The following is a 72,089-nucleotide window of genomic DNA, read 5'->3' on the forward strand; positions in this document are numbered from 1 at the left end:
GTGGCACCTCCTCCTCCGCCACAAAACACCGAAAATTCTTACATACCTGTACCCGTTGATGATTTCTTTGGTCAAATGGATCCCGGGTTTTTTGAAGTGCCTAAAGGGTTTGTAGGATTCACGAATCAAAGTCAAAAGTAGGGCCAATGAATTTGTGATCCACATAAGTCCAAGCCCGGGTTCTAATGCAACCTTAATCATGCCTCTCGCACTTGAATCACCTGATTACTTGAAAAGTGTACTAAACAAGGTCAACACTAGGTTGGTGGGTTCGTGGTAATGGTTCGCAAGGAACCATCCAAGTCAAAATATGTGTAAAGTATAAGCAAATCATAACATGTACAAGTGCAAGTAAATCATAACTTACGGTAAACAATCACATCACACACAAGAATGTATAGAAGGTTACTCATGGCGTAACCTTGCCACGTATTAGTACTCGTACAAGTGTCTAATCACAATAACTAGAGAAAAACATAACAAGCGTGTCCAAACAATAAGACATCAAATAATGTATCATAAGTGTATGTGTACCATAACAACAACAAAAGCCACCACAACCACAATGTTCTCAAGTATGAAACACTTGGTAATACGTCGTACAAAAGCGCGTTTTCAAGTGTATGACACTTGGTAGTACATCAACCAAACAATAAGTACAACAACATGTTCTTAAGTGCAAGGCACTTGGGAGTACGACAAGTCAATCATCCAAACCACAATGCACATACATTTCATACGACTTACATTTAATGAATCGAAGATGCTTGTATACAGGGTCACCCGCAGCCTTCCCACCACATCTAACAAATCATTAACGGTATCATCATCTTCCATGTGTGTGCTACTATCCTAATCATATCACACCATTCAGACCAAACATATAATCCAACTATAATAGGTTAAACCGTCAACAACTCAACCAAACATGCAATAAGACAAATCGTAACTCGAGTCAATCAATCAATAAGTACTAAAACATGTTCTCAAGTGTAAAACAGTTGGAAGTACATCAACCAATCATTAAGTACAAGGCATGTTCTCAAGTGTAAAACACTTGGAAGTACGTCAACCAATCACAAGTCCATTCATTTCCACGGAACAACATGTACATACATTTCGGAGGATTTTGCTTTCATCAAGTCCCAGATGCTTATATATATGGTCACCCGTATCCTTCCCACCGCATCCAAAACCCTTTTGAAGGCATAACCGACTTCCATGTATGTACGACTATCCTAAATAATCACCATGTCACAATCATATGCGTAAACCATCCAACAATCAATCAAAACCATCCATCAATCAAATAAGCAATAGACAAACATTAAGTCATCAATCAAATCAACCAAATAATCAACCAAGTATGTATGTGTACACTTTTCAGCCCGAATCTCAATTGAGTCGGGAGCTACGGAACTCACCTTGGTTTCCAAGCTACGATAACGAGTTAATGAAGAGTTATAAACGCTCAACAACCGCTACGAGTCCGCAACCTAGCAATAAATATCATATTATCATCAAAGTCAACTCTAGAATCCTAAACAAGTTGATTTAGTAAGATTAGGGTTGAGTCACAACTCTTAGACGTCTAACAACTAGCCCGCGTAAGAACAAGACACATTCGACTCGACATTTTTAGAAATGGAGGATCTTTCATCTCAAATGAAGATTACTACTAGAAAAAAGACTCTCATACGAATCCAACGATAGGTCATATGACTCGATTGGGCTTACGGATTGAAAATTATAAGCGTTTGAAGTTGACATAGGAAAACGTTTGGGGCTGAATGGGTTTCACTGCGCCGCAGTGAGGTCTAACACCTCCCATTGCGACGCAGTTAGCCAAAGAGTCTCTTTTCCGTGACTTCCCTCTACGCCGCAGTCATCCAAGAACGCACCCAGCGAGCAACAACAACAGATTTCGAGCCAAAACACCCCCAGAACCCCATTTTTGACCCCAAGATCGACCCAAAGATCCTTCCAACTCATTTTTGAGAATGAATACGAATACATAAACATAATTATACACAAACCACTTCACAAATTCGACCCATTACTTCAAATCAAGACTAGAAATCGTTTTAACCCATTTGAAACCCTAGAACACCCTAATCGCAATTTGACTCGATTTATGACCTGAATCCACTTGAAGTCAACTAGAAACATGTTTAACAACATAAAATGATAATTATGGGATGAATTTTACTTACCAAATCCACCACCAAAAACTCGAATCCGAATTTGACTAGAAAGTGGGTGATTTCCTACACTTCTAAACCCGACTTTTTGATATGATGATAAGGAGATCATGAGGATTATTATTCTTGTTTTTAATCTTGCTTAATCTTCATTAAATGTGATTGAAATCTAGAGAGAGAGAGAGATTGTGTATGTGTGTTCTTGCAAGAGAAAAAGAGGGAGAGAAGGAAGATGAAAAATGAATGGATGAGAGGGAGATAAGGTTGAGGTAAGGGTTGGGTAAATGGGTATGGGTTTGGGTCTTGGGTCATGGATCATTTCCATGGGTTGACCCATCACACTAACTAGTTACATTAAACATTCGTTAACCACCGAGTCACATAATAAGTTGGTCAATCGACCCGTTTAACACGATACCTAGGCAATTAGTCACAAAATGAGCTCAATATCATCATTAGATAAAAACTTTAGTCAAATTACACATAAGGTCAAACGAGTCAAAATTGCGGATGTTACATTATTCCCCCGTTAATGGAATTTCGTCCCGAAATTCAACAAAACACCAATTTCTAAACAATTGTGGGTACTTCAACCTCATATGGTCCTCTCGCTCCCAGGGGAACTCAACTCCACGACTAGCGTTCCATCTAATATTGACAATCGTATAACGTTCATTCTTGAGTTTCTTGACTTGACAGTCTAAGATTTCCGCCGGCTCTTCGACGAAGTTAAGCTCATCGATTCCGTCGTATCATGGTCATTTCTTGTTTTCGGTGACTTCGTGATGAAGTCCCTTACTATTTGTTTTCCTAAAATTCCCTTCCTCTCGATTTAGATGAGTAAGCGATTAAACAACCTTTAGAAATTATTGGCACTTCGTAAACGGTCAACAATTCATCAATTGGGGGGAGAAATGGATACCGGTCCTTCACCACGAGGTTATTCAAATCCCGAAAGTTATCACACCTTTCGAAGCGACGCTTACTTTCCTCACAATGCAAGTTAGAGGCTTTCTACGGTGGTTAGTTAGAACGAACAAGTTGCTTCCTTGGGGTTCTTCAGGCCACACGATCACCTCAGCGGGCTGATGTTGTAGATGGTTTTGGCGCAGAAGCGCGCCCTTTGTGAGCAGTATGGATGGCCATTGCCTTAGTTTATGTTGTTTATTTGTTAGTTATTGGTGTGTTTGAATAATAATAATTTATGTGTTTTGTTTATGTATTTTAGTAGTATTTAAAAATTATTAGATAAAAGTTTTAGTTATTATTTTAATAAAATAAATAGAAAGTAAATTAAATAGACTAAGGTAGGAAGGGCGGGGAGATGTGGCGAAGTACTCCTAGCTTTAGGGAGCGGACGAGAGGAGGAGAAAAATCGGGGAGGGGAGGGATGGCGAGGTGCTCCCCCCACCCTAATACCCATAAATCTCAACCACCCATCTTCTTTTCTCTCTCCTCAAATCTCAACCACTCATTTTTTTCTCTGCTACATAAATCATTTTATTTCTCTAATTCATTCAAAATCTTTCATTAAAGATTTCATTCGATATACTTTCGACGAATTTTTAAATCTGATGGCGGAGCACGTACGACTAAGGCATTTGGCTATCACACTCTATGACTTCTTATCTCCTATGACGTATCTCTCTCACCATCTCACCATCGCAACATGCGGGGGCTTACTCTTGTAATATAAGAAATACGAAGTAGTTTTTCCATTAGCTTATTAACTTTTGAATGTTATTTGGGAGCACCCTCTAATCTTTCATCCCAGCTCTCATTTTCTCATCTCTCACTTTTCTTTTCTATATATTTTTTTTACATCATCAATCTTTTCTATTATATTTTTCTCCATCTTTCATCTCTTATTACTTTTTTTAATCTAAACGATAACAAGAGAGACTTGAAAAATGAAACGTGGGACGACCAAAATTTTTCATCTCATTTAAAAGAGGATGATGTAATGGTACCACCATGCTTCCATCTTGCACCATTCCTTCCATTGTTTTATAGATACTGCAAATTTTCCAAATGACAAGATTGACAAAAACTTTACAAAAATGAAAATGTCGAATTTTCCAAACTTGTTATTGATCAACATAACTACATAAGCTAGTTTCCAAACAATAAATATAGACAAGAAATGTAATATGTCATTTATATCTACACTAAAAATTCGACTATATATAAGCCAAATGTCTCTTAATTAATTAAGTTAAATTGTTTTTCATCTTAGTTAGATGCTAGCTGATTTTACATGTTGCATATACGGTATGAGTCGGTTGGGGGCGCCGTTGTAAAAGGTTTTAGCACGGGGTGTTAAATGACCATGACGGCATGACGACAATTTGATTTGTCTTGTACGTTTTGTCTGGTAGGATTTAATTTTAAGTCTCATGCATGTTTTAACCTTATACGTATAAATTTACAGTTCAGAATTGACATCTTAAACCATACTTCACTTTCGTCATAAATAGAAGATTTTCGATCTACAGAAGCAATCGATATTAACAAGTTACGTGGATATAATCTTTTTCTTTTTTTGAAAGGCAGACAACTTAAACCATATATATACTCCACTTTTGGTCAAATTCTGCAACACAAACTTTGTCACTTTGTTTTTGTATTAAAAACACAATATTTTAGAAACTTCTATATTCAAATTTACCATTCTAATTACGTTAGATTTTTGTTATTAATTTAAATGGGTGCTTGAATTTTCTAATTTAGCAAATTGTTCATTTTATTGCACCACACACATACGTGACAACAATATATATACGAGTATATAGATATATTACCAAACCTACTTAATTTATTCTGAGTTAATTAGCATTGTACCTGCGCGTTGCGGCGGTTTGATGGTGACAACGACTGGCAATAGTAACGGCGGCCATCGTGGTGGTGGTGGTGGTGGGTGTAACTATAAATGTAATTTACATAAAGGGGTATTGGAGATAATCTAGAAAATAAGAGATTGATTGTGTAAATTGATTTATTAAGAGTAAAATGATAATTTTGCATTTAACATTTTTATGAGAGAGAAAATGATAATTATTATAAGATAATATAGATTACATGCTTGGTGTATGCAGTTTTTATATTAAAAAAATAAAATAAAAATAATAATTAAAAACAAAATATAAAAAAAAAAACAGTTTTCATACCAAACTTCTCGACATTACCTTGATAACGTTTTGGTCCATGTCCTCGAATATAGTGTCTGTTAATAAAAAGATCCCTAAGTTAGATATGTGGATGGTATTTATGTTTTTGAAGTCAGGACAACCTTGCATATATGGACCTAAAGTCCTAAACGATACATGCTATAAATTATTAAATAATGCTAATATTCGAGGATCGATATATATGTGCCTAGCTAGCTACCAGATCAGACGACACAGATTTTGTCCGGGTGACCGGGTCGGAATTAAAACATGATTTCATGACTCACAACTGCTTCCATAATTAATGCATTAAATTAGTTAGTGGTGACATTCATTTTGTGATGGCAAGTGGGAGTCGCGAATTACATAAATATATCACAAGCAGTACGTTTATAGTCTTTAAAAACAAGAGTAGGTTTATAGGAACCATTTGATCAGTTACATAAACTTTGTATCAGTTACATAAACTTTGTATCAGTTACTAAAAGCTACTTATTTAGTTGGTAACAAAAACCTTTGTATCAGTTACATAAACTTTCATCATTAAAAAATATATATTTACTAAAAAAAACAAAAAACGATTCAAAACGAACCGAAAAACCGAACCAGATCAAAACCAAATCTAACGGTTTCTGATTTTCAAAAACCGAAAACTTCAGTTTGGGTTTCGATTTTGAGCCAAAACCGACCCAAACCGATCCAATTTCACCCTTAATATTTACTAAATGAGTACAATAATGCCTTAAAACGTCCATTTTTATATGAACATTTGTCTTACTTTAATATATGTAATCTCTTAGACAGGGTAATTAACCTAGCCAGTCTCTATGATAAGAATATAATAGAATTCGGACATTGGCATCTAACTTTTCACTTCTTTTTTTTTTTCATATCTCATTTTTAAATAATCTCCACCTCATTATTACCTTTCTCATACCATATTCCATCATTTTATTTACAACTCGCCTCTCACATTATACCACATACCACACTACATCTATGTATAAAAAAGGTGGTGATATGTACAGTCTAGGGTTGTCAGGGGTTCGGGTTTGGGTTGACGGGTTCAGGTTCGCGGGTTGACGGATTCAAAATCTCTGACCCTAACTCAACCCACTAAAATATTTAGGTCAGAAATTTCAACCCTAACCCATGACCTGTCAACTAAAATATTCGAGTTGAGTTTCAGATTAAGTCGAGATTGACAACCCTTTGTACACCATCTATTATTTTTGCCATAGACCATCAAACATATTTCATAATATTTACAATACAATGCCTTAAATCACATTTGATGAAGTACGACTAAAATAAGATAGTGGACGAATTATCGCCCATATAAAAAACCCAACAAATAATACCAACAAAAAGACAACAGAAATACCCACATTCTATGGGGGGAGTGGTCGCGGGGAAGGAGGAGCGGGCACGCAGGGCCGCGCGGGCACACCGCCGCCGGCGGTTCACCGCAGGAGAGAGAAGAATAAATGGGGGGAAGAACCCCGAAGGGGGGAAGAGAAGAGAGAGAAAGATGGAGAAGGTGATTGGCTGGTCAAACCCGTGGCCCCCACTAACCGAAATTTTTTCTTTTTTCTCTTTTTTTTTTTCCTTTTCATTTTTCTTCTATAAAGATTGCAGGTGTATTGTATCTGTATATAGATGATAGATGTAGGAAACGACCCCCATAAACTTCATCTAGATATTTATTAAAACTTTTCATTTTATCCCTTAAACTTTTACTTATTTACTGTACAATATAATTGATACAAATTTGAAGATTTTTAGTTATAACCCCTGAATATTTTATTTGTTGGCTATATTAGTATATTTGTTTAAAAGTAGTATTATTTTTGGTTTTTTCTATTTTCTATTTAAGAAATGTGTTTTATTTTCGGTTTTTACTTTTAATAAATGAAAATGAAATGAAATGGTGTTAAAAATAAATGATGAGGTGGAGATTGGGGGAAGATGAGGGAAAGTAACGTCAGTAATTGGGGAAAGATTGGGGGAAATTGAGATGAAAAATTTTTATTGGTTGGTGTTAGTAACGGTATTACCATGTGGCAAAAAAAACTTTGCTGCATTGATCTTCAATCGGATGCCAACCTCTATACATTTAATTTTTTTTTTGTAAGGTTCCTTTTCTATCTAGCTTTAAGACTCTTTTATCACATGCTTATATAACTTAGCGTTTTTAACATTATTAAATACGACACCAATGATCAAATATACATTGGAATATCGGATACATTTCAGTATTGTTCACATGTAAGTTGGTAGTGATTTACTTCCGAAAAGGGTCATATTCTTGTGATTTATTTGTTTAGGAAGAAAATTGATAGAATATGCCTATAAAGTTTGAATCCAAAATAATTTTCTTTTGATCCAATAGATAGGATATTTACATACTTATTTTAAGTATAACTTTTAAATTAACTAAGTCGAGTTAGTGGAGGGTCTGAGAGTGTGTGGCCGTGTGGGCTGCAGGGTTAATCCGAACAAGGTGTAATGGTCATCACGGTAATTTTGTTGTGTTGAAGCATGTTCCCGTGTATGTTTTTTGTTTTTGTTTCACATTATTTGATATCATTGTCGTGTATAAAATATAGTTTAGTTAATATAATTTTCAACCATAGTTATAAATAGGATGAATTCTCGTACATATAATATAAACTAGTATTTTAATCCCGGACGTTGCCCCGAAAGAGATAACGATGCGTATAACATATATCGTGTATAAAGGTGGTGATACATACATAACGATAAACGTACGTTGATGTAATCTAATGGAATTGTGGTGGTAGTGTTGGTAGAATGAAAAATTGAAGTTAGTACAAAATGAATTGAAAATTTGAAGGCGTAAAAAAATGGAAAAAATAAGTGGTAAAGTTAGTGGTCAAATTTAGAAAGGGGTTATTGTTATTACATGTGGATGTAATTAACTATGACGGAATGTCTATGTTATGTAAAGATCTCGTAAAATGTCTATTTAATATAAAGAACTTTCAAATCCTGATTATTGGATGTATCCACATATATGTGGCGACCATATAAGTTGTCATGTGTAAGTTTTTGATTGGTGAGATACATCCGGTAATCAAGATTTGAAAGTTCATTACATGACATAGACATTTTACAAGACTTTTACATAACATAGACATTTGGTTATAGTTAATTACATCCGTAGGTAATAATCCCTTTTAAAAATCCAAAAGTTTGTACCATAAAGTTGTAATTAAGGGCCTAATTCTAAATAGAAAGAAAGTTAGTGACAAAAGTAAAAAATTGAAAACCTTTCGTGGTAAAAATAGAAATATAAAAAAGTTGTGGGAAAAATAAAAATTAAAAAAAGTCTTTGTAGTTAAGACTACCTTAATTGTTATATATTTTGTACCATAAAGTTGTAATTAAAGGCTTAATTCTATATAGAATGAAAGTTAGTGACAAAGGTAAAAAATTGAAAACCTTTTGTGGTAATAATAGAAATATAAAAAAAAGTTACGACAAAAATAAAATTTTAAAAAAGATTCAGTTAAAATACCTTAATTGTTATATATATATATATATATATATATATAATACTTTCCATGTAATAATGGCAATAATAATATTTATGTAATACTCTTTGTTATTTAATCAACATTTTGCAAAAAAAAAAATAAAAATATCTCTCTACCTATGTAATGGCACCAAATTACCAAATGCTCTAAGACCATCTTTAACCCACCACACTAAAACTCAGTTTATTGATGTCACATCAGCAATACACTGATTCACCACACTGAACCAGTTTTAACATTAACCTCCACACTGATTCCTCAGTTTTAACATTAACCTCCACATCAGCAAAACATATTTTAATAAACCAAAAAACAGATTTCACTAACTATAATAAAAGATTATACTAAAACACAAAAACACCAAAGTTAAAAATTAAAACACAAAAAAAATAAATAAAAGACATAGATAAAATTAAAGAATAAAGTGGTAAAAAAACATTAAAACTTATATTACTATTTTAAAATAATTCATGGGGTAAAATGAAAACTTATATCAAATACCAAAGCTTTACATCTTGCCATCTGAATCATCGTCTTCTACATCCCAATTCCTAAACCTGCAACTCACAAAGCTTTGAGATTTTTCTTTCTTCCATTCGATAGGAGTAGTAAACAAAACAAAAGAAATAATACTAAAAAGGGATAAGCACCTGGTAATGTAATGAACTATGCACGAATGTTCATGTTGTGTAATGAACTACTTTGATGTTTATTGCATGTAATGAACTTTCATATTCAGGTTATTAGATGTACCTGAGTATAAATATACTTGGATGTATCCGACCAATCAAAAACTTACAAGTGACAGCCTATATGGTTGCCACCTATACTCAAGTAAATCTAATAACCAGGATTTGAAAGTTCATTACATGCAATAAATATCTAAGTAATTCATTACACAACATAAACATTCGTGCATAGTTCATTATATTCTTAGGTACTTATCCCTATTAAAAACATTAAAACTTATATTACTATTTTATAATAGTTCAGCGCGATAGCCACCAATTTGGGCGAATACGCCGACGAATACGCCGGATGCATTAACCCTCCACGCCGGAAAGTCGGCATATTGAATGGAATACACTGGGAATACATTGAACGTTAAAGATGGTCTAAGACTAAGAGGAGTGAGGGTTAAGGGGATGCCTCTTCTCCACTCCTTGCATGACATGTGTCCAACACTAATCATAAGGGGCATTCCCTCCATTATGTTGAAGTAGAACATTCTCATATGTAGGCATTCCCCCCATTATATATATATTTCATAGGGTAAAAAATATAAATAAAGAAAAGAAAGGTTGAAACACTTGGTTGGCACGCAAGATAAGAAATGACGCAGGCAAAGGGACAAAAATGGACGGGCTGAGCCTCGCGTTCAATATCCAACGGGGCGCAAATATTAAGGAAGTGGAACGCCCATTGGGACCGAAATTGGGTGTTCCGAGGCATTCCCGGGCATTCCACACGTAAAAAGAAGGTGAAAACGAGCTACTCCGTTCAGTATAAACGTGAAACCATATACTTGGTGGTACACATTGCGACTTTCATTTTGAACCACATACGTGACAACAATATTATATTACCAACCGTAGCTATCTGTATATGTATATTACTCGGTAATTTGGTACAAACCAAGCCTCCCTATGGGAATGGCAATATAGAATAGAAAGAATAGAATTATTATTAAAAGAAAGCAAACACAATTAAAGTCAAACAAACCACTAGTGAAAGGAAAGAGGGTGGTAGGTGTGAGATATTGACCCAACCACCCACAAAAAACTACCTTCATCCCCCCATATATAAAACCCATTCTCTTATTTTCTTTTTTCCCTCAGATTGAATTGAATTAGATTAAACAACATCCATCTTACCTTCATTTCAATCAATCTTACATTTTATTTTATTTTTTTCATTTTCATTCCAACATTTGTGATATACATTCATTATTTTTTTCAAAAAAGATGCAGTGTGTTGCTCCATCGTCTAATATTATTAGTTTCAAATCAATAATCGGACCGTCTCACCGAGTCACCCAACCAAATCAGCTCAATGTCCAATGTGTAGCCAGCCGATTTGATTCGGCTGCTGCTGCCGCTAGCTCAACGAATCCTTCCTTAACCACCGCTGTGCCCACGGCCAACAACTTCGCATCTGGCGGCGTAAAGAGCCGCGGCGATTGGCAAAGCTCGTGTGCTATCTTAGCTAGCAAAGTTGATCAATCGCAACAGCAAAACGCCGAAAACTCAAAACCATCCAACGGTTCAGATAAGATCACCGTTGTCAATGGTCATGCTTCTGTAGATCTAGTTCCGGTTTCAAAACTGCCAAAACCGCTCACAATTGCTGATCTCTCACCGGCTCCGATGCACGGCTCCACGTTGCGCGTGGCTTACCAAGGCGTTCCCGGCGCGTATAGCGAAGCCGCCGCCGGTAAAGCTTATCCAAACTGTGACGCTATTCCTTGTGATCAATTCGAAGTAGCATTTCAAGCTGTTGAGCTCTGGATAGCAGATCGAGCCGTTTTGCCGGTCGAAAATTCGTTAGGCGGAAGTATTCACCGGAATTACGATCTTCTCCTCCGTCACCGGCTTCATATCGTCGGTGAAGTACAGCTTCCTGTACATCACTGCTTGTTAGCATTACCGGGTGTACGAAAAGAGTTTCTTAACAGAGTTATCAGCCATCCGCAAGCGTTGTCTCAATGCGAGCAAACGCTTACTAAATTAGGCTTAAATGTGACACGTGAAGCTGTAGATGATACAGCTGGCGCAGCCGAATTTATCGCTGCGAATAATTTACGTGACACAGCAGCGATTGCATCTGCACGCGCGGCTGAACTGTACGGTTTGAATATATTGGCGGATGGAATCCAAGATGATTCAAGTAACGTCACGCGCTTTGTTATGTTAGCGCGTGAGCCAATAATTCCGCGAGTGGATATTCCTTTCAAAACTAGCATTGTTTTCGCTCACGATGAAGGGACGTCGGTTTTGTTCAAAGTTTTATCAGCGTTTGCGTTTAGGAATATAAGCTTAACTAAAATCGAAAGCCGGCCACATCGAAATCGTCCGATTCGGTTAGTTGGAGATGAGAATTCAGGAACGGCTAAGCATTTTGAGTATCTATTTTATGTTGATTTTGAAGCATCAATGGCTGATGTCAGGGCACAAAATGCATTGGCTGAGGTTCAAGAATTCACATCTTTTCTAAGGGTGTTGGGTAGTTATCCCATGGATATGACTCCTTGGTCACCTTCTTCTCAATGATTGTCCTTTTTTCATATTTAATTTTTTTATAAATTAGCTTTCATTTTTTATTAAGTTTCAAGGTGTTAATGTTTGAGTAAATATGGTGGTCAAGTATGATGTCCATTGGAGGATATTTTATAATAAATGTAAACAGAATTTTATGGTTTTAATTACTGGCTTTTCGTATCAACTCACATGTTTTTATTATCCGGGTCCACAATATTGATTTATTTATAAGTTATACAATAGATATGACGTATTTGATTTGTAATAAATAAATGTATGGTTTTGAGCCAAAATTCGTGTTTTATGTTTCGGAGTGGAAGTATTAAACTACTCATAAGTCAGGTAATGCTTACATGTTATTGAGTTCACCTACCACAACTGAGACATCTTTATGATGCAATTAGCTAGGTTTTGATTCCGAGTGTTTTATACAAACAACTTGTAAAAGAATTATAAATTTTGTACACCACATTAAAAAAAAAATTACAATTAGAGAATGGTCCCAATTTTAACAATCAGTAATCATCAAGTCATTATAATAAAGCTGAAATAGTACAGATGACATTGAAACTTCAATAATATCTGTTTGATGGAGGAGGATTCCTTTAAGTTTTCTTAACTTGACTAGTCAAGTTGGGAGTATCTTGACCATTATATGAAAATCAAGGACCAAAATTCAATAATAATTATTGAATCTTAACCCTTGATTTTTAATCAATGGTCAAGATCTTCCCAACTTAACTAGTCAAGTTGGAGGAACTTGAGAGAATCTCATTCCCTCTTGGATTTAGTGAAATGAAGCATATGATCGAAAACATGTGAATGTGACTCAGTTGATTGTGTTAGAAGGAAATAGCTATTAGAACAAGCGATATTTATACACTAATATAAGTTTTAATCACAGCCAATGACAGAATAATATATATTATATATACTATATTTTAGATCCGTGTTCAATATTGGACACGAGACTTGCGATATTATTAATATTTAAGTTATAAAAGCTTATAATTTTGAAGATATACGTATCCAAGTGTTATACTTTGCAAGTTGTATTACAATAATCACAAGTTCGACACTGTCATTATTCATTAATAACTGAGACATATTGATATAATTGTTTGTCATAGTTATTCCATAAGGCACATGATATAATAATTCCTCTATTATATAATTTTTTTAAAATCAATTATACTCATAATGTGATATTATTAGGAAAGATAATTAAGAATTAAAATATATACAAACTTGTGATCATGTATCTGACATTCAAGTTGTCTTTGATCATGATACGGGACCATAACACAATAAGTTTATTTTCAATCACTTGTGCTATGATAATTAGGTAACAATTAGAATTGTTTTCATATTCTTTAATAACAATTAGGACTTTTGGTTAGAGTGACAATTATAACTTTAAACATTAATACGCAAAACTAATATATATAAAAAAAATAAAGTTTTTATACCTTTTTTTATTGAGAGACAGAATGAATATTGAATGAAGTTTATATTGATTTGGATTTAGTATTCAAGTAACCCTCTGTTGTAAATCATGTTTTATTATGTGATCTTCCCATGTTTTATGATTCCTATTGTGTATAGAAAAGAATGTTGTTTATCGCCACTTGTTATTGTGTTTGGGATATTTATATAGAATTCATATTGTGTTTATATTAAATATTAATATTTATAATTTGTAAAAATCTAATCTAATATATTATTAAATTGGACGACAATATCAATATTGTATTGGGATACCAATGTACGACATTCATATGTATCAATTTATAGTAATTTATAATATTTTCTTATAAATTAGTATTTATCTTTATTCATGTAATCGACATTGATATTTATATGTGTAAATCTATATTTATTTATATAATAAAAAGTCAATAAATGTCAAAATTAAAAATTTGAGAAAATCAAAAGATGTGATTATATGGATTGTTAAAAGAATATACTTCTAGAACATACATGTAAAAACAGATTTAAAAGAATATACTTCTAAAATATTGAACAAATATATTGTATTTAATCTTTTGAAATAACTTTCTGTAGAGAATATTTCATATGTTAAATTTTTTTTTAATTAACTAAATAATTAAAAATTAAAAAAATATTTTTAAGTTGATGGCTAAAAATAAATACTCCCTCCGTCCCATATTAAGTGTCCTAGTTTGACTTTTTGAGTCTTTTTCTTTCAATTTTGACCGTAAAAACTTTGGTTGTGTTATATAACACTTGATATAGCATATATGATTGATTGAGTTTTAGATGTACTTTTCAATGATATAACTTTCATCAACTAATATATAACACATACAAAGATATTTACGGTCAAAGTCGGGAGAAAAAAACTTGACTGGTCAAAATTGGATAATTAAAATGGGACGGAGGGAGTATAATTTATGTATTCAGAGTTTAAAAATGTAAATTATTGATGGAAAACAAAAAAGTTTATTTTAATGAGACTTTTTCTATGAATATTAATATAAATACTAATACAAGAATATATTTGGATAATGATTATTAAGATTTTTAATTTATGAATAATTTAAATGATGACATTAGTGGAAGTAAATTTGATAAAATTAAGCGATTTGATTGGTTAAAAAATTATTAGTTCAATTGTATTATATTATATATAAGATATTTATCTATTGAATAGTCAAATAAATAGGGATTAGTTTTCACGAATGTAAGAAACTTTGAACGAATGTCTAGTAGGAAATAACTAAAGTTGTGTGTATTGTATGTAAACAACTTTGAAATAATGTTTATTGTATGTAAGAATTTCGTTTCAACCAATTAAAATCTGACAAGTGACATCTATATATGGTTGCCACGTATGTTTTTTTACATACAATAAACATTTTTTCAAGTTGCTTACATACAATACACATAACTTTAGTTTTTTCCTATTATAGACATTCGGTCAAAGATAGTTACATTCCAAGAAACTAAACATTTAATAAATATTATTTTAAAAGTATTTTAAAGATATCACTCATTCATATAAACATAAATTATCTTTAAAATATTTCAAATGTTCTTAGTTAAGCAAGCATTTGTGATAAATTTTGTTTTAATTGTGAAGTTTTTTTGCCAAACTAATATAATAGGTATTACCAAACTAGTATACTTTTAAATATTTATCAAATTAGTATAATTTTTAAAATCATTAATTATTGAGCTGGCTCCTTATGTTCCTATTCATTCAATTGCATGAAATTATTTGTGTTCACTAACTCATTTAATAAATATTATTATAAAAATATATTAAAGATATCACTCATTTATAAAAACATAAATTATATATCTTTAAAATATTTCAAATGTTCTTAGTTGCAGGCATTTGTGATAAAAATTTGTTTTAATTGTGGTTTTTTTTTTCAGACTAATGTAATGGGTAAAGTTTTTTTTACCAAATTAATATATTTTTAAAAATATTTACTAAATTAATATAATTTCTAAAATCATTAATTATTGAGCTGCCTCCCTATGTTCCTATTCTTTCAATTGCAATAGATTATCTGTGTTCACTAGCTCGGAATTCAAATATTCACAAACACGTGCATTTTTTAAAGATTAACTCGTTAAAGCTTGTGAGAAAATGGAAAGACTAATTGTAAAAATGGAAAGGCTAATTCAAAAGGAAAAGAAAAAGTTAAAACTCAAATTAGTACATGGTCTTTCAAAAATAGCAAGGTTAGTTAATTTAATATTTTAGTTTTTGGCATAAATCAAAGACCTTTTATGAAATTTGCAGTCCAAGAAAAAGTTATGGATGAAAAAAAGAAGCAAGTGTGATAAAAAAGAAATGGAATGGAAAAAGAAACTGAAAGATAAAAGGAAGATGGGAATTAAAATCCAAAACAAACAACAGAAAATGCAAAATGAATAAAGTCATCAAAGGACAATATTCAAGCTACTGATAGTCTTGCAGAAAGGGCATTGCCACTTTCAATCTACAACGATTTGGTTCCCAATTTCCCATATTAGTTTTTATTTTTATGAACGAATTGTTGCAATTGAAAGAATTATGAAAGGAAATCATTTGTTGCCGTTGAAAGAAAAGGAACATAGCATATTAAAAACATGGGCCTTTTTCACTATTTTTTTTATCTAAAGCAATCCCAAACACTCGCCACTTAAACTTGAAACAGGTCACGTTTGTCAGTCTAAAACTCGTTATTAGTAGTATAAATCCCAAAAAATATGGGAAATAGGGCTGGATTAATTAACGTGTATAAAAAAACTTGTACCTTCCATATTAAAAGTCCGTCCTCTGATTTTCATGGTAAATGTACAAACAATTTATGCACCTTAAATACAGCCCTAAGGGCTGTATTTAGCAAACCCAAAAAAATATATAAGTTATAAATCAAATACTCCATGCATACAGATCCAAAATATTAGTAGTAATTCCAATAAATTACATGGATGTGTCTACTTACAAGTTAAAGTAAAAAATATTTAATAAATGTCAATTTTGACCATGCAAGTCTACTTATAAACCAACACGATGGTTAAAACCTAACCCGAATAAGAGCGAACTGATAAGAAATAATAATACTCCATAAGATAAGCAGTGGCCAGTGGAGCTTTTGTATATCTAATATGATGATAGGTTATGGTGGTGGTGCTAGTTATTTACAGTGTACTTTTGGATTTTCATGACACATCTTCTTCAAAAAATGGACCACTATCGGTACCCACTGTTTTTACTTTGCATTATCTGATTATTACGTTTGTAAAACGCAAATAATCTAAAAAATGTTTGTGTTAAAGTGATTATCGGCTATGAAACACAGTTTTGGAGAAGCATGTTTTTTCAAAACGCATAATCTATTTTGAAAACGCAGATTTTGTTTTGTAATCGCAATAACAAACACCCGTAAATATATCAAATGTAAATTCGTTACACCAAACATAAACTACATATGTGACTATGCGGTACATTTAAGATAATAAAATGAAAAAAAAAAAAAAAACAGAACAAAAATCACTGAAAATGTATTAAATCCGATGTCTAATAAAAGATGCAAAGGCGTCCATGTTAATGATGTCACTTTCTCAAGTTTTTTACTTATACATCAACATATGTTAGACATATTTTCGTTTAAGAAAAAGTTGATGAGGTGATCTTTATTATATAAATTGACTATGCTACATTTAATTACGAAAGGAATCTCAATTAATCCAAAATAATTAACTATAATATACAATTTTTTGTTAGAGGTCTCCCCCTACCTTATATACCAATGATTTTAAATGATTTTACACGAATTAACAAGTATATCACAATGTATTCGAAGTTAAAAATAGGGATTAGTTTCTTGGAATATAACTATCTTTGACCGAATGTCTATAGTAGGAAAAAACTAAAGTTATGTGTATTGTATGTAAGCAACTTGAAAAAATGTTTATTGTATGTAAAAAACATACATGGCAACCATATACAGGGGCCACTTGTCAGATTTTAATTGGTTGGAACGAAATTCTTACATACAATAAACATTATTTCAAAGTTGTTTACATACAATACACACAACTTTAGTTATTTCCTACTATAGACATTCGTTCAAAGTTTTTTACATTCGTGGAAACTAATCCCTTAAAAATAAAATTGGAATTCCACCCTGGGAGTCAATTAAAATGGAAAAAAAATTATGTGTTATTCGAAGATTATCGTAATACAAGTTGGTGAGAAGTGATTTAATTGGTAATGATGTGGGATTAACTTAAGTAATGAGTAATTATTACTAATCAATGGAAAAGAAAATCAAGTAGAAAAGGGAGTTATGAAATTTGCCTTTCCAAATAAAAATAAAAAAAAAAGAAAGTAAAAAAGGGAGTTAGGTAAGAGTTGAAAATTAGCAAAAAGGGCTGTTGTCGACCGGGTCCATGTATGGGTATAGACTTATATAGTAGTAAAGTGGTAGGTGGCGATGTGAGGTAATGACAAAAAGGTATTTTAATATTGTAAATAGTTGGAGATATTTTTAATGGAAAATGATAAATCATTTTAACCAATCCTTTTAAAAATCTTCTTAATATATCTACTTGTTAACATATGGACTTCAATAATTCTCTTTTTTAATCTCACCCCTGATTTTTCACATGTCACAATCCTATTAATTAAGAGGATTTTTAAGTTAATAATTTAGGAGGATTATTACCCATTTTTAATTTTATCAAAAGTATTGAGTTCGATTCTCAAGTATGACAAACTTTGAGATTTTTTTCTTTGATGAATTGTAACGATTCATGCTTAATATCTTGTTGTTTAAGATAAGTATAAAACTTCAAACATAATACGGTGATTATCCTAATATCGTATCCGATCGAATGTTCGGAAAAAAAATTTGATAAGTTATTTTCTTGTACAAATATTCAATAATATATGTTGATATAAAACAATTCAATGTTTAATGTATACGTGAAAAAAATAAGTTTTATCTACAAATATTTAAGTGAAATTTTCTTTTTGATAAATTATTTACAAATATTTAAGCAATTCAATGTTTAAGATATAGAATGAATGTCCATATTCTTTAATGATTTGATAAAATATTTTCTTGAAATATCTACCAATAAACTAAAACAGGATTATATTCTCTATAAAATGACACGTGGCATCGTTTTAAAGTGATAAGTGTCCTTTTAGTCAAATTCATAAAAAAAAATTTCTATTAAATAATAATTAACAAATAAGTATTTGTATCCGTACTAGGTGAAACTCGTGCGTTGCACCGGTCTATTTATATTAACAAATAAGTATTTATATTCATTTTTCCCCTGATAAATAGCTAGATTGTAATATCTACAATTGAAGTCATCAATAAGATTACACTTGATATTATTGTCCAAAGCCCCCAAATAGAGCATGGTTTTGGAACTCAATAAAACAATCTTAATCAATGCGATATCATTATGAAACAACCCCATTAGAAAAAAGTATTTAAGAAAACATCCTCATATGTTTGATTTGAATGTGGTTAATTTCTCATAAAATGTGTACTTACATTGGGAACTCAACTTAGTATCTAGTAGAAGTAAGTATTATATATGTTAAGGAGTGGTATTCGGCAAACCCATTAACCGAGTCGCCGGCCGGGCAATACCAACACCGCCAGTGTTACGCCAAAGGAGAGAATGCGTAGATTTCGGCAAACTTCACCGAAGAGAGTGGGGATGGAATAGGAGTTGTAGGGGACATTAATGACTAAAAACATGGTTGTTCCTTTTTTATTTTATTTTTTATATATATATGTATGACAATGAAAGTTATATATATCAATTTACATTATACCATTTCTTCTAATATCTTTAAGTAATCACAAAATGATTTTTTGTTTTATTACTATTTTTAATTTAATTTTATTTATTTGAAATACTTATAATATCTACTCGAAATACTTATAATACTTATAATGAAATTAATTATGTTTTCTTCTAGTGTCATATATATATATATTTAGTCTTATAAGAAAGTTGAAGAAGTAATCTCTATCTTTTTACTTCTTTTTTTTTTTAAAAAAAAAGTTTTTTTTATTGTTTATATTTTAGTCCCTAAGATTTGATACTATACAAAATTTAAAACTAAATTTATATTTATATTAATTACATTTCTTTCACCCAGTATTTTAGTTATATTTTATTGTTGATTGTATTTATATCTATTTAAATGTTTTAAATTATATAGTTTTTGATTTTATGTATTAAAAAGAAATGGCATTAAAAATATGATGCGAAAATAACATTTATAAGTTTGGTGAAGTATTTTGGTGAAATTGGATAAAGTTTGAAACAAAATGGAGTAGAGGGTTTTTATTGCACAGTGATATGGAAAAATTGATAAAAGTTTGGTTATAGAATGACTACTCCCTCCCCCTTATAGATTTGATTCAATTAATCTTGCTAGATAAGGTATTTATTATAGAACTTGAAATTTTTTGAAGTATAACCCATGCATTTCATGGACTAATAAAATTTATAATTATTAACTAATTAATCATTTATAAATAAATGAAAAACGACACATATACTACTGTGTATACTAAAAAATGTCATTAAATGAATCATAAAAGTTATAAATTAAATAAAAATACATATAGTTATAAAAAAAAAGGAATTAATTCACATGATACAATACAAACATTGCTGATAATAACTTAAAATCTTGAACTGTAAAGCCTTACGTACCAATGTATACTTCAAAATACCGAAGAAACTTTAGGTTGCTCAAATATAACTTTAACAAAATGTATGAGAAAAAACAACTTTATATGTTAGTTAAAAATGATGATCAACTTTTGCAAAAAAATAAAAATAAAATAAAATATATGAGTGCTAATCTACTATTTAAGACCCAACTGTTTAAAACACTTATAATAATGTACGCCAATATAAGTTATACCATGTATACATATGTTTAGGTGATGAATTCTTATAAAATTTGTTAGTAACACAAAAGTTTCAGACTTAATTACACATTTTAATATCTTAATTTGGAGCCAAAAGATAAAGCATGAAAAATATTATTAAAATGTAGACGAAAAATACTTATTAAAATGGAAAATTTATTAGTATAGATACTAATGTGTGAATATTGATAATATAAAATCTATTGGTTTCAATGTATGAAATTTATTACTAAAGATGCTAATATGTGAATAGTATTTCTATTGTGACTTTCCAAATAATAAACAAAATTCCTTGTGGTTCAACTGGCAAAGAAGCTCACATGGTAACCTGGAGGTCACAGGTTCTGTCCTTACCTCCAACATTTTTATAAAAAATTTAATATATATAGCATGATTGTAAATCTTGGTTGCGTGGAGGCTGACTAAGCAAAATAGACGTCAACATGGATGCTGACGTGTTACTTGGATCGCTCTGGTAACGCCACATCAAAAAACGTTGACATGGCAGGCTCAGAGAGTGTCACGTGAGCATTTTCTGATAGCTTTTTATATATAGAGAGAGATATTATAATAATTGTTTCTGTATTAGTATCCCTAAACTTTCCTTCCTCTAAAGTTTCCTTATTTTTATTAGTAAAAAAAAGTAAGACACGTATATTACTAACTTTTTGTGATGCCTATATATACTATCTAGAGGCACAACTTTTACATTAGAAAAATAATAATTTTCTAGGTTTCAAGCTTCAACTTTTTGATCGATTTTTAAAATCGATGATTCGTAAGATTTCAAAGAGGTGAAGTTATTGCACATATGTTTGATATTAATTTAATCCAACCGTCCCATTAGAATTGTCCTACTTTAAATATTTAAAATCTTTATCTACAAACTTTGACCTTAAATATATTTTATTGTATTATATAAAACTTGATAAAAGTTATACCATTTAAAAACACGTTTAAAACACAACCAATTGATATAACTTTCATCAAATATTATCCAACACAAACAAAAATATTTATAGTCAAAGTTACAAATGTTAGACTTTAAAATTTTAAAACATGATACTTTTAGTGAGACGAATGGAGTATATTGATAGCCCAAAATTAATAATCATGATGGGATTTTTTTTAAAAATACTACATATGTAATGATGTAAAATATTTACTATTATTATTGTCATTATTATCAGTAATTATTTTCTTGGTTATTATTATTAGTATACTATATTGATTTTATATATTAAGTAAATTTGATGGAATTTAAATAGGTTGTTCTATCTCCAGTTTGATGATAAGTAACTACCAAAACGTAATAGTTTGATAATCATGTTGTCAATAAGCAAACAATTTCAAAATCCTTATATCAGTTTATATACAAGGATGTTGATTTTCATATCTTGAGCGATTTTTTGCCTTATGAAGTTTTAGGTTATATGTTTAATTAAGCTAAAAACATATGATTGAATTTATTACATTTAGGTTAATTGATTTAGCTTTTTTTTTTTTTTATGTTTTTTCTAATTATATGTTATAATTATTATTACCACTACATAATAGCCACTATTGAAGACATTGTAGCTATTACCGACATATTAATAGAGGATATATCTCCCGAAGCAATTGATCCTGCATATAATTTACATGTGGTATGTTAATTTTAGATTTGTATTGAAAGCATAGATCTAGACACCCAAATTTAGGTGTGTAATCCTTCACATATCAATTTTCAAATAATTTTTGTTTAATCATTAATTGTTTTAGCCCCTATAAATTTTATGGATCAAAAATTAGTATGTAAGTGTTTTATATCTAAGATTAGATACATAACAAGCTTATATACATATACTCATACCTCTTATATTAAATGTTATAATCTTATATTTTTGAAACTTATAAAATTATATATAAAAATAATACATAATAAGCATCTATAGTTTTTTAATAAATAGTGATTAACTGTATATATATTGCATTACATTGTTAAAGTTTAAACATCTACCAATAAACTAAAACAAGATTGAAATACTCTTGAAACGATATGTGGCGCGGTCCTTGATCGACACATGTCATTTTAATTTATATTTATTTTATTAAATTAGTTTTTTTTTAGTTGTATATACATTCAATTTCCTTATTATACTTAGAATTAAAGTCTAACTCTTGATTTATATATACAAAACACATTATTATTTGATTGCTCGTATTTTCATTAATAAAATTGTTTCTTTTACTTTTTCAATTCTTCAAATGCCATTGCTTATATTACTTATAAGTTTATAATAATAAGTTTTTAACATGAGGACTTAGTTACCGTCATCCACATTGCTTACAAGTTTCAATTTTGATTTGATTGTAAAAAGTTAAGGTAAATTCCAAACTTTAACTAAACATATATTATATTTATCATTACTGTTTATTATAATAAAGTTTCGATAATCAGTTTACTTAAACCACAATTTATTTCATACTCACAAATCATATATGTGGCATATTTAAATTTTTCTTATAATACAATCTATATAGCTACCGTACATCATACAGTTAAGACTAGTTCAATAATATATGTTGTTATAAAACAATTCAATATTTAATGTTTTTCTAATTTCGAATGTATGAAAAGAATTTTTTGATAAATTATTTATAATATATGTAGATATAAAGCAAATATTTAGTGTATAATATATCTTGAACAAGTAATCAATAATAAGTAGGTTTTAGGTAAAATAAAACAAGTATTAATGTAAAACAAATAAAACAAAAAATTTTTCTTCACTAAAAATCACCGTGCATCATGAAAATCATCGGGCATTAATTGTTTCGTGAATATTCGTGCATCAATTTAATCATGATCTAAGGGTCTAGATCTTGTCCTACTTTAATACTTATTTTATAATACCCAACTCCTATATGTTAATTTAATGCAGTTCAATGTTTAATGTATAAGTGAAAAGAAAAAAATTATCTATATATTTAAATGAAAAAACTTAATAATTTTTTGATAAATTATCTATAAATATTAAGCAATTCAATATTTAAAATATGGAACAGATGTTCATATCTTTAGTAAAAAAATTTTAAAAAGTTATTTTATTTGAACGAATATTGAATTAAGTTCTTTTCAAATTAAATGGCAAAACAATTTTAAGAAAAATGAACGGAGAACATTTTAAACAAAATTCTATTGTATTTTCTTTTCTTTTTTTTTTCGTTTACTTTTTCTTTTTTAAATGAAACTCAAAAACATAAAATTTTTAAATTCCTTCACATATTTTTCTTTGTTACTACAAGAAAATAGTTAAGAACAAAGCATAACTACTAGGATAAACATGCCATGTTATGAGTAGAATAGATCATTAGTTATATAAATTTTAAGTTGTATGTTTTTTTAAGGCAATTTAACAACAGGAGGTCTAGCATATGTTGTCTTAACCGGTACCCAATGAGAGTAAAACCCCTACAAATCTGCCTAAAGACACAACGATTAATAGGAGTAAACTCTATCACCTCAGACTTGAACCACAAAGTTTGAACCCAAAACCTCTTGAATAAGAGAATGTCGTTTCAACCAATGAGTTAACTCATCCAAAGTTATATTGCGTGTAATCTGTTTTTTTATATGTGAAAAAAGGTATGTTGTATACATAAAAAAATTACTAAATATTTTTGTCATAAGACCAATGGCAATGATGACAATATATGAAAACCTAAATAACCACTTTCTTTTAATTGTTTATCTGATGACTTGTTACATTAGTGTATAATGTATATGATCATAGTTGTGTGTTAATTGGAAAAAAAAAGTTAAAGGATGTGATTAAATATACTTAAGTTATTCAATTGGGCCTATTATTGGACAAAATACAGGCCAGCTATATTACATAAAAATCAAAGTTATACAGGCCCAAAGAGCATTCGACAGAAACTTACATCGCAGTTGCAACTTGTGTCCACATAGTATTGTTATGGAACAACTTGGAAAGTTCGAGTTGGTATCTATCTAATTGATCAACAATTAAAACTAGCCCATATTATAACTTTGGTTCTATTCATATATTTAATTAACTTCAAGTTTTTTGTTTGATCTCAAAATTATTAGACGTACAGGCCGTATTGCTAAGCTGGAAATTAGCAAATGATTGCCATATAATATAACATTCGCTTCAAATCCAATCATAAACAAGAAGAAAAATTTATAAGTATCCTAAAAACAAAATTGAAAGTTACTCCTATTAGCAAGAGAATTCATAGGTCGTATCATTAAATTCTACAAAAAATCCAAACATAACAACTATATATCTCACTCTCATAGTTTAGTGTTCTTTGGAACACCACCATCCGTATTTTACTTGTACATATGACTATATATATATTAACACCATGTTGAATTGGAGATAGAAAACATTATTGTATCTTTTGGTCAGTTGTACCCTATAGCTTAAATTAACAAGTAATAAGGGTGCATATATATGTTGATATCAATGGAAGGTGAAAGTAAAAAACATAGTCAAAGGGTGGTGTTAGTTCATGATACCTCTGGAGGAGTGAAAACTAATAATGCTTTGAAATGGATTATTGATGAATTCAAGTTGAAGGCCGGAGATACTTTTACTTTTCTTTTAGTGATCCATCAAATCCAACATCCAAGTATATATATACATGTTCTTTTTTCCATTTCTACTGTTTCTAATACTTCTATTATATATGGTAGATAGAAGTCTTCGAAAGATTTATATATACGTAAAACAGAAATTAAGAAAATAAGCTGGTTAAATTATCAATTGTGATTGCAGTGGGATACAAGATCAGAGTGGATAATTCCATGTTAGGTGGAACAAACGAATCACTTATCAGTGACGAAATTGCTAGGAAAAGGAATGAGTACTACGATGACAATAATCTTGAACTTTGTCAATTATCACAACTATACCAACTGCAAAAGGTAATTTAATCGCGATCATTCTGGCCGGTTATGCAAGCGCTGTAAGGATTAAAATCCAAAATCAAGAACAATGCTGATTCATATATCTTAATCTTAACTACCTTATAAAACATTTGACATTTTTATTTTCTAAAAAAAGAACTTGATCAATCTAAACTGCCTATTTTATTTATTAACTAATTTAATTATCTCCACTTAATATACCTATAATACCTTTAATAAAATTATTTATAACATATATCCTTTAACCACTATCGCCACTGCCGCCACCCCCATCGCCGTTGCCGCCACCCCACCCGCCGCCACCGCCATCACCACCGCACCGCCGCATCGTGCTGGCATATGACTAGTATATGATTGTTTAGGCGGTGAGGAGTGAGGCGTTGCGCCGTTGCCTCCTCGTAGCACGTCCAAAAAGTGACGAGAACTCCCTCATAACATCCCGGGAATGCCCCCTACACCAACCCCGGAAGCGTTATGGGTCAAAAATTGATTCCCTCCGTTCCCTTTTGCACGCCCCCTTCACTCCCACTTTTTCTTTAACCCGACACACTTGCAGTTTCCTTATTTGTCTCTTTTTCTTACTTATACAATTAAGGGGTTATAGGCTCAAAACCCCTCACTTCAATGGGAAATCCCTTTGATGAAAGAGACTCCACATGACACCTTCTCATGAGTTTAGAGAGTTATAAGGACCCCTTACTCCTACTAGCCTTACAATAGATGTGTGAGTACTGAAAAGCTAAAATCACCATATTTAATTATTTGATTTTGGTGAAAAAGACACATAATAAAGATGTGAGATGTCCCTATGTGATCTCACAAAACATGTACAGTACATAAATAATTAAAGTTATTCTTATCAAATGGAGTAATGCAATCTGTTTTTGAATAAAAATAGATTGATTTCAAATTCGAGTTCTTCGTTGGACCTATACCGAAGAATGCCGCTGTAGAAGCATCCAAGCAACTCAAAGCGACATGGGTGATTCTTGATAGGTAAATCAATCAATTAAATATTTTTACATAAAGATCTAATTCTATTATAATTATTATTAATTAGCAGTCACCATGAACTTAATGTTGTATATAGCACTTTATATGTTTTTAGTTAGCCTGGAGTTTTTTTCTCCAAATACTTATAACGGTCCAAGGTCAACATTTCGTTGTCTAGGGTACGTGCAAGCATTACAAATAATGTTGCATTTGTTCACACTTTTAGTTAGCGTGAACAAATTAAAAATTTTGTCACGCTTTTATATGTGTAAAAATATATAGAACTAAAAGTGTGTAGAAATTTCTTCACACTAAAAAGTGTGTAGAATTAAAAGTTCACACTTTTTAGTGCGGACTCTTAAGTCTACACACTTTTAAGTGTGGAGAAATTTCTACACACTTTTAGTTCTATATATTTTTGCATACATAAAAGCGTGACAAATTTTTTAATTTGTTCACACTAACTAAAAGTGTGGACAAATACAATATTATTTGTAGTGAAGGCTTTACCATTATACGGTCCCTGATATCGCATACCGACTGAATGTTCGGAAAAAAAATTATATTAAGTACGTACTCATTAAGTCAATTAAGTTTCAAATAAACAACATCTAAAACTTGTACACGTTAAGTCTATCATCAATTTAGTTTTAATACAAAAGCTATATATCACCTAAGTAAAGATATGATCATATGGTTCCGACTTCCGAAGGCCGACTATATATATGATACTTATTTGTAACGTTCTCATATATGATCATCAATTAAAAAAATGACCCTTGGTTCTCATAACTCATTATTTTTTTTAGAAAAATGAAGAAGCACAAAAATTATTTTCTAGAGAAGCTATCATGTGGGGTATCAGGTTTGAAACGCAATGGGGAAATAATAAAAATAAGAGGACCGAAGATGTCAGCCAGGGTGTACAAACGAAAGCTATTGTATGGCAAAAGGTTACATGTGGACAACAAATTTCAGAATAGGGAAAATGAAGATCTGTTTAGCACCAATTTCGATTCCTCATGTAAGTATTTCCATCCCTTCTCTAAGACCATTTTAAAACGTAACTGAAAGAGGTAGATGAAAGCTAAAGGTGAAAAGGGTGAAGATGTAGGTGATGAGCGAAGGTGAAGGGAGGAAAGTGATTATGATCACCTATCTAAAAAGACAAAATGTGTGGTCCATTTTTACATATTGATTAAATGTATTGTGCTTTTAATTAAATAAAAGTGGGGACCAAATGATAGGTGAATGATTAAGGGAAAAAGTAGAAGTGAAAGAAATGAGAAGGTGATGCTGATTTGACAGAAAAAAATGTAGATGAAATAGTAAACGGTTACGAATGGTCTAATAAATATACACTCCGCGGTACAAGATTTTACATATATGCAACAATTTATTGTCTTATGTTGGCCTATGGGGTTTAGTGTATGTGTGAGCGTACGTATTTAACTCTAAAGGTTTTTAATGTGTGTATTGAAGTCTAAATTTTTTCATGATTGATATATCCAACCTAGCTAATAAAACAGGTAAACCTTTGATGATATATAACCGGTAACTTAATTAGTGTATGTTTGGTAAGGGGCTTTTACTAAAAATGAGAACTTAATGAAGCCCAAACCCCTTATTCCTCTTCAGATTTACTAACGACAGCATATGAAAGCATTGAGCAAGCACCATCTATTGGATGTATGGTTGGTAATAGAGGTAATTCTGAAATTGGTAGTGTCGATTTTAGTTATGATGCACCACCATCATACAATGACGTAGCTCCTCGAGATAGATCTCAAACATATGAGTATCCCAGGCACAGTGGTGTTCAGAATCATTTGAGAGATCTTACGAACACAAGCGACGCCAATCAAAGGAAAAAGAAGAAAATCACGACAATGATGGACAACAACATTCGGGTGTAAAACCCCTCCTTTTCAGAAAATGTATTTTTATACTTATTATGAGCTATTTTATTTATTTTTTTATGAAGTGAATATGTGGAAAATTCATATAAGGATGTAATATTGTTACTTAAAAAACGACTTTGGTATGGATTGGAATAAAACTATAAAAGTGTCAATTAGCCAAGTTGAAGGTGGACTCTTTCCCTTATGTTTTATTGGTTAAGATTCTTGATGGCTTTTTGAATTTTGAGGATTTAAGACGTCATTTGATTGAAAAGTTTATGAACCCTAGTTATTTTGATTATTTTGTATGTTGAATTTTGAGGAATTTTGACGTCATTTGATAGAGTCATAGAGGTCAACTACTACTCAACTATGGCAATGGTGATTAATGGTTTTGAATTTTTGATCAACTTATTTGGGCTCACGTTCGGTGTTGGTGGGTTCTAGCTTTCCCCTTTCCCTATTTAGTGAAATGGGCCTCTAACATGTCCAACTTACAGCTTACCAAGGCCTTATTAAGGTATCCGCTTAATCTACTTTGGAAGTTTGGATGATTTGGAGTTGGAGGATTAATTCATGCCTCAAATAATGAAATCTCATATTATGATTAGAGGCGAATCGGTGATCATAATACATCGAGGGATCTAACAGGATTTCTAATGCTAAAAATATTTATTAGTATCATCAAGGTTATATAATCACCGGCTAGTTCACCTGAATTTCTAGACTTTTTTCTATCGTCAACTCGACTTTGACCTACTATATTCAACAGAGTTTTATTTAAATTCATAAGGTTTATTTTATAGATTCAGTGATTTACAACATCTAATTATTCAATTCCATTGACAACGCAAACCATTGAGGTAATTTTATTTATAAAACATGTATCTTTTAATAGATTTTCATACTTTTATTAATGTATGCAACAAATATTATATATACAAAAAAATTAACTCAAATTATATATCATGCATGTAGCATGTTATACAACAAATTAATTATAAGGAGTGACATAGATTATGTTGAATTTTATATAACATAGTAATCAACAAATATTATATAGGGTATATTATGTCAAATTGTGCATCACGCATTGACATCAAGACCAGAGGCGGTACCAGAAAAAAATTTTGAAGGGACAAATTTAGAAAACTTATGAAAAATAAATCTAAAAGGGAGCAAAATGTCAAAAACCTATATAAATTTTTTTAAAATCTATGAAAAATTTAAAAATACATGACAAAATTTAAATTTGGAGGGAGCATTGGACCTCCTTGTCCCCTTTAGTGCCGCCCCTGATCAAGACCGGTCTATACTACAAACATATGACGATACCTAGATAACACAGTGGATCGCATCATAAACATTCCAAGAATAGCATACAACGACGTTAAAATTTGTGGAAAGTAGATAGAATATCTGTTGGCATATTCTAAGAATAAAAACTAGAGAGAATAATTTTGGGCTATTATGATTAATTCGGTCTATGGAATTTATCTAACATAGAGAAAGTTCATATTTTAGGGAGTTACAAACCAGAATAATATAATACTATGAAATTAGTACAAAACTATTTTGTCATCAATGCATATGCAAACTAGAGATGCCATAACATACAAACGGATCATAAAACAATATCAACCTCATCGCAAGTGTCAAGTAAAATCATATATTGGGACAAGAAAAAAAAAATACTATCTTCGAAATCTTACATTTCCAAAGATGCAGTAAATAAGATGTGGTAAAAAATAATTATCACACTATTCATGTTTGCTTAAGCATTCAATGCATTTTCATCACTTTTTTTTTATGTAGTAGTATCTTATATTTATTTATTTTTTTTATTTTTTAAACAACGAGTTAGTAATTAGTAGTTATTAGTTAGCATTTGAGACAACACAGTGACAGTTATCGTCTCTTTGACTAGTTTATTTATATTACTTTTTATTATCAAATAATAAGATAGAATAATTTAACAAACACATACATGTTCATTGATTGTAAAAAAATTGGCAAATGAACAAAAACAGGATATAAATTCAATCTCTGAGAGCGTTGAACATTTTTAGATGGAATCAATTTGGTGGTTCACCCTAAAATATTTAATCGGATACAATAAAAGATTAAATAATTTTATGTATGTTTGTGTTTAAGATAGAGAACCTGAGAGAATAAGGGAAATGACCAAATGATAATATGTAAAAGAATAAATACGATCAAGGCCCATTAACTGCTTTTTATGCTGCAAATTTACTAGTAGCGTCGTAATCTCTAAAGGCGTTGAACACGTTTAGATTGAATCAATTCGGCGGTTCACCCAAAATATTCAATCGGATACAATCAGAGATTAAACACATATTTATTAAGTAAAAACATTGTTGGGGATATATAGAAAAACGAACAAAAGCAGGATATAAATTTAATCTTTGAAGGCGTGAAATACTTTCAGATTACATCAATTCGCTAGTTCACCCCAAAATATTTAATCAGATACAATCCATCAAAGATTAAATAATTTTCGGGATGTTTGTGTTTGAGATAGAGAACCAGAGAGAAAAAGATCATCGACTAGAGGATAATACGCGTTCTGTCGTAACCTTTTTGGGCGTGCTACATGAGGCTAACGCGTCACTCCCCTTGCCCTAAGTATCTGTAGAACAAAAATGAAAGCGATTAGCAAGAGAATACATAGTTCGCGTCATTAAAATCCACGAAATATCCATTCAAACAACAATTTGACTTTCGAAGTTTCATGTTCTTAGGAATCACCAAACATGCATTACATGTATATATAGATACCAATACTCGTCTCTTTTCACTCCTATTTCTCATTGTCAAATTGGATACACAAAACATTAGTTGTACCTTATTTTCAGTACTTGTCATCCACCTATATATTATTCTGTATTATATAGTGGTGCATTGGGTACAAGTTGAGACATAACTTAATATTGGTGCTAGTTTATGTTCAAAATTAAATGGAAGGTGAAACTATGAAAAATGACAATCAAAGGGTGGTGTTAGTTCATGATGCCTCTGGAGGGGTGAAAACCAATGCTGTGAGATGGATTTTGGAGGGATTCAAGTTGAAGGCTGGGGATATTTTTACCTTTCTTTCGGTTCTTCATCAAGTTCATCATCCAAGTAATAATTCTATTGAAATGTCTACTTTTACTGTATATATTCTGAGCAACTGTAAAATTCTTAATATCTTGGACTAAAATTTTCGTACATTTAACAATGTGGACTCATTTATAACGAAACGGGTCAGCTCAGCATATTTTATCCTGAATATGTAATGGACTATACGAATCTTGTTATATATATTTGTGATTGTAGTGGGAATCAAGATAAGAGTGGATAATTCCATGTTCGGGGGAACAAACCAAAAGATTATTGATGACGAAATTGCTTGGAAGAAGAAAGAGTACGATGATAATCTTGAACTTGTCCAAATATCAAAACTATATGAAATGCAAGAGGTATGTAATCAAGACAATTCTACTTTTCTTTAACTACAAAATGACCAAAATCTATCTATCTATATATATATATATATTCTGAATGACTAAAAAAACTAGTTACAAGGACCATATGTATTATTTATTTTGCTGTAAAGTCTTTTGAAAAATGTATTTTGCTGTAAAAATATGTGGTGTTATTGTATTGTACGTGAAGTGTATAGTAGGATCCTTTTGCTACATACGGAGTATATGATGTCTCTATGTAATATGTAATCTCAGAAGCTACATATATATTGACATGAACGTACACACTTCAAATAATTTAAGTTATGCAACATTTTTCTTTTACAAAACAGATAGAATTCAAGATTGAGTTGGTCGTTGGACCTATACCTAAGGTTGCAGCCGTTGAAGCATCTAAGAAATGCAATCCGACATGGGTGATTCTTGATAGGTAGATCAACCAATGATGGTTTTTAATTAGTCAAATTCTATCAACTACAGTATTATTTGTTTATACAATGAATATTTGTTTTGGTTTTCATTACTTGCGACATTTATTGATCCTTTAGGAGAATGAAGAGAGAAAGAAAGTATTTCCTAGAGAAGCTTTCTTGTGGGATATCAAGAATGAAAAGAAATGACGAAATAATTAAGATAAGAGGACCAAGGATATCGACTGTATCCCATACAAAGATATCATATGACGAAATGTTACCAGTTGACCACGAATTTCACACTAGGGACAATCAAAATGACCAAGATCTGTTTAGCATCGAACTGTCCTCGTGTAAGTATGGTATTTCCAATACACACAAATAATTTCCTACAATCCTAGCTACAATGTTGAATATAGATACAATATGTACACAACTTAATTTTTTTTTTTTATATATATCACCATAATATACATTTCAGTTTAAACTATTTTATAAGTTTAGTATTTCTTATAGGATTTAAGGTAGAAGTATAAGCCAACGTAGTTTTTCCTTATACATAGATGTATGCCTGTATCGTAAACTTAATTTTTTATTGATCTGTAATTTTTTATCGATCTGTTTGCCCGACTAACTTTTAAAATTTATACATCGTACTTTTATGACTTATGATAGGTCATAAGTGTACGAACAATGTACTAAATTTAAAAGTTAGCTGATCAAACATATATAAAAAAGAAATTTAGCCTTAAACCTTCTCTTTTAACCTAAGTACATTCTTTACTAGCTAGTGATAATAGGAATAGATGATAGCTTTTACTTAAACAATGAAATAACAGGTACAAGTTCTACGAGTACAAGAAATAGCGTTAGCGATGGCATATTAACACTAGGTAATAGTCAAGATGACAAGATAAAACAGTTGTCGACGCTCTTAGAAACAATTGAGAAAGAACACGAGAGTCCTTCTACAGAAACTAGTCGTGAAAGTACTCAAACACCACGGATGTCAATAGAGAAAATACAATTTGATCAGAAGAAATGCACAACTTGTAATATCACAAGACCGACGAAAGTGTGGCAAAGTAGAAACTTTTCTTATTCAGAGATTGTTGAAGCCACTAATCGGTTTTCATCTGAGAATCTGATCTATCGAGGAGAATACGAAGCTGTTTTTTCAGGGAAACTTAAAAGGAGTAAGTTAAATGTCATCGTTAAGCAACAAAAAGATATAAAGAAGTACAGTTCAGAGATGCAAGCACTTGAAAAAACACGACACGAGAATGTGATCATGTTGTTAGGAATATGTGTTGAAAAAATCCCAGTATTGATGGTTTATGAGTACGCTTGCAATGGCTCACTCGATCAACATTTGTCATGTAAGTAAGATCTTTATTAGGTATATATAAAAGTTTTACGTACCTTTACATTCTTATCGAGTTCTTGATGCATTTAAATGATAAACAGATCAAAACATTAGACCTTTAAGATGGGCACAAAGGATGGCAATTGCAATTGGTGTATCTAAGGGGTTACAACATTTGCATACTCACCACATAATCCATGGAGATATACGTCCGAAGAACATTTTATTGACACATGATTTTGAACCACTTGTAAGCCATCAAACTCGTCATCCATGATGCGTACATTTTATGAATGCATACGATACACACTTGATGTTGTTATTTTCTTCACCTAATTAGATTGCAGGGTTTGGGCTAGCAAAGATGATAAACGAGAAACAAAACTCCTCGGACCACTATATAATAGGTACATTTGGATATATGGCACCAGAGTATACACAAAGGGGGAAAGCAACTACGAAAACAGATGTTTATGCTTTTGGAGTGGTTATATTGGAGATTATATCCGGTCGAAGTCCAACAGATACACGGCTAAAAGGACAAAGTTTATTACAATGGGTAAAGCTTATTTCATGCCTCAAATGACAAGAAGTCACATAACTTTTTCCATGTACAAATTTTATCATTAATTTGCAGGCTATTCCACTCATAAAAGAGAAGAGGTATTCTGAGTTGATTGATCCCGGAATTACATACGACAACGAGCAGCTGGTGAGCATTGTACAAATGGCATTAGAATGTCTATGCAAAGATTCAAATTTAAGATTATCCATGGACAAGGTAAAAATGTAAAAATGATATGATGTACCATTGACTATTTGACTTGCATTTGATAATTGTAATCTGATAAACTTGTTGATGGTCTATTTTAGGTAGTGCAAACATTGGAACACATCAATGATGAGAAAACTAGCCATGAAGCCCACTCAGTAGATGAAATTGAGGAGGTCAACGAAAATGCAAAAAGTAACCATCAAAGTCAACGTGTTTTTGATGAGGAAGTCAACTTTAGCTTTGGAGGAATGACCCCTCTGCCCAAAGAAGCCAAACATTTTTACCAAGTAGAACAAATATAACTCTTTTTAGTTTTAACGTTTTATCAACAACAATAATAAAAACAATAATGCTTCGGAGTATATGAAAGCAAATTAAGTGTGCAAGTATATTATTAGGCAAAATAGACAAAACTATTCACTCAATGTATTCTCTTTTATATACTAGTACTTTTGCGGGTATTTACATGGTGTAACAAATGTATATATTTTGAAACTTTAGACTTCGAGTCTACTAACTCATGAAAATTTCATTAATGTAAAATTATTAGGATAAATCAATTTAAAATACAGTCCTAATTCAAATCTTAGGATATAGAACTTCGTTCTTAATTTGGTTTGTCGTAACTCGTAAGCTTTTAAGTTAGTATCTAATGATAAGTGAATAAATTACATGAAGTTGGTCCCAAAAAATGTTTGATGTTCCAAAAAAACATACAAAGTTAATGATTACTTTAATTCTTAAGCAATCATCTTTCAACCACGCATCACTTTGTAAGGCCAACCATTCATTTCACTCGGCTATGAGTGTGTGTGGTTTGTAAGAATGGGATGAAGGTATGAGTTCCTCTTCCATTGAAGGTGTTTGGTTTATGATTTCAAAGTGGATATCAAACCCTAGAAAATACCCATGCATCATGTTTACAATGTGATTCTCATCAATGTTCAATATTAGTAATAAACTTAGGGGTTAACTAGTATGCTTCTAGTAGCATGCTTCCACCATAATTTTTAGGGGGGGAGAGATTTTATATTCAAACATGTGATATGGGGTGAGTTTGTGAGTGAAAAACATGTTTCTTTCATTCTTCTAGCAGCATATTGGTTTTTCCCATAAACTTATATCTAAAATAACTACAGAGTATTATCGATCACTTAGTAACATCTTCATTTTTATAAATTAATTCATATAATAATCATTAATTATACTGAGCCTTTAAATAAAACAGATTACAAATGTAAACGAGTCAAAATCAACACAAAAGATATTATTTCTCTTCTCTTCATCAAGATTAGAGGACTTTTTTTTTCCGTTGCTAGTCTTTCAACCAAGTATTTATGCATTTTAAGTGAACGAGCTATGATCTTGTAAAATACTTAGGTCGCATTTGGTTTACAGAATTTGATAAAAATTGATGAAATTGGAATTGAATTTCATTCCTTGGTGCGTTTGGTTGTTCAAAGAAGGGTGAATCTCATTCCGTAGGAATGTAAACATTCTATCATTTGATGGAATGTCAGGAATTTCATTCCTTCCATCACTTGAATTTTCAAAAAATCAAAAATATTCCGTATCAAATTTCATTTCTTTGAATTCCAATTTCTTTGAAAGATTCAATTGATTCTAAAAATATTCTGTGAACCAAACGCACTTCTTTTTTTTTTTTCCGGAAATTTGTAGGGTATATATGTACTTTTAGAAGTTTTCTTTCTTTACTTTTACTCTTTTAGTAGTCTCATCTTTTAACAACATTTCAAGATTGGTCCTTCCACTTTGTAGATATCCCAATATATATCTAACCAGCATTTCCCACCCTCCTCTTGCACTCTCACACCTTATCTTTCTCCTTCTTCCCCCCAACAACACCAACACTCACACACAAAAAAAAAATGTCATCCAAAAAACCAGACCAAGATGACTCTTCTTCTGATACCGAAGAACCATACCCGGATACCAAAAAACCCGAAGTCACAACAATCCGACCCAACAACTCAATTATCAACAACAAAAACAAAAAAATCGATGCTGATGACGACGATACTACCCCAGAAGGATATTTCAAAAAAGTAAGTCAAATTCTTGAATCAGAAGAATTCAAGAAACTTGAAGAATCACAAGAAGTGAATGACGTGGACAATATTGGTGACCTGTATGATTTTCCAGAAGACCCGGAGAACTGGAAAGAAGAAGACTTGAAAGAGCTGTGGGCGGATGCTCCGCCTTTTATGACCAAACCCGGGTTTGACCCGAGTTTTGTGGATAAAGATGAACTTGATATAATTAATGAGGAGATTAGAGAAGGAAGGGATCCGCCAATTGCCCCGTTTTATGTACCGTATAGGAAACATTACCCGGTAATACCACATAATCATTATGATATTAGAAATGCTAAATCTGTTATCGAAGAACTCGATCGAATTGAAGAGACTTTGCAATGGCATAGCTTTGTTTTTGCTGATGGTAGCACGTGAGTTTTTACTCCTTTTTTTTTACATTTTTTTTTATCGATTTTATAGATACATTGTTGTTGTTGTTTGTATGTTTAGTGTGTAGTAGTATGGATAACCGACCCATTATTAGTACCGGTCAACACGAATGAGGTAAATTGTGAACACTATGGTCTATGGTTAAAGTAAACATGTAACATTGTAACGGGTTTTCCCTTGACATTGCAAGTCCTCCGCAACTAGGCTACTACTACTATTATGAGGACAATATAGTGTATGATTAGTTTCTTGTTTTACCGGCTTTTGATAGAGAATTTGTGGGGAAAAAACATACTCTGATTACTTTTGGTTAGCTAGAAAAAGTAGGCGATATTATGAGGGGATTTAGGAATGCGTATATCTTAGGAGTGTTTGGCTATCAGGTGGTTTGTAGTGAAAAAACACTCAATTTATTGTGAATGCAACTTGTCAAGTCATAGGCACTTATAATATGCACGCTTCTAAAGAACCTAAAAAATCAACCTTGACAATGTGGGTCATGTAAAGTTTTATAGTTCCGTAAAAAGATAATGTAAATCAATTCTCCCAAACTTGGTAGAACATAGAGTTGGAACAAACATGATTCGTATTGTAAATACAATGAAAACATGATAATAATAAAACCTGACAAACCTGTGGAACCTGTTAGATGATTAAGCATACTTGCCAGTTATGTCGGGTGCCCAAAACGAGATGATTGTTTGATGATGGGATTGAGAATTTGGGAGATACACACACAAAGAGGGTGGAAGATTAGGGTTAGAAATGTTGTACATGGCTCTCTATTTATAGAGAGAGCATTTACAGCTTTAGCCCCTGGTGTTTAGTATGCGCAATATAAGTCCCTGTAGTTCCAATCATCTAATAGGAAACCCTATAATTTGTCTTTAAGAGTGAATACGCTCATCGTATATTTACTAGACATAGGGATTTCAGTTATCGTCAATTATCATATCACAAATGATAAACGACCAGTGACGGTCACATTTAACGTGGTTCCAACACATAGACTAAAGTAGTTGAGAGAAATTTATGATAGCATTTTGGGAGCAAGATAATTTTTGCATTGTCAAAGTTATTATTATGTCACCTTTTTTTGGGGCACCAATTACAAATAAATCAGTTAATTGGAACCCCCAATTTATCTAGGCAAGTACAAGTCCTAGACAAGATCTTTGGGCCAATGTGCTTCAGTTTTGATAGCCGTTTGAATTATGATACACACCAGCCAGGGAAAGTTCTGCATCTGTACATGTTTAGTTTTCTATTTTGTGTCTATTCTTTTTTACAATAAGTCTTTTTTTACATTATGAAACGGTAATTTGCTTGAAAGTATATATTTGCGGCTCATTTTGATGTTGAATGCATATTATTCAGTTCTTAAAGTTAACTTTCAGCATTCTACTATTTAGTAGTTTCTTGTAATATTTCAAGGTATGAAGGTACCGTGTGGGATGATTTGGCTCATGGGAAAGGTGTTTATGAAGCTGAACAAGGGCTTGTCAGGTTCGGTTATATTGTATATGTTTGTCTTGTTAGTTTGTTATTTGAATATGTTTTGATTGACTCTTGAGGCTAACAATGAGAACATCTATGCTGATGGATGATTGCAGATATGAAGGTGAATGGTTACAAAATAATCCCGAGGGCCATGGGGTTCTTGAAGTTGACATACCTACTTATGAGCCCATCCCAGGTTCAGAGTATGTATATGATCCGAACTATGTTTCTTATATGTATTGCATAGTATGAAAATAAAATGAATGCGGGACGTTTATGTTTTTGTTTGTTCTTTATTTTACAGGCTTGAAGCTGAAATGCGAGCTAAAGGACATATATTTAAAAGAGATTTTATGTCGCCAGAAGATAAGGAATGGCTTGAGAAAGATATTGAAGATTGTGTGAAATTCTCACGGGGCAGATATGAAATCCCGTTCTATGAAAATGAGGAATGGGTCAGACAATTTGGAGAGAAACCGTGAGTTCACTAGAATTGTTGTGTCCCCTTTAGACTTAAGTTTGATACAAACCATATTCGTTCTTGTCTGTATCTAGTGGTTATTACTTACTTTATCACTTGGGTTTTTGATGGTAGGGAGAAAGGTCGATACCGTTATGCTGGTCAATGGAAGCATGGCAGAATGCATGGTTGTGGTGTTTTTGAACTCAATGAACGTACCACTTATGTAAGTCCGAAGTAAAGCATGGTAGTTTATATTTGTGCTTTAAAGAAGCATAACATTTGATGTTCTTTGTTCAGGGAAGATTTTACTTTGGACAGTTTTTGGAGGAAGATCATGGTTGTGATGTTGATACCTCAGCGGTAACGTAACATCTTACTGTTTATTGGATTCTGTTGAATCTTTGCTTATTAAATTTGATTATTATAGTTAAGTTTAATGCAAATCATACTCTGATAAATCTACTAATTACATATGTAATTCAGTTGCATTCAGGTATAGCAGATGTGGCTGCAGCAAAGGCTCGAATGTTTGTTAACAAGCCTGATGGGAGTATGTCATCTCTCTTATCCTTTCAGTTGAAATTATATACATGTTCATAAACAGTCGAAACATACGAGTCCCTAGAACATTTCAGCTTAAGAAAGTTTTTTACTTCCCAAAACCTATACCAAGTTGTAGCTATTAGTTCTACCAGCCACAAGATTTCTATGCATATTTTTTCCGTATGTATATATTCTCTCTTTAGTCACTCGTGAGCATCTGTTACAGTGGTCCGAGAAGAACGTGGTCCATATAATGATCCTCAGCATCCCTATTTATATGAAGGAGAAGATGTGTGGATGGCTCCAGGCTTCATTAACCAGTTTTGTGAAGTAACTTCTTCTTCCATTTTTTATTGAGTTAAACTTCTTAACGTTTTTGCAATATAACCATCGTTCTTGCAAAAGAAACACTACTATGTAAGCATGACAAATTTTCAACAATATGGGGGATCAGGGGATGTACTGGCCAAAAGCGCTTTGTACTTTTACTATTTTGAAAGGTTAATCATCTTTTTCACTTGCTTTATGTCAGGTCCCTGATTACTGGAAAGCTTATATGGAAGATGTGGATGAAGAACGACAGATGTGGCTCAACTCGTTCTATAAAGCCCCACTAAGGCTACCCATGCCAGCTGAGCTTGAGCATTGGTGGGAAAAAGGTAATATCCTCTTTGAAAGACTGTATATGTATTTTAAGTTGAATTTTTACATTAATACGCTAGTTTAAACTACTAGGTTATTTAGAAAGATAAAATCATTTGTCCTTTTATCGAACATACTATAACATCATTGGTGAAAACTCTTAGGATTACAAATCAAATGCATGCAGAAAAACATAATCCAAATAAGGGAAAATTCCATAAAAAGGTAATCCTTTTACCAAAAATTTCTACTAAAGGGAACCTATTCACATTTAGTCTTTTCAAAGGATTTTATTATCAAATATCAATAAAAAAGGGAATATCGTAAATTTTTTGGATTGGTCCTTCGTTAAATGCCAGGCTTGCCACGTCATAAATACCAAAGCGCTTCCTGTTCTGACCAATTATCCAACCTGCTCAACCCACCATTTTGCTTTTTCTTCCTAAATATATGCTTATTGCTTGGGTTCTTATTGTTTTATTCATGTAGAACAGTTTGGTGTAGTTAAAGAAAATTGGATAAAGTTACAAGACAGATAACAACTGTCTTCTCATTTTATTTTCATTTTGAGCAGACGAGTCTCCCGAGTTTATTCTCCTTAACAAGGAGCCAGAGCCCGATCCTGAAGATCCATCAAAGATGGTATACACTGAAGATCCTGTTATCTTGCACACACCAACCGGGCGTATAATCAACTATGTAGATGATGAAGAACATGGGATCCGTTTGTTCTGGCAACCACCTTTGAAGGACGGGGAAGATGTTGATGCAAGCAAGGTTACCTTTTTACCCCTTGGAGATGAAGAACTATTTGAACGCGATGATCGTAATGTTTTAGAGCGTACAGTGACATCATTACAAGATAAATGCAAGCTCATGCTTGAAAATCTGGAGAAATGGAGGGAAGAGAAGAAGAAAGAGAGTGAAGTGAAGTTGAAATTAATAGAAACAGAAATTGAAATAGTTGAGGCTGAGTCTGAATTGAAGGAGATTATTAAAGAAATGGATGATGAATTGAAAAAATTGGAAAAAGAAGAGGAAAAGAAAATGGAGATGGGTCTGGAAGACGAAGATGAAGACGAGCCAGTTGAGAAATCTGAGGAAGTCCCTCATGTTGAGATTAAAGTCGATGAGGTTAAAAATGATGGTGATGGTGATGATGCTGATGATGAAGATGAAGACGAAGAAGAAGACGAAGAAGATGATGATGATGAAAATACACCACCTAGTTTTGGGTCTGTTATTAAAGATCAAGACTCGACAAAAAATGATCAAAAAGGCAAAAATGGTGGAAGATCCTCACCGTTTGCTTCATCTTCTTTGCAGTTTTCTTCTGTGGGGCTGGTTTCTATGGTGAGTTTATGCCTTCTAATGTCCATGGTTTTCGAGTTCAATCCTTTGACTATTAGGACTAATAATCATACCTATAGATGCAAAAGATAAAATAAAAAATCAAACATACTTTTTATGTTAGAGACGGCAGTTTTTACTATTTATAATGGAAAAGGGCCATTTTATGTTTTATTTCATTGATAAGAGGCCCAGCGATTGGAATGTAGAAAATTAGCTTAAATGAAATGGGTCAAACTTTTAAATTGGTCGAAGGTATGCTTAAGATGTCTTGAATTGATTTTTACATCAATAATCTACAAAACACAAAAATGGGCCACCAGTAACATGGTTTGCCAGTTTGCGGTGTAAACACGTGTAAAAAAGGACCCTTTTCCTCTAAATAAGTTTCTGTCATACTAATTGTCTAACTAATCCTGGTTACTTGAATTTAACATCCATAATGTTATGGGTGTTGATATAATATCAAAGTTTCCCTAGAACTATATCATAATTTGCTTGATGAAGCTAGAATAGATTAATCTAGGGTAGAACCATACATTTTCTTAATTCTGCATGACCATAGAGTCTCTATCCTTCAAATATTGTACTTCATAATCACCTTTCTGTGTTTAAATTGTAGGTTCCATCTCAGCTACAGCAGTTACTTGGGGCATGGAAGGCGTCAAGATTACATACAAAAACTTCTCTACCTTGTTCTTCTCAGGTCATGAGAGATCAATTGACCCGAAAGTGTTCAATCAGTTTTGAACGAACGTTTGACCAAGGTTTGACAATGAGGGCACATCATCAAACCAACAAGCTCATCACAAAGTCAACTCATGGTAACCGTCTTAAGCACAAAGCTTCTGCACATCTTCAAAGTAACACGGGTGAACCAAATAGACACAGCTTGACTTGGCCATGCATACGTCCTGATGAAGAGCTAAGCATTTTGTCTTTACACATTCCCATTTAGATTGTTGTTTACAGAATCACCCCCGGTGCCGTATTTGACACTGGTTTTCCTTTTTTTAGTATCTTCCAATTTTGTAATTTAATTAATACCTTGATTGTGGCAGACATAGTCATGACATTTTTGTCTACCTAAGTTGTATCAATCTGTTTAAACCACCCTTTGGTGAAAACTGAAACAGAAATGTTCACGGAAGAGTATTTTGAGATAATGCAATGGCCAATGGAGAATTGGAGATGGGTTATGGAAGAACCGCTTCTAATGTCATGTTATGATTGTGTTATAATGATGGAATATCCAAAAGCTCAGATAATTTAATTGTTGCTTTACAAAAACTCTTATCAAATTGGTGCAAATTGGTGAGATTTTGGTCTTTGCTACATGTTGCTGAATAATTCACTGAACACATGAATTAAAATCACATTATTAATACATTATATTAAAAAAAAAAAAACATTTCTATCCATCACCGAGATGCCCATAACCCCCACCCCACTTCCTCTCTGGTCACCGACCCCGTCACTGGCATGGTCCGAATGGTTATATAGCAAACGGATTATTCGAAATAGATAATGAAACATGAAACCTAGTAAAACCCCTTTTATCTATATATTATTATTATTATTATTATTATTATTATTATTATTATTATTATTATTATTATTATTATTATTATTATTATTATTATTATTATTTTATTATATATACTATATTATAAAGTAAAAAAAATTTAAATTTAACTTAAATTTTAAATATTGATTTTAAGTACTTTTCCAAAATGTCTCTCCAATCTATTCTATATTTACCTAAAATAACTATAATACCCTTTATCTTTTCTCAAATCTCAACCGATTATTTTTTTCCCCTCTCCTGCATAAATCATTTTATTTCTCTAACTCTTTCAAAATCTTTTATCTCAAAAATTGTACATTGATAAATTATAAAAATTATATGGGTGTTCTTCAAATTTCATGCTTTTTCATTAGAGATGTCATTCGATATACTTTCGATAAAATTTTAAATCCGAGGGTGGAGCCTGTACGGCTAAGACATTTGGCTATGACACTCTATGACATATCACCTCCTATAACCTATTATACTTTATGGTCTATCACCTTACCATTTCACCACTGTAATGCGCGAGTACTTACTCGTTTTGTATAATAGCTATAACAAAATGACAACACAAGTGGCGGTAGGGTGGCCTATCAATTATTGTGTAAAAAAAATAGACGACATTAGTGAGTCCAAAAAAAGTCATAAAGTGCACCACATGTCATGTTATTCGAAGCTCATCATCCTACTATCTTCAACAAATTTACATCCCATTATCCCAACCTTGTGTATAGTTTTAGTAAAAAAAATATATGAATAGTTAACTTGTTGATTATATATGTGTGAAACATCTGTAATACGGATAAAATTGAGAAACCATATATATGAGCAAAAACCAAAGTTGCATCATGTATGTATTTGTATTCGATTATCACATGTTCTAAGCTAGAATTATAACTGTGTTATCTTTGAGATATGTCGCTTTACCAGATAACATGGGACATATATGCCTAGTGGCTTAGTGGTGCATGAATATAGGCGACAATTGATTAACATGAGAAAAGGTAAATCAAGCAATACTTGGCTAAATAAATATATTCTTATTTGCAACATATATTTGCAACATATATGTGTGATATGATGTATTTGCTACTTAATAAACAAATTGTTTTTCTACATTTCATGGAAATCGTAATGTTGGAAATTGAAAGCAACCTTTCTACATCGTCGTTTTAAACGTAAGACTGTCTACATCTCAACCTTCCCCATACACCGTCGACATACTGGGATCGTGAAATACGACATTGGGCTTCATGGAAACTGTAAGGCCGGAGATTTATTTTTCTTATCATTTAGATATAACCTGAAAACAACCTCTCTACATCTTCATTGTAGGCGTAAGACTGTCCACATTTCAACTTTCCCCATGTACCGTCGACGTATTGTGATCCAAAACCCGTAAGATATGGCATTGGGTGTTTACTTTTACTCTATATGTAGCTGATGGTAAATACTATGAGAACATAACTATATATTACGTATCAAACACAACCAATTCTGATTAATTCATGCTCCATTCATTTACGTATCAATCATAAGATCAAGTATAGAAAACCTTGTATCGAGTTGGTATCAAATACGTCAAAATATATATGGTCAACACTTGTACATACCCGGCTTTGGATTTATTAGCCTTTCTAGTTTCTAATCACACGCTAGTCAATTCAAATATTTCAAAATCAGAAGAGAAAAAAAGATGACTCATGATTTAAGCTACAATTAACTTTATGTTTGAGTTTGAAATATCGGGAGATCATATTCAATTACGTTATATTAGTGTATTGACAATAATTCATCGAACACTCATCATTCGTAACAATATATAGAACCTTTTTTTTTTAACAGCAACAGTATATAGAACCTGAATCCATAATCTCTAGTTAAGTAAAAAGATGATAATTTTTTTACTAGAATCCAAAATCTCCGGCCACTATCTATTTGTAGGGTTTTGTTGTAGAAGAAGTAAATGATACTACGATAGTAAAGTAATCGGCACATTTGGTTTGTAAATTGATGGGTTTGTTAATGAATATTGTAATGGGTATAAGTTTGAAGGATAGAGGATTAAAATCAAACGTGAATCAAATTTAACCGGAAGGAGAACAATAATTCGAAAATAAGAATATTTAATTTGATTAAGACAAAAATGAAAAGGTAAAGAAGAATGGGGGAAGACATTGGAGGGGGGCCGCCAATGAAGCCCACAAACGCAATTTTCATGCACCACTAATTAAACGCTATTCCACTTAATTTCCGGCGTCTACTCCCCAATCAGGGGCAAGGATGTAGTCGACTATTTATATTGGCAAAAAGAATCGGTTCTTTGGCAACCCTATAGCACATGCATTGGTTAGTTTTGGCAAGTTTAATCGGCTAGTTTTGGCTATATATATTGGCATCTTTTGGCCGATCCTTGTGAATGTTGGGAGTGTGTCTTTGTGACCCTTTTTATTTCTTGTGTCAAATCTCATCTTCACCTGAAACCTAATCGGAAAATTTGGAGGTTTTCGATTTTGAGGCTAGATTTATGTTTTTCTTGGCTTTTATTACCGGAATACATGCCGATAAAACTTGTCGATGTTCCTTAACGTTATATTGTACCCTTTCCGGCAAGAAACGTTCACTTTTTTAACAGCCAAAATTTTGTTTGGCTTGTCCAAGGGTGCGGTTGGCTATTTGACTACTTGTTGCTTCGGTTTTCTAGTGACCCCTTTTTTGGGGTTTCCAGTTTAATCGATAGGGTTTCCTGTTGCTTTGTTGGTTCGGTTTCCTGGCGAGCCCTTTCTTGGGTTTCCAGTGAACTGTTGCTGCATGTTGCATCGGTTTTCCGACAAACCCTTTCTTTGGTTTATGGTTAACTGCTGCTGTTGTTGCTGTTTACGGCGGCTAGTTTTTTGGCGAGCCTTTTCTTGGGTTTTACGGTGAACTGTTAGCCTGCTGCTGCTTACATGTGTGTGTGTGTATATATATATATGCATATTTATCTTTTTACATTGCCGTTAGTTGTAGGTTTGTGATTAGCTTGGTAGTGTTAACTTAGCGGTAGTATTGTCGGATTTTTCCTTGGTAGCGTTGCCGGATTTTGTTCCATTAAAGCAATAGGTAGCCGTAAAAAGTAGTTTTAGCCGATGATTATATCGTTGACTAGTTAGGTTGCCAGTGTTACGTTAAATGGGCGATGATGATACAAATGTTCGTAAAAATGAGACTCAGATGATCCAAGGCGTATCTTGGCGGGGTAAACCTTCGGGTTATCAGCCATGGCGTCTCTGAATTCCGAAATTCCCGAGCCCTAAATTCTAAGTCCAAGTTTTTATTTTATACAAAAAACAGTCACTTTTTATGGTTTCCGGCAACTTTGATTATTTTCCAGTTACCTTTTATATGTTTTTCCGACATTAGTAATTTGCCAAGTTTTGGCTAGTTTTTTGGCAACGACACGTTCGGCTTGTCATTGGCTGAAAACTTGTCAAACTTGCCAATTTACCAAAGTTTTGACACTACACCCTTGCCCCTAATGACCACACACATGTCGCTTGTTACGATAGTAAGCAAATCGATCAGCTTCTCACACCTCGACATAAACGTTATATGAAAATAATATATGTAACTATTATTAGCATTTTTTTCTCAAAAATTTGGTAAACAATATAGGGTGTATGAATGTCACATCCCGCTAAAACGGAATACATGAGATGTGCAACATAATATAGTACATGTTCGACAGTCAAAATCATAACACACCATAGTATTTGATAAGGCTATTATGATTACATTGTCTAGGTACAAAAGTGAGACCACACGAGGTCAATCTAGTTACATAGATGTACAATGTACTTCCTAGTTAGCTCAAGTGGTTGAGCACTTGCCTTACAAGCAAGAGGTCTTTGGTTCAAGACTTGGGAAGTACATATGAAGTCTTTCTATGAAGGCTTGGCTTGGGTATACCCAGGTTCAAGTCTGAGGAGACAGGGTTTACCCCTATTGATCGTCGTGCCTTCAGGCGGATTAGTAGGGGGTTTTCCCCCATTGGATATTTGAAATAGGCATTTCTACTTCGAGGGAGCTCTCTAACGCGGACCCGGTTAAGACAACGTATGTTAGACCTCTCGTTGTCGTATCGCGACACGAAGTTTTCAAGCGAAATTCACCTTTAAAAAAAAAGTTACATAGATGTACAAAGTAATTATATTACAATACGAATTCAAAAGATGGATAAAACTCCAAGCTCCGAAGAGTAGAAAAACTTGAAAACATTGCCTACTGCTGATCACCTGAAAAATATGAAGTAAAAGTTTATCGATACTTAACTTTCTCTATTGAGAGATTGTGATAAAAACTCATACAAAACAATCCTTCTCTTTACATAAAATAAAAATAAAAAATTACGGAATAAAGAAAGTCCCGTTAAATAGATATAGAACCCTCAATAGCCAGTCATCTTAACATACCTCCTGAACCAAAAGTACAAAAATATTCCCTACAATAACCGGCATTAACCAGTAACCAATGTTCTTCTATTGACCGTAAATTAAACCTCCACTACTTATATAAATAAACACGCACGTCTCCACATTATTCCAAACTCGTCGCTCCTAGCTACTTTCTCTCTAATTAATTTGGAAATCCTAACATGTCAACGAAAAAGATTAACCGAAAACCACAAGACAAGGCTAAAAAGGGTAGATTAACCGAGAAATCGATGTCGTTTCATGGTCACGATAACGAAGAGTTAGTAGGGAATAAGCTAAGGAGACCAAGAACCGTGCCGGATTTGCTTGCAAATGCTAGTAGTTTTTCGACCTCCACAGAGGTTACTTTGCGTCCAAAGTTAACTAAGCTATTGCTTAACGTGACCGTACAAAGAAGCTTGGGTCCGTTACATATATTGATTTCACCCGAGTCAAGTGTTGGCGATCTTATTGCAGATTCTCTACGAATGTATTCCAAGGAAGGCAGACGACCTATCTTATCGTCACTTGATCCTTCCTCTTACGGCCTTCATTACTCGCAATTTAGCTTAGAATGTAAGCTTTATATATATTATTTTTTTAACTAACGTACTATACGTACTCGTTTAATTTCATTGTTAAGTTATGTCATTTTTAGGGAAACCATTAGTAGTACTTAATTAGTAGTTACATATGTTTGATAATTAAATATGTAATACAAATATATATACAATATAATAATTAATCTCCATATCAATCAATCACTTTAATTTTGTTTTTGGCACACGATTTCTAACATATATATACATGCAAGATGAATCTACAGGTTTGGAAACGGATGAAAAATTGATTGAGTTAGGTTCAAGGAGTTTTTTCCTCTGTCCAAAGCAGAGGGTCGTCTTAGCCAAAAGTGGTCATGACGACCTTGGACAAGAGTCACAACTTGGGTGTGCCGGGAGGATGATGTCATCAACACAATCATCGTCTACTTGCTCTAAGGAAGTAGAAAAAGTAGGTTGGCTTCGATTCATGAACTTCTAGCTTGTAGTTATATAAGATGTCCAATTTGAGGTTATGGGTATGTAATTATTATAAATCTAGTTTTCGTATATATATATAGCACGACACATTTTACGAATTAGGACGCCCATTTCAATTTCAAGTTCTCATCATCAAATTACCAAGTATTGATGATCGAGTATACATATGCTTGTATTTGTTGTATAGTGAGCCAGACGATTCATGCCTTGTTTACAAATAAATTGTACTCCGTATAAAAGTTATGTGCACTTATTTGGTTTTTTTTTTTTTTTATCGACATGTGTTTCTCATTTTCTAATCTAATATATTAGAGTATGATTTATGAGGCTATCATTGATATTCAAAATTTTATTATTTCAAGTTGAATCTTATCTTAGATGACTGGATCTCATCGTAAAACACTTATTGCCTATTGTCATCTACTCTTAACTTCTAGTCCACAATTATGAGATGATTCATAAAATTGTATGACTTTTGCAAACGTATTTTTCTCTTAAAAAAAAATAATTTGATAGATACATCTAACCTATGCATTTTGAAAAACAACTATACAAATCCACAGAACTAGCTTTAAACATATGACAATCCAAATTCTAACTTATATTTTCATTCTTGTTAATTTACGGTACTACCTTTCATATCTTTGTATTTGTACCTCGTTCAATTCATGTTCATTATAACAATCTTTTTGCCGTTGATGGTGAAGATATTTGTGGAAAATGAGTGGCCAAATTAAAGTTGTAATGTTGATTGTTGACAATGACAAATAAAAATTAACTAACATATATATATATATATATATATATATATATATATATTTAACAAAAATTAATTTGTGATAGTTATTGATAAAACGTCCCATAAACACTTGCATTGAAAACTTAGCAAATCGTTTTTAGGAGCAGTCTAACAATGGGTATCATATCGATATGTATTGTCTTTATCAAATATCAAATTAAAATATTGCACAATCGACATGACAACCCGAAATGTTAAGATTGTTGAAAGTCAATTGAAAGGTCGATCGGCAGCTTGTACGGGTAACCCAAATGGACGATCATATATAATTGTTAATGAGAAAGATAACAAAGGTTGTTGGCTTAGCGAAGTTGGAGTGTGTCCAACAACCAAGAAGTTATAAGTTGAAATCTTCTCGTGGTAAATAAATGCATAAATAATGGTTCAATTTATGAATATTCGTCTTTAAGAAACCATATATTATACATAGGACAGGATGTGCAATTTTGTTTTTAAGAAACCATATATTCGTCTTTATGAATATTGACACAATTTTTTTTATACATAATTATATAACGTTGGGATGGATATGTGGATGTACAATTCATTAGTGTTCAAGTGGTATAGATTATATTATTGCAAGTCATGAGAATATTCAAGTATATATCCAACTTGAAGAGTTGGACCTGTGGGGACAACTATATAAGCTAGCCTAACATGATTGATCATGCATATATGTAGATGAGGGTCTTCATATATCTATTTATATTTAGATGTTTTGTTAAAGGAAGAGGAACCAAAGCGGTAGCTAGCACTTTCCAAAGAGAAGGGAAGGTTCTCGGAAGCTGGTATTTTTGTTCCATTATGGGGGAGGTTCTGTTATAGTTTCTCTTTCGAGTGATATGCTAGTATTTTTGGTGTTAAATTTTGGGTTTTGATTAATATATCCATTCCTGGCTATACCTAAATTGTGAAATTTTTTAACAATTAGAATAACAAAATTAGAATAACAAACTAATGATGGATACCAAAAGATTTATATGAGCCTAACTTAATCCATAACAATTGCATTCAAACTTTATGATATTTTTGTTTTATTTATATGGGAAATGATAAACATAGTCCCAGGGGCTAAGTTTAAGTTGTAACGACATGTTTAAAAGTGTTGTACATTTCATATAACCATTTCCTGAAAATATGTTTAAATATCGGAGTACAACAATATCATGCATATCTAAATAAGTTAACTATAACCCCAGGGGCTACGTTTAATATTTTCTTATTTATATAATATCTAGATACCAAAACAATATATAAGACCTGATGATTTTCATCTATTTTTTTATGTAATAAATTTATATGAATTATAGAATCAATTTTGGAGACCCCTAAACTTTTTAGGCCTTGTATAAGAGAAATGAAACTTTTTACAAAAAATTTTAGTCTTAGGAAATGCAATTGAGTGAAAAGCTTTTATGAATAGCTTGAAGTTTTTTAAATCCTTAGAAAGAATTTAACACATTCTCTCTTTGTTTTGCTATTAAAAGTTATTTAAAGGACTTTTTTTTTTAGCTTTTTTTATTGGAACAAAGACTTTTATAAAAATCTTTTTGGTAAATAACTTACCATTGGAAAGCCTTATTTATTAAGCGGACAACTTGGTCAGTTGCTAAAATGGGCACAAGAGCTTAACGGGGAGAGAAGTCATGTGGTTTAAAATCTCATCTCTCTTAAATCCCACTAATCAAATACCTCTAACTCAATTTTTCTTTTCAATCCTCCCAACCATTTTTAATGGCATTCATGACCTTCTCAGTCCTCTCAAATTTTTATTTTTCTTTTTCATTTAATTTAATCAAACATTTTTTATTTTTTAATACAAACTTAAATATTTCATTAAAATTAAACTAAACATTACATAAACATAAATTAAAAATTACATAACAACATAAACCGAAATTAAAAATTTACATGATAATGAAGACAACTAAATCAAACTAGCAACTGATGGTGGCTGTATCGCTGGATCGTCAAGGTATGATAAGTCTAAAGCCGATATATGCGCCGTGAAATCATATCGGAGCCGATGATGCACGTCCTCGTCCTGTAACTCCCGGTTTGCTTCCGGGTTATAAACTCTTGGCACCGGTGGATTCATAATATGAACCGGTGATATTGCCCGCCCGTTGTCTTTGATGATCATGTTGTGTAGTATAGTACACGCAGCGACGACTTTTCCGATTTTCTCCTTTGTTCATAGCCGGAGCGGACGGTCCAAAATCTTCCATTTTCCCTTGAGAACACCAAACGCCTGCTCAACATCCTTTCTTGAAATAGCATCGCATGAACTTCTTCTCGGTCTCGATCGATATACCTACGAGTGTCTAAAGAGGTGCCGGTATCTTCAAGCTCGGCGTACACTTGATTAAAAAACTGAAAAGTACTCCCCGTAGACGAATCGTCTAACTCCGATGGAACACAAAATGAAGAAGATGAGGAAGAGGAATCCATTTTTTAGTAATGTGGTGTTTTTTTGTGTGAAAGTGTGAAGATATGTTTTTGTTTAGTGATTTTTTTTGTTTAAAAAAGAAGTGTATTTATAGATAAAGAGGTAGGGAAAATATTTTTTTTTATATATTGGTGTTCAACGGTCAAAAGAGGGATGGACCCCACTCCACACGCTCCCCCAACATTCGGATTCCCCCAGCCCGCGGCTGGCTTTTAGCCCGCCAACCTCCATGCCGTCTTCATGGCATTGTGATGGCGCCGGTGTTCCTTCGCAGGACTGGGCAAGCCGCTTGCTATGCCGTCGCCACTCCCTTCCCCCTAAAAATATGATTACCAAAGACTGGACCGGTACATCTTTGGTCAGGCTAGGGCCAAACGGGGCTCGAGTTGGGTTTCTTCACTCTGGACTATTTAAATGAGCCTGAAGGGCTTAATTGAGTTCCTTTACAAAATTACAAACCACAAACAGCCTAATACTAACTTTTTGGGTTAGCAAGACAGAAAGCCCAACAAAGACAAAAGAAAAAAAAATGCTCAAACGTTTTTCACCGGCACGTTCTCATCATTTACGAATGTTTTGACGACCAACACAAAGAAATCAATCTGAAAGATTATTATTGAATATTTGTTGTTTGTTACTAATTAACAGCACAACATCATCTTTCACAAGGTTAGATCTCTGTCTTCTGTTACTTGTTTTGTCGGATGAAATTTTACTGCCTACGAATTTACCTAACCCTGTAAAAAGATCCATTTGTGGTTTTTGGGTTAACATTTCCTTTTCAAGGAATTGTCTTGATTTACAGTGGAATTTATGCATCATAAATGGGAAACTCGAAACTGCATATTATTATTGTTATTGTTATTGTTCTAATTACTGAGGTGCCCAAAAGCTGTTTGTTGAAATGCCGCATTGAGTTTTGTTCATATGTATGAGATGTTATTATGTTTAATTGTGAAGAATTTCGTGACTTTATGCGTTATTTAGAGATTTTATTTTTATTTTTTCGCATAAGAATAGAATTATAAAATCATTATATGAGTACAAAAGATGTAAGATTGTGAGGTATGAAGCTTGAAGTACATATGCATTTCTTGAGGCCTGATGGATTGTGAGTTTGTGAATCGTTGTATATAAAGTGTCTAGTTCGGTTGCCTAAAAACGGTAGTCTGGGTGTTTACAAGAATAACTTTGATATTTGATTTTGCATCATTAAGTTTCATAATGTTTGGTACCGAATGATTCTTAGTACAACACTTGGCTTTTGCCATTTATAACATTCACTTTGTTGCAAAACAATCTTTGATGCAGTTCTTGTTGTTTATATGAAAAGCTAAGGAATACAATTCGATGCTTTGCAACAGAGTGATAATTTTCGTAGGTTGAAAATGTGAGATATATTGAAATTCACTGGTTATCTTGCATTTTTATAACTATTGCGGTTGTTTGTAACAAGATGAAACCAGTAGCGATTAATACTAGCTTTGTACAAGCACAATGCAACAGAGGAAGTGTCTATTTTTTTACAATATGTGTTGGGTATGTGGTTGTGTTGGTTTATATATGATGTGCAAAAAGTTAAGGGGCAGTTTGGCTCAGATGATAAGAAATAAGGCTGTAATTAGATTAACAAAAGATCCAACGGATATTATTTCGTCCTTTTAGTTTTTAAGACCATAACATTTAGTTGGGCCCTCGAAATGATTTTATAACAATATAGTTGAAGGTAAAAAGTTTTCTTTTTCTCTCATCTATAAATACTAAACCCCATCATCATTTTATCTAAATCGATAACTTAAAACGAACTTGCTAGACATCATGACTGTAAAATAGCAACATTGCAATGCTAACAAACCCAGAAGTATAGCCTAAAAAATGCTCATATCTATGTATGCTTTCTAGTGCATGTGTTTTGTTCATATGTATGTGTATTTTTTAAAGACATGCTATATGCCCATATATATGTGTGTGTGTGTGTGTGTGTGCTTCTACGATGTATTTACAGGTACAAATATGTTATCTAGTCAGATACTATCTTACTAGTTACAAAGATTAATGCTGTAGTTTTGTTGATTTTTTTCTTTTTAATATTTTGTTAGTCTCAGTTTCTCGGATCTGGACCATCATTCTTAGCTGTGTGTTTCAATACGTTTAGAGAAGACAGTGCATTAGCACAACAAAGGTAGATAACAGAATATATTGAAGAATGAGCATAGAAAAGGAAGAGGTGGTAGTTTTGCCTAGACGAAAAGTATCATGTACCACCTCTTTTGATGCTTTATGGTTCTGCTATTGTAAGTTTTTGCACTTCATATATCCACTCTTATACATGTATCTGTTTGTATGATCTACATACGAACATTTAAGATCATTTATATATGCATGTATGCATATTTAACATAAAATTTCATGATCATGGTAGCCCCAGTACATCAAATGCAACAATACTATAGACTCGGGTCCCTTGATAATTGTGCTGGGAAGTGGAATGCTCTTGTTGATTGTTTAAAACTCAAAACAAAAAGATCTCATGAAGTCGAGGTAATTTTTTCACTTACTATGAAAATTTTCACTATTCGATTGTGTAATCTTATTAGTTGTTTGTTTAAGAAATTTAGATGACCATGTCAGAAAATAGTTATACTAACATATCATTGTACCCGATGCGTGATCTTGACACCTGGGGAAATACTAAGATTAAAGGTACTATAATCAAGAAAAAGTTATGTTCTATTGATGTGATAAAATTTTGACAATTGTGAATATATTCATCTCCTTATCGTGTGGCTACCAATAGCGCTTTTAGACTTTCTGTTAAAATAATGGGCAGGGGGACATGTGGGCTGGGATATTGTTTCCCTTTAAGTCTTGTGTACCTTCTGATATAAGGTAAGATTGGAATGGTTTCTTTTAAAGGGAAAGTAAGTTCCTTTCACTGTGAATCAGTTCAAAAGTTTGGACTGCCATGTGAAACTGCAGCTTACAATTTATTGTTTACAACCGTATTGGCCGTATGTTCTACATCATGCTTCATATATGGTATGAATGATAGTAACATCTTAACAAACTTATATTTCACGGGGATCGGGGCAAGACATAGAAAGGACAACAAAGAACAAGACTAGTGTACGAAACATCTTTCATGTAAATAAAAGATAGCGCTATATTTGTAATTATGACCGGTTTTTGTATGAAAGTACCAATTATGATGCATTTGTGTCAATATATTTCCACTATAATTGCAAAGTTGCTGCAAGCTATGGTGTTTCTTATGTTAAATGTTTGAAAAATATAGGCCACTCGAGATTAACAAAGTTTAAGTAACAACTGCAGGAAATTCTTGAAACGCGCGAGAAAGAAAAGACTCACATCTGGTCATTTAGGACACCAGAAGAAGCTGCTTCTAATTGGAATGACTTTTTTGGACATCTAGATGACGAGGCATGAATTACTAATGATCTGGAAGAACATACTTCCGCCCTTATATTTTTGCACTGTAAGACTTTAGTTTCTTTAGTATTAGTATTATAATAAAGTTTAAATGTTTATTTGGCTAGTCTAAATGGACAAAAATTGAGTGTGGGAAAGTCGCATTCGGTTCTAAATTTGCAATGTATGGAAATTTTATGAAAATTAGATGTTTATACATGGCTGCAAAAAGCATCATTAATGTGGACATATGGTAATGAAGCTTTTAACGAAAACTGATGGAGAAAAATTAGTATGTTCTAGATAATATTTAGATCTTTTACTTCTTTTTTTTTGGATAACTTTTTATTATGAAATTACAACAAACGTCACACCACCTTTCTTCACACATGTGGATGAAAATTACCCTTGGTAAATTCTCAACGGTTCTACGCCACATGATTTCACAAAGTGTTGTCTCAATCCTTGCTTTTAGTTTTCGACTCTTTCCAGTTTTGTTTGTAGTTTTTGACGGTTTCTCGTTTTATTCTAGTGTTTGACGTAGCTCCTGATTTAAGATTAAAATGAAGATAGGGAATATATATTAATCATATGTGATATGTGAATATTAACTGCACCTAATATATCTGTGATTTTGTTAAATAACTTTTGTTTATAGTACAATTTCTATTTCTATGAAATAAAGAGTCAACCTCGAATTGGATTATTTTGTATATGTTGCGTGATCTTTTATAGATTTATCAATGTTAATAATGATTTATATATATTTGTTTTATGATTATATATATGTTTTTTGACAAAGCCGGATGTTATCACTTTCAACCAGTGCTAAAATTTTGTATCTTTTTAAAAGTCCAAAACCTTGATCTAAACTCTAAACTAAACAATCACAACGTATTATGTGGATGCTATATGATATTTAGCTTAATTAAATGCATCATAACTAATCCACGGGTCACTAGTTAGCATAAACCTTTTCAAGTTTTGTTCTACATTTGTCAAATTTATTACGAGTAGTACATAGTACTCGTAGTAATTAAAGAAAGTACCGCCTTAAAAAAAAATCAAACAAAGTACGATTCTTCTTCAAGACAAGAATGTATTATCTTTACATTACCATAATTTCGGACAATGATTTGGGATTTATGCATTGATAGTGCAAGATCCTCTAACACACTACACGCAAGTCAAGGGGACCTATATGTCTAACATTTAGGGTGCAAAGTAATGAAAATGATTCAATGATGTAACAATAATTATAGCTACTATATGGATCTTTTTTATTTATTTATATTTAACTCAAGTAAATTTATGTCTAACATATAATACAAAAGGCAAAATACTAAGGTTTGTATCCTATATGTTTATTTCTTTTTTGGCTGAATATGACGGTCTATGATTCTTATTTCCTAAGGATTTAAGGTGATGGGGTCTGGACCATTTATGAACTATGAACTATATAAGTCGCACCGACAGTTTAGTTTCATGAAGCTTTCAATCATCAAGCATCACAATCAATGTCATAATCATTCAAGATTATCCTAAAAAGGGGTTTTAGACCAAATGCCATTTTGTTTTCAAGGGGAAAAAAATGTGTAGGTGATCTTTAATTTAATGATTTAGAGTTGTGACATGTAAACCAAATAATAAAGATGCTAAAGCAAAAGCAATAGGAAGATAGGTAGATGGTAAGCTAAAGCAATGGTAGCTATACTTAGTCAATCTTATTTGTAAATGGAATTGGTAGTGCTATAATGAATAGAAACATAAAACAAAAATTCAAGGACCTTACATTATTATTATAGAAAAGAAAGGAAATGGATTTTGACAATGATTTAATATTTGAAAAGGATGTATATGTTAAATATGTCTGAAATAATCATTTTCTTTATTCATGAAATCTGCTTATCGACTTAATTGGTTGAATATGCGGGAATTTAGCAACTTAACCGTGAAATATGCTTTGCTAATAAATTTGATGGAGACATAGAATGATTGTGTAACTTGTTCATTCCATATTTCCCTCAATAGAAAAGAAACAAACGTAACTGTGAAGTTAAAAAGATGATAATTTGCATATTATTGGAGAAACATATATTTATACAAGAAATTGAAAAGAATATTATCTGCAAATTATTGAAGGATGCACAAAGATGTAATTAGGATTGGAAGGGGGAATGGTGTCATATAATCACATGAAGAACAAAATGATTAAGGTAAGATATTCAATTGACTCTAAATAATGGGCAAGTCATAAGGTTGAGTCTCAAATGTGAAACATTTAGAGTTTCATAATGAATCAGGAGGGTTTTTTTTTACTATTGCTAGAATTGTAAATCTCAGTCGTTGGGTTCTGCATTCGAAAAATAGATATGATTGGATGGACCAGTAGCCCGTGGAAATTTTGCAATCTAAAATAGCCCGAGAGCAATTTTAACAATTCTAAAAGGTAAATTACAAAGGGCTAAAATGACATAACTGATGACTATGAGGGGTAGGTGTGGAGTTTGTTAAGCCTTCAATCAATTTAAGATTAAGTACAATACAAAACATATTTAAGGGACAAATTTTACGATATAAGATTTTTCTGTAAAATACAACCACCGACACCAAACGCACCAAACGACCCCTTCTTACTTCAACGGCTACAAACATACATAATTGACTTTGTTACTATAATAATCATGTGATAATATATATTTCGATGCTTATTGAAATATTTTTCGTCGGAAATCCATATCCATATCATCTATACTTTTCAGGGGTTTCTTGGAATCTTATAGAATACAAGATGAACTATATATTGTTTTGGCTTTTTATAAAAACTGTAATGATTTCCCATATTGTTGCTTTATGAGTCACCACAACAGTTTCAATCCGTATCAAAACGGATTATCAGAGAGGTAAGATATACACAATTTTCTTTCCATCTAAGTATAAAAAAATATTTCATAAAGGCCTCCGTCCTAACTGTAGAAGGAATAGTATAATGTAAGGTGTAAGTAGGGATGAGTACGGGTCGAAACACAACCCGATCCGCAACCCGCGAGAGCATGAAAACGTGACCCGTGAAGGTTCGGGTCACGACTTTCCTTCACACTTTTTTGGTTTTTGCCTTCACCTAACCCGGCCCGGCCAACTCGTGACCCGCGAAAACACCAAAAACTTGACCCGTGACCCTGTCCGTTAGGGCTTTGGGCCGGTTTTAGGTCGAGCGCGGGTCAACGGTCTTTTTGCTCATCCCTAGGTGTAACCGTGTAAGTGGTAAGTACTTAACAGCCTAGTATCTCATAACTACATTAAAATTAGGTTAGAAGAACAAAAACATACAGCAAAAACACATATTTCAGTATGTCCAACAAACATACCATATAAGAACGCATCTGAAACAAATAAGTAACGACATAAAAGCATAATAAATATAGATACATGCTTGATTGTTCGGTTTCTAGATAATATATTTTGCACTTGTAATTGTATTGTTTGTAACTTTGGTGTGATCTTCTAGTATTTTGCTAGAAGTCCATGTATATTTAATTTAATATTAATATATATATATATATATATGTGAGAAAATGGAGTATGTGGCTGTTAGATACCTAAGCTTGGGTGTAGAACCCTTCACATACCAATATTTTAATATATAAGGTAACACTCCGGTGAGATTACTTTTAAAATAAGAACGGTGAGAACACTTAAAAACATCATTTTGATGCATTAAAAGTCCATAAAACTAACATTGTGCATAATTAATTATCATTATTTAAGTGTTTAACAACACATTGATCTTTCAAAATCGAAAAAATCACGTTTTTGGTTTTGTGCATCCATCTTGGATGCATATTATCAAAATGATGCATCCGACAAAAAACGTGATTTTTTTCGATTTTGATGGATCAATGTGTTGTTAAACACTTAAATAATGATAATTTTAGTTATGTACTATGTCAGTTTTATGGACTTTTAATGCATCAAAATGTAGTTTTTAAGTGTTCTCATTTGTTCTCATTTTAAGTTGGTTCTCATTTGATTGTCACCCTATATATATATATATATATATATATATATATATATATATATATATATATATATAACCCCCATGCTTTTCATGGATTAAAAAAATAAGATGTAAGGGTTCTACACCCAAGTTGAGTATCTAACAGCCACATACTCCAACCCCCTCTTTCTCTATATATATATATATATTTGTTGCCGTTAAAATTATAGGTACATGTTGCATTATGAGTCGTGTTTATATTACCTTATATGTGATAGAGTATTGAGATGAAATATATGATGTATACACCATTAATTTTTAACCGTACATCATCAAACATTATTAATACTGTAAAACGATACTAGCAAGAAGCAAGCAATATATGACAAGATTACAATAAAAGTGTCTATTAAAAAGAGAAAAACGAATTAGCCGAGGCATGTTTGCACTAATTATCCCAATCATATTCATTCTCCACCTTGTTGGTTCTGTTTTGAACCTTGTTGATGTGGCCTTTTTTTTAATTATTGGATTAGTGCATTAAATTATTTCAATGGCCATGGCAGGTGATGATGTCCTCTGAACCGAGTGTCCAAAGACTGCCTAGGAGGTCAATGGTACCCTCGAAGAATCTCTTTGACCTGAGCCAATTTCCACTCATATACTATTTTAAATTGTATTGGAATAGGCGCGATCTTTTAACTATTATCAACTAATCCCTAAACATAGAACATGACTGTGAATTTCAACTAACCTCTCAAAAGTAGACCTATGACCTAAAACCAAATTAGGTACACAATAGAAAGAGTAGTCAATCAATATGTATACGAAGCATCACTCACGGAAAAACATAGTCAATCATGCTTTAAAGTCATGTGCATAATGCATCACAAGCATCACAAAAAGGTAGGAGTTACATTAATCCTTCTAAATTGTGTTCTTATCGTGTGTACATCTTTACTATGGATCATGTTCTCCGAGGCTAACGTTAGTGAGTTAACTAATATGACAGAGATCGGAGTATGGTTAAGTACGGCTAGATCGTTTAATTATGAACTCATTTTTCTTATAAGTGTGAAAATTTGTATTTATTACTTATTAAATCAATATTAAAATAATCTATCAGTATGAATGTGTGATCAAATTTAATTTCATATTTTAGAAAAGAGTTAATGACATAAATCGTCCCTGTGGTTTACCTAAATAGTCACATTTCGTCCTTTAAAATCAAAAACCTCAAGGACAGTCATTTATAGGAAGATAAGGTTCACGTTTGGTCCTTTGACTATTTGACTGCCAACTTCTCTCCGTTAAACCCCTCACGTGCCTCCCACGTGAGGGGTATTCTAGTCATTTCCACTCTAAAGGACGATATGTGACTATTTAACTCTTTACAAAAGCTTGATATTTTTTCATCTTTTTGTTTCACTTACTTAAAACCTAGATATTCTAAAATTAAATACATATATACACATACATAAACACAATAATACATATATCTCTATTTGAAGATCAATCTATCCAATTTCATTTATTCATTCAAATGAAATGGTTGCCATTAATCAAGGGTAGAGAACACAACAAAAAAAAATGAATGAATGAAGATGGGTATACCACCACTTTTCTGCCAACCACCGCTCGGCTTTTTCAGGCCATCAGACCGTCAAATCTTTCAGGTCATCTGCTATATATATATATATATATATATATAAATGGTGATGACGGAGATGGGGAGGTCGGCGTTATGGTGATCGGATTTTATAGATATAGGTATAGATTTGGACTTAAATATCGATCGGGGGAGAGGTGCGGTGGTCGGATTAGATATATATGGATCCGGATATAAATGGTGACAACAAATTTTATAGATTTAGATACAGGCCAGCGGTGTGGTGCCCGACGGATATGCGAGCACAACAACATGTGGGTCTCCGTTTGCGGCTACCAGATATGGTGTGGAGGGTCGAGTAGGGGGTGACGTTGGTGGTGGTGATATATGGGTCTGACGGAGTTGGTGATGAGTAAGGCTGACGACGGCGGTGAATTGTGAGGTGCCAACGGTTTTTGGTGTGGTGGTGATTAGCAGTGGCGGTAGTGTGAGTCTTATATGGCAGGTGGTTTTCCAGTAGGGTGATGGAAGTGTGGGGTAGGTGTTGTTGATGTTGATGTCCGGCGTGTGATTTCCGGTAAGGTAGCCGGAAACTCCAAAAACATTTTTAGAAAAAGGTACAAGATGTAACTTAGAGAGAGAGATAGAGAAAGAGAATGATAGAGAGAGAGTGACATAATGAGATATATGAAAATTTTAAAGATATATATATATATATATATATATATTTATACTTAGAAAGAAATAGATGCAGATGTATAGATATATCTATGTATGTGTATAAGAAGATGTGCTATAAAGATTTAAAGGGATCCTGAAAATGAAGATAATGATTTATCTTTTTTTGTTATTTTTAAAAGAATTAATTACACTTGTTGGTTTTTATAAATAGTTAATGACATAATCATTCCTGTGGTTTACCTAAATAGACACATATCATCCTTTAGAGTGAAAATGGCTAAAATACCCCTCACGTGGGAGGCACGTGAGGGGTTTTACGGAAAGAAGTTGACGGTCAAATAGTCAAAAGACCAAACGTGAACCTTATCGTTTTATAAAGGTTGTCCTTGAGATTTTTGATTTTAAAGGATAAAAAATGACTATTTAAATAAACCACAGAGACGATTTATGTCATTAACTCTTTACAAAATGTTAAGTTGAGTAAATATAAGTAAATATATGATAACACATGACAATGATCCATGACTCATGTGGTAAGGCATGCATCCAGCTTTTACATACGAGACAGAGTTGAAATTTTTTTTCTTGGATTTGATCCATACGGTGAGGTTGGACTATCGTAGCTTTCGTCATTTGGTCACTTCAAAGTTTCTTGTTCGTGAAAAAAATCTAAATTTACATGACTCAAAGTCATAAATGCAATTCGCGAACTTAGATATATATTTTTTTTTCATTCGTAGCATTTATTACAACACTTTATTATGCCAACTATTCTTTAATTAAATATATTAGCACACTAGCACCATTTTAAAATCCGAAAAAGTCCATTTGACATTATTTAAAAAGTGAAATATGACAAATTATGAGAATTAAGTTGGTTGCTCTGTGCAGGGATGCTAATTAAATTTGTACAAGAGGACTGGCGACTAACTAGTTCGTTGATATTAAAGTAATTTTCTTTCGAATTGAAGTAACTTTCAATTTATATATATCTTTTTATAAATAAAACTTGTTTTCTTCACAATATATTTAATATTACAACCAAAAGCATATATATGACTGTAGGAGTTTGTTGCTGTATGTTTATTTTATTTTTTATTACTAAAAAGTTGTGTAAAATGACTAATCTAATCCCTCTATGTATTAAATAAATTTTGTAAAGTTGTTATAAAGTCAACATCCTTTTTCAATTCTTTACATTGACGGGGTATATTTTTATGTATTTGTTGTCTAGTCTCAACGTACTCATAAAATATACCAAAAACAATAAAAATATTATAATGAACTATTTCACTGATTTAGTGATACTACTGTTGGTAGTATTATTTTGTTGAGATTTTGGTTATTAATGTTTTGTGAATGAATGATAGCTGGTATGGGCGTATTGGTGTTTCATAAATATTTATGTAAACGGAACAATAAAAAATAAATAGGCAATGAAAATATATATCATATAATTCAGAAAGGCATGTGCGTATCAAGCTGTTATTCTCACATATCAACGTGCCACAAAAAAATGTGTGTCACGTGCCACTACTCCCATGTTATAAGAAGAGGCTGGCTGGCTTGCTCCTAAAGTTTTTTCTTCATTTTTTCATTCTTTTTAGAAAATGTAAATAATTTTTCATTCAAGAAAATCTTGTTGAGATCGAGATTCAAACTACGTATAATTGAGATTACAACCATCGTGTATCACATATGGTTACATAGAACAATGTCATAATTCTTATTATCGTGATTATGTCAATCCAGTTTTATAATTAGTACTGAGGATCAACAAGATCAAAATAATTATCGTATGTGAAATATACTATGTTATATGTACATTCACAAATGTCATAAGGGACTTCCAAAGTTATATTAGTGTTTTAAGTATTTAAACAATTTGTTTGACAAGTTATATATAATGGTTCAAATCAACAATATTTTATATAAAGCGTCAAGATAATGTGATAGATTTTATATCTAAACATAGATAATGACAACCAAATACTTACTTTAACTTTATATAATTTTCATGTATATGTATTTCTGTGGGTTTTATTTAGCCATTTAGGCAATAAAGGAGCATGTTATGGTACACCTAGTTGTGTTTGTTTTTTTGCAATCATGGTGTTTGATTGAGTGTATGAACTACACATATACTATAATAATAAATTCTAGAAAATATAATATGAGTATCCAATTAATGTCTAAATCTGCACACCCGATCCTAATGATACAACTTTAGGTCCTTGAAAAAATATCTTTTAGATCTAACTTTTTGCGTCATCTAATAATTGGTATATTTTATATCTTATATATCTCACAAAACACATTAAACTTGAAATCCAGATAGATGGTCGAAAACAATGTTGCACTACTAGTCTACTACCTACCTATTTTTGGAGGTATGAGCATTTGAAACATGACATAACATATGAAAAGAATTGAAGCTACACTTTGTCAGGTTCCTTGATATGTTGGGCAGCTAAATTAAATATGAAATATGTGAAATCTTTTCGTCTATGGATGCAATTACTAAGGGGCAAGGGTATAATCAGTTTGTTTTATCGGCAAGCATCGGCTAATCGGCTATACTATAGCAAATGCATCGGTTTGTATCGGCAAGTTTAATCGGCAAGCATTGGCAAGATATATCGGCTAGTTTTGGCCGATGAAAGTGGACGTTGGGCAAGGCCACGTGGTTAGTTTTAGCAGAAAAAGTGCAAGTGGCCAGGAGCTTGTCTTTTCTTATATGTATAGATGTCTATATATATAAAATTTATATATATATATATTTTAAGAAGAAGAAAGAACCGATAGGCAATTCGGCACCTTTTATCTCCTTACACCTTACATTTTGGCAATTATTGGTTTGTTTTTGGCATTGCCACGTGGCTATTTGTGATTAGCTGAAAATTTGTCAAAAATTGGCAAATCGGCACCACACCCTTGCCCCTAAGGGGGGATGGCATCCCATCTCCCATTTCCTTTTTCACCACTCCCTTCTAACCAATTACCTTATGCCACCTCAACTCCACCACTCACTCACCACTTATCCAAATTTTGTTGACATCCGACCACTCACTTCATCACTCACTACTATTTAAAAAAAGTAAACTTAAAATAAATAGAAAAATGTACATCACAAGGAATCAATCATTGCTCAAATGGATGGTCGACCGCGTGGTCACACCACGCATTTCATACCACCACTCATTTTTCGTATGTTGGCGACGGTGTAGAGTGGTGGTGCCACATCCACCACGCATCCATATTGTGTCCGATGCCAACGTCCTAAGATATTATTTATTTTCCATACATATTATAAACGTCCTCAGAATGAGACTAGAGGGTAGAGTGGTGGACAATGGAAAGAAAACCATCACGTAAGAGAAGTGATTGGGGAAATTAGGTCAATAATCAACCATTGAACGACAATCCAAAACGGGGTAAATAAAATGAAAACTATATATTATATATATAGTATTTATAATGAAAATCTTATGATGAAATTTCAAAGTTTGAAGTTTGCTAAGTAGTATTGTAATAACTTTTACTTTTTAATAACGCTATTATTTTATGTTTCTATGTTTGCATTTATGAATCGAACGATCGATTTGACCCATTTTGGCAATCGAGGGGGCACTTTATAATTATTGGAAAATATTTAATAAAATTCAATATATTCTTGATGTTAAAAAAAGTTTAATTCAATATAATAATAAAATCTATTGTGAGAACTTAATATTTGATTACAGTAGTAATTTGTTTGTTTATTTACAACAAAATATTAATGTTAACAAAAAAAATCCGATATTTACAAATACATCCATCATTAAAATATGTTAAACTTATTTGTTATTTCAACTTTATATATTTTCATTAAATACAATAATACAAATTAAAAAGACACATTTTAATTATCTAAAATGGATAAATTACTGTTGTATTTACTTAATTTTAAATTTATTTTATATGATTATATCATTAAATTAATTATTTTGTATAATCTTAAAATGTAGAAATTATTTTTCATAAATAATGACCATATTATTAAATTAAAGCTAAATTTTAAAATATTAAGAAAGGTAAATTAACAAATATTTATGACAAGGTCAATAATAATAAAAAAAAAAAACACGACGATGATCCATTTTAATAAAATAAAATCATAAGTTTACGTATTGGTATCCTATAATAAGTTACAATACAATCAATAAATAAAGGATAGATCTCAAAACTACAAGCTTGAAGAATACGTAAATAATAATATCACAATTAGTAAAAAAAGAATAAAAATCAAATAATTTGTACATACTATTATTTATGGTCTATTTCAACAATTATTAAGGGTATATTTTGACAACACAGTAAGATATGAGTATTTCTAAATTTATATAAAAGAGAAACTTTAATTCATAATTGGAGAAGTATCTGAAGTTCAACTTTTAATTAGAGTCATTAGATCAAATGATAACGTAATTAGATCAAATGATGATGTCATATACCTTATTTAACTTTTTTAGATTTAATTTAATTTTAATAAATTTAAATTAGTATTATTTCCTTATTTAAGTTTGTAGACATTAATAATTAATTTTTTTAATGATATAATTATGAAAACTAATATTTTTATATTTTACATTTTATTTTTTATTTTTAAAATGAATTTTTAGTTTTTTTTACAATAAAGTTTCCTTTTTTAATGTAATACGTTTTTATTAAACTATATTTTTGTATAGGATTTTTTTTATCATGTAACAAATAAAATTTGGTTATAAGGATTTCTGTATAGGATTTTATCATATAACGTTTTTATTAGATCAATGTTTTGAAAACTGGACCGGATGTCAAACCGGTCTTCTTAATAAAAAGATAAAAAACAAATATGAAGTCTATAGTAATGTATCACAGTTATATATCAGAAAAATCGTTGTATAAAAATTGCAATTATATTATGCATAATTTTAACTTATTAGATTAACACAACATGCGATATGTAGATTGGTAATTAAGTTGCTTTGTAAATTTAGTGTATAATTAAATTATTCAAGCAAAACGTTAAAGCAGAAGTACAATGACAATGTAGACATATCCAGATTAATGAAAGACATCCAAAGAAATGAAAACCTTACTTAGCGAGACCTCTAATAGATCATGTATCCATTTTTCAACTGTCTGTTCACTATTAAGCGGAATCTAAACGACCTCTAATGTAACTTCATGTTTTTAGTGGTTTAATTCTTACTTGTTTAAATATATGTCAACTTATAATATTATAAAAATTTAAGATGTAATTAATTATATATGTTTTTCGCGTATTATGTGGATAATAATCTAGTTAATATTATCATTCAATAAATATGAAATAATTAATTTTGATTTAATAATCATAAATTAAAGATATAATTCTTTCACTATAATTAATCTATAAAAAACATCCAAAATAAATCAAAAAATCTTTAGATTGATTTTATTGATCATAAATTAAAGATAGAATTCTTTCACTATAATTAATCTATAAAAACCATCCAAAATAAATCAAAATCATTATACTAAAATAACAAATATTGTCGTCATGTTGATACCTTGTATATATAAGTATCAATCAATTGATAATTGATAAATTAGATAATAACTAAATATTAATATACATATGGAAATTGAAAAGAACACAATGTATGTAATTCTTTAAGTTTACCATAGCTGAAGGACTAATGTTGTATTACTTAAAAATAAATTTGGTAATGCTACAATTATTTTGATCTAAAGGTTGTGATTAAAAGTTTGAACTCATCTAACGGTCTTTTTTTTATAAAAGAATTTAGGACCTTGTTATATATATATTGGTAGATTGTATCTAGGGAAATAAAAGTGTAGATAGAGGGGTTTTTTTTTAACAGAATATACGTTTAATTACATAATAATTGAAATTGAGAAGTAGAGATGAAAAAAGATAACGACAAATCTAATGAAGGTAAAAAAAACCTATAAACTAGCTAGTGTTGCAAAAAAAAAATTTTTTTAAAGGTAACAACAGATAAATAGTTAACACTTTCCATGCGTATGCGTCCATGTCTTTTTAACTCCTGACAATGTTATAAAAGGTTTGCTCCTCACATATTACTTAAGTATAACATTACTAAAATTCTTTCACCATATTTACATGTGATAAAATTCAAACTTAAAACCTTTATTAAAAAAATCCTTATAGTGGAAAACCTTGCAATTGAGATCTTGTACTTAATCATGTGTGTTGGGTACAACTTCCAATGAGACAACTCATTTGATTAATCTATTATGCTACCCTGTCGGTGTACATTAAGTCGATAAAAGAACGGGTATATTTCTAGGATAAAATCTAATGACTTATTGTAAGTTATGTAGCATAACTTGTAACAATAACCTAGAAGAGTTGTCACATACTCACATTGGTGAGTGACTTGTCAAGTGTCGGTGGCTTTTCACAAGTCGTCTTCTCGATTTATTTTTTTTAGGACACAAATCCCACTTTAATTAATGTATCTTCCGGTTTATATATTCTTAGGCATGAATTTTATTTTGATTTCTTTTTCTTTTAACAGCGTTCTTAGTTTTTTTTTTTAGCTAGACATAAGTATCAAATAATGAAAGAAACGGAAAAAAGGATCTTAAATATTGACGTCAACGATGTGAAAAGGATTATGTACAATATCATAAGATTCATGTGATATAGAGATAGAAAAAATAAATAAAAAAACTTAGACGGGATGAGCATATGACCCGAAAACTCACAATTTGGCCCAGACCTGCCATAACCAACCCGTCCGATAAGTTAACGGTTCGGTTCATGGGTTTGATTTTGTTGATACGTCGGTCGGGGCAGGTTTTAACAAGTGAAGAAAAAAGATTCTCTTAAACATGAGAACCGAACCGAACTCGCTAAAACCCGACCCCACATGCCCGAAGAGGTAACGACCAAATCATGAGTCGATTTTGTTGTTTTTTCGTATCACAGGTTTGCACGGATCGGGCTGGTTCAGGTCAGGTTTAACCCGTACGCATGCCTAAATGAAAGATATCTAACCTAGATGGGACGAGTAAATTAATAAAAGTTATCTTTTAAACGAAAGAATAATAAATTACAACAATTTGTTCAAATGTAAAGATAATAATAGCGAAAATTAAAATAATCGAACATAGATTGATTGCTACTTTAATAAAACCCTCTAATCATATGTCTTGAAATTTTTAAAAACAAATACTTTAATTAAATTTTTAACTCGTATTCCTTGAGTAGTAAATTGAACTCGAAAAACATCATGTGTGGTTTAGTCATATATATGCATTTAAGTTAATTAAGTGCTTAAAATTTTTTGTTTAGTAGCGCTCTTGTGTTGTACAGTATATATACTAGATTTTATGTCCGTGTCAAATATACGGGCTTACGACATTAGTAATATTATCTATATATTAAAATTTGAGCTTTATATTGATATATTTTTCATAAATTTGTCATTGAAGTTATTTACTTTCGATGTTTCACGATATTTAAATATTACAAAATCATAATATGTTCATTGAAACTGTTCACTGTAACATATTTAGTAATATTTAAATATTAAAAAAAAATTATTAGTATTCATAAATTTTAAAATATACAAAATAAATATATATTTTATTGAAGAGATATTTATCCTTTTCTAATATATTAATATTACTAGCTAATTAATCCGGGTTCAACCCGGACCGCTTAATTAAAAAGTTAAACCAAAAAGTATATAGAAATATGTATGTAATTTGTTGTCGATACATTATAATTTGATATTGAGATAGTAAGATCTTGTAAAGATTAACATTAATATATAAAACCTGATTAAGGTGATGAAAAAGTAAAAGAACTACGATAAATCAATAGTAGATATAGATTTAAAAATAAAGAGTTAAGATAAAATCGATCATTTTTCATATTAATTAAATACAATTTAAGGTTAGACAAATAAAATGAAAAAAAAAAAGATGACATAGGGCCTAATAGAAAATATATTAAAACAAAATAAAAAATGATTATGACATCATATATGTAAAAAAAAAGTTTAGAAAAAAATGTTGGCATGCCATATATGAAAAAAACTTCTAAAAACAATTTTGTTTTATTTATATAAGAGATATTATAGATATATATAGGTAGTCGATCGAGATTCTTAGTCCATGGTAATCATTTAATCTTTTTATTTATATACTTCCTCCGTTACATATTAAATGTCCAATTTTGACTTGTCAAGTCTTCTGCTTGCAATTTTGACCATAAATATCTTTTTTGTGCTATATAGTAGTTTACGAAAGTTATATCAATGAAAAGTATATTGAAAACTCAATCCGTCCATATATTTTATATGAAGTGTTGTATAATATAGACAAATATTTTCACGGTCAAAGTTTAAAACAAAAGACTTGACAAGTCAAAATTGAGCATTTAATATGGGACGGAGGGAGTAATAAAAAGTCAATAAAAGTCAAAATTAAAAATTTGAAGAAATCGAGAGATTTGATTGGTTAATAAGTTATTAGAGCAACTGTGTTTTTGTTTAATAAAAGACGTAGATTCCGTTAATTTATTTAAGTTGTCGATCTTTTAAGAAATTAATGTATTGTCTTAATTAACGTTTTTATTTACACCCCTTATAATACAAACTAAAAATTTATTTTAAGAAATTTAAGCAATTTTTCTAATATCCCATATTGCCCATAATTCACACATTACTTATAATTCTATATCTCTAAACATAATCAGACAAATATCTTACCAAGATCTAACACACAATCACTTTTTTCTCTTCTTTCTATTTACACACACGCATATCAATTCATCCCCCACTGTTTTGTATTATCATCACCGTTTAACTGCCATAACGCGCAGACACCAACCTCGTTAGATAATATAAATGTTAAACATCATTTGCGCGTGCTACATATGCTTGTTATTTTTTTTAATACTATATACGTTCACCTTTAAATATCTCTTGTTCTATCAAAGTCAATACAAAGTTCAAATTTTCTAGTGTGTTTCGGTTAAATTTAATTGGGTATATCATCCATTTGATTCATGTATACAAAACAATGTGTTTAAAAAATACGTATGTTTGTTGATGCTTCATGTTCATGGTGAGTATCAGTGGGGTATGCCAATAAATAAATAGATATATGTCGGTTTTAACAATCATCGTCCCTAGCAAACTATCAAACAACTCCAGCGAACAAAAACAAAACAAAACAAAACAAATATTACTTGTGTCAAATATTACCGAGGAATGTAAAACGAGCTAGGTTCCTGATTGATTTTTTTAAAAATTGATTTAATATAAACAAAGACTTCGTTTAACTTCTTTTAATTGTTTACATATATGTAGTTTGGCAAAGAAGTATGATATTGTGGCAATGATGAATATATATCATAGACTAGATTAGTAAACCCCTTATTACGCACGTATATGTCATGTAATCCAATAGTAAAAAAGAAAATTTAAATATGAATGATTATTAACATTTAAAATCTTTAAAGTAAATATATAATCAAATTAAAGAATAGAAAATCAAAGTTTAATTATATATGATGTCATAAATTATAACTTAAATAAAAATAAATAATTACTAAGTAAATGTCTAATAATGACAAATAACTTTTTCCTTAATGATAATCATGTCATAATGTCATCACAAATTTTTTTATTTATATAGGAGATTCGTAAAAAAATATACCGGTTATATAGAATATATGTCATGTATATCATAATCACAATTAAAATTTTTATTTCACATAATGTTTAAGTTTGGTTAACAAAATGTAAGGATTCATATACACATAAATTGAAACACACACACAAAAAAATTGTGTCTTTTTAATTACTGATATAATTAATTTTAATGCTTTTATAGCATTCCTATTAAACTAAAAATCATTGCTAACACTATTAAATGTTATAACCAAAATATCTATAAGAATGTGTTGCTAAAAATAGTAAACATGTACTTATAAATGAAAGTTAATTGAGTATAATTTTAAAAATACAAATGTTAAGTATGGTTTTAAAGATTCTAGAAAGATAGTAGTGTGGTTATTTACATAACAGGAATTTTCAATTAATGAAATAGTTTAGTTATTTTAAAGGTTGAAAGATGTATGTTGTATAAAATTTTATTAAGGGTATAAAGATATAATAAATATTTTCAATGGAGATAGTTAAATTAATAAATAAACGAAAAAAGGTGGTTTATGTATTTTAAAGGCCAAAAGTCAAAATAAGAAAAAGGTAATTTATTTTATATAGAAGAAAGAATATATTTAGTTTGTTTAAATAAAACTTAATGGTTTTGCGTATAAACTGTATATTCTAATTTGTTGGAAATAACTAGATAAATACGGTGCCACTACCAATATACAATTACTTATATTTTTAATTAATGTGAATAAATTATGAATATTTATCACATTTTTAAGTGTGTAAAACTATATTTCATTAAAAGTGAGTACAATACAATTATTTATATTTTTAATTAGTGTGAACAAATTATGAATATTTGTTACATTTTTAAGTGTGTAAAACTATATTTCACTAAA

General features: G+C 31.5%; 6 protein-coding genes across 7 annotated transcripts; all 6 read left to right on the top strand.

The window, feature by feature from the left end:
• Positions 1 to 10,752: 10,752 nt before the first annotated feature.
• Positions 10,753 to 12,349, top strand: LOC122605265 (arogenate dehydratase 3-like). Its single transcript, XM_043778173.1, has one exon. It carries the CDS (start codon positions 10,893 to 10,895, stop codon positions 12,195 to 12,197), a length of 1,305 nt encoding a protein of 434 aa, XP_043634108.1. The 5' UTR covers positions 10,753 to 10,892; the 3' UTR covers positions 12,198 to 12,349.
• Positions 12,350 to 27,445: 15,096 nt separating this feature from the next.
• On the top strand, positions 27,446 to 28,586 carry LOC122602684. Its single transcript, XM_043775273.1, has 2 exons — positions 27,446 to 27,579; positions 28,194 to 28,586. The coding sequence occupies exons 1-2, from the start codon at positions 27,465 to 27,467 to the stop codon at positions 28,469 to 28,471; spliced, it is 393 nt and encodes a 130-aa protein (XP_043631208.1). The 5' UTR covers positions 27,446 to 27,464; the 3' UTR covers positions 28,472 to 28,586.
• A 2,848-nt stretch (positions 28,587 to 31,434) lies between these two features.
• On the top strand, positions 31,435 to 33,744 carry LOC122604776 (inactive protein kinase SELMODRAFT_444075-like). Its single transcript, XM_043777644.1, has 5 exons — positions 31,435 to 31,600; positions 31,796 to 31,938; positions 32,277 to 32,374; positions 32,493 to 32,710; positions 33,197 to 33,744. Exons 1-5 carry the CDS (start codon positions 31,435 to 31,437, stop codon positions 33,742 to 33,744), a joined length of 1,173 nt encoding a protein of 390 aa, XP_043633579.1.
• Positions 33,745 to 36,331: 2,587 nt separating this feature from the next.
• Positions 36,332 to 42,686, top strand: LOC122603352 (protein TIC 100). The gene is made up of 11 exons (XM_043776027.1): positions 36,332 to 36,965; positions 38,419 to 38,490; positions 38,598 to 38,687; positions 38,789 to 38,962; positions 39,080 to 39,170; positions 39,245 to 39,307; positions 39,431 to 39,497; positions 39,717 to 39,820; positions 40,023 to 40,149; positions 40,707 to 41,485; positions 42,105 to 42,686. The coding sequence occupies exons 1-11, from the start codon at positions 36,388 to 36,390 to the stop codon at positions 42,438 to 42,440; spliced, it is 2,481 nt and encodes an 826-aa protein (XP_043631962.1). The 5' UTR covers positions 36,332 to 36,387; the 3' UTR covers positions 42,441 to 42,686.
• A 4,936-nt stretch (positions 42,687 to 47,622) lies between these two features.
• On the top strand, positions 47,623 to 48,803 carry LOC122604009 (uncharacterized protein At4g22758-like). The gene is made up of 2 exons (XM_043776890.1): positions 47,623 to 48,079; positions 48,330 to 48,803. Exons 1-2 carry the CDS (start codon positions 47,686 to 47,688, stop codon positions 48,542 to 48,544), a joined length of 609 nt encoding a protein of 202 aa, XP_043632825.1. The 5' UTR covers positions 47,623 to 47,685; the 3' UTR covers positions 48,545 to 48,803.
• A 3,507-nt stretch (positions 48,804 to 52,310) lies between these two features.
• Positions 52,311 to 55,437, top strand: LOC122605644. 2 transcript variants are annotated; one of them, XM_043778599.1, is made up of 4 exons: positions 52,311 to 52,460; positions 53,891 to 54,085; positions 54,214 to 54,332; positions 55,125 to 55,437. In XM_043778599.1, the coding sequence occupies exons 2-4, from the start codon at positions 53,998 to 54,000 to the stop codon at positions 55,236 to 55,238; spliced, it is 321 nt and encodes a 106-aa protein (XP_043634534.1). In that variant the 5' UTR covers positions 52,311 to 52,460; positions 53,891 to 53,997; the 3' UTR covers positions 55,239 to 55,437. The 2 variants fall into 2 exon arrangements, with proteins under 2 accessions (XP_043634534.1, XP_043634535.1); XM_043778600.1 differs by having other exon boundaries at positions 53,897 to 54,085.
• The last annotated feature ends 16,652 nt before the right edge of the window (positions 55,438 to 72,089 follow it).

The sequence above is a fragment of the Erigeron canadensis genome, chromosome 6 (assembly GCF_010389155.1).
Source record: "Erigeron canadensis isolate Cc75 chromosome 6, C_canadensis_v1, whole genome shotgun sequence".
Lineage (NCBI taxonomy): Eukaryota > Viridiplantae > Streptophyta > Magnoliopsida > Asterales > Asteraceae > Erigeron > Erigeron canadensis.

Excerpts from the sequence above, each read along its gene's own strand:
- LOC122605265 (XM_043778173.1), top strand. The coding sequence starts at position 10,893 with ATGCAGTGTGTTGCTCCATCGTCTAATATTATTAGTTTCAAATCAATA.
- LOC122602684 (XM_043775273.1), top strand. The coding sequence starts at position 27,465 with ATGTCAGCCAGGGTGTACAAACGAAAGCTATTGTATGGCAAAAGGTTA. Across the intron at positions 27,580-28,193 it reads CACCAATTTCGATTCCTCAT|ATTTACTAACGACAGCATAT; the intron begins GTAAGTATTTCC and ends ATTCCTCTTCAG.
- LOC122604776 (XM_043777644.1), top strand. The coding sequence starts at position 31,435 with ATGGAAGGTGAAACTATGAAAAATGACAATCAAAGGGTGGTGTTAGTT. Across the intron at positions 31,601-31,795 it reads TCATCAAGTTCATCATCCAA|TGGGAATCAAGATAAGAGTG; the intron begins GTAATAATTCTA and ends TTGTGATTGTAG. Across the intron at positions 32,711-33,196 it reads TAGCATCGAACTGTCCTCGT|GTACAAGTTCTACGAGTACA; the intron begins GTAAGTATGGTA and ends ATGAAATAACAG.
- LOC122603352 (XM_043776027.1), top strand. The coding sequence starts at position 36,388 with ATGTCATCCAAAAAACCAGACCAAGATGACTCTTCTTCTGATACCGAA. Across the intron at positions 39,171-39,244 it reads TCAATGAACGTACCACTTAT|GGAAGATTTTACTTTGGACA; the intron begins GTAAGTCCGAAG and ends TTCTTTGTTCAG. Across the intron at positions 40,150-40,706 it reads TGAGCATTGGTGGGAAAAAG|ACGAGTCTCCCGAGTTTATT; the intron begins GTAATATCCTCT and ends CATTTTGAGCAG.
- LOC122604009 (XM_043776890.1), top strand. The coding sequence starts at position 47,686 with ATGTCAACGAAAAAGATTAACCGAAAACCACAAGACAAGGCTAAAAAG. Across the intron at positions 48,080-48,329 it reads CTCGCAATTTAGCTTAGAAT|GTTTGGAAACGGATGAAAAA; the intron begins GTAAGCTTTATA and ends ATGAATCTACAG.
- LOC122605644 (XM_043778599.1), top strand. The coding sequence starts at position 53,998 with ATGAGCATAGAAAAGGAAGAGGTGGTAGTTTTGCCTAGACGAAAAGTA. Across the intron at positions 54,086-54,213 it reads TGCTTTATGGTTCTGCTATT|CCCCAGTACATCAAATGCAA; the intron begins GTAAGTTTTTGC and ends TGATCATGGTAG. Across the intron at positions 54,333-55,124 it reads AAAGATCTCATGAAGTCGAG|GAAATTCTTGAAACGCGCGA; the intron begins GTAATTTTTTCA and ends TAACAACTGCAG.